This window comes from Cyprinus carpio, chromosome B1 (assembly GCF_018340385.1).
Source record: "Cyprinus carpio isolate SPL01 chromosome B1, ASM1834038v1, whole genome shotgun sequence".
Lineage (NCBI taxonomy): Eukaryota > Metazoa > Chordata > Actinopteri > Cypriniformes > Cyprinidae > Cyprinus > Cyprinus carpio.
In genome coordinates this window covers 8,640,908-8,695,059 of record NC_056597.1, presented here as the reverse complement: position 1 = coordinate 8,695,059, position 54,152 = coordinate 8,640,908, and the positions used below count along the sequence as shown (strand labels likewise).

Sequence of the window (54,152 nt, the reverse complement as noted above, 5' to 3'; positions counted from 1 at the left end):
ACAGTTTTGCCCTTAAATACATTTTTAAATATATTTTGGTATGTCAAGTTTAACAAAATATAGATATACTTTCAAAAATGTGTTTTATTGAGCTTCATTTTTATATTTAGTATATGCTAAACATATTTTTAAAACATATTTTGGCCAGACAAATATGTATATATATATATATATTTTTTTGCTGTATGGACAAAATGGTTCTTAAAAGTGATAAGTACTTAGGAGGAACATAATTAAATCTTGATACTTAAATTTCTATTATGTTTCCTGAGGCATGAAATACAAACCTCTGAGCAATAAAATGTTCCTCAGGGAATTAAAAATAAATAAATAAATAAATAAATAAACAATCATTGATTGATTTTTATTGCTCAGAGGTTGCTCTTTCATAGCTCAGGAGACTTAAATCAGATCTAAAAGCATCTTAAAGATGAAGAAATGCCTGGATGGCAGTGAACACATGTTATCTAGTTATAGTAGCATTATATTTTGGACCTCAAGCTTTGCTGCTTACATGGCAAAAATGGTGGAAATGCTTACCATTTTCAAGTGGACCTCTGATGTATAAGGAGACTACACACACTACAAATAAACAGCTAATTATACTGAACAAAGTAGAAATAAGGTTAAAAAAGATGTGAGAATTAATGTTTTAAACAATCCAGAAATGAACTGTTTTCACCATGTGTTAATGAGCAACCAAAATGTCCATCCAGAGCAAGCACTAGCCCTCCCGAACATATGTGTGTGTACAGCTAATTGAGGAAGTCTGGGGGATGTGTGTGACTCTCCTTGGAGGCCAGTCGTCAGTTGCCATAGCGACCTGCTCTCCCACCTTGTGTCGGTCCTGAGCTTTTGTGGAGGTGTGAGAGGAGGTGGAGGACTCTCTCTAGCTTTCTCTGTCTTTCCACCCCCTCTCACTGTGCTACAGTATCTCAAAGCTGTTAAAAACACCCCTTCCATTTTAACTATTCGGTTGGCTTAGCTAAAGTGAACAGAAAGTTAAGTGTAATTAGGAATTTGTTGCTTACAGGTTAAGAATTACTGTCAACTGTGGACAAAGGCTGTAGAAATGGTCAAACTGCTTTTGCCATCTGTTTAGCTGCTTTGGAGCCAGTGCAATTTGGAAAGAAAACGCAAGTTTTACATGGAAGTTTAGTGGCTTCAGCAGACAGAACGGTTATCCATCACACAATCTGACAGAAATGTTACTGTGTATGTGAACTGCTAGCCAGGTCACTAAAAAAGCAAGTGGAGCATGACGCTAATGTGAAGCATAGGCCAAGTGTATGCCTGACTGCTCTAACACCTGCCTTCAACCCGTATACATGACTTTAATAAAGAAGAAAATGCCTTAACAGCCTGGCTAGGGTGAGTATACCTGAGGATACCATAGATGTTTAAGAAAAGATAATTAAAATGGAGAAACTAGACATTGAAGGAGAGTCTAATCGGTCTTAAATGGACAGTTCACCCAAAAATGAAATTGTTGAATGAAGTGTTTTTTTTTTTTTTTGCACACAAAAATTATTCTCGTAGCTTTATAAAGTTAAGGTTGAACCACTGATGACACATGGACTATTTTAACAATGTCCTTATCTTCCTGGGCCTTGAATGTGGTAGTTCCCTTGCTGTCTATGCAGGGTGCGAAAGTTCTCTGGTTTAATCAAAAATATCCAAATTTGTGTTCCGAAGATGAACAAAGGTCTTACAGGTTTGGAACATAAGGGTGAGTAATTTTTGGGTGAACTATCCCTTTAATTTGTAGCTATGTATGTGCTCCTTGCAGACAAAGACAGTAACTCATACAAATATAAAGGTTATTTATTGGAATCCATGGTTCCATGCATGGAACCTTTCCATTGCACAAAGGTTCTTTTCAGTGGAAAGGTTCTGTAGATTATTGAAATGTTCTTCAACTTACTTCTGGCACTAAGAAAATTGGTTCTTTCAAGAACTATTCATTGAAAAGTTAATCGGGGAACCAAAAATGGTTCTTCTATGACATCACAGAGAAAACTCTAATTTGGAACCTTTGTTTTACACTTTAAAAGTTTAAGTCAAAACAAAACAAAACAAAACAAAACAAAACAAAACAAAACAAAACAAAACAAAACAAAACAAAACAAAACAAAACAAAACAAAACAAAACAAAACAAAACAGTGATTCATGTTTATGAGGTTCATCTATGATTTTTTTTACACAGATGATAACAGATCTATAATATGATTGTAGCTTGGCTTTGCGTATGTATACAAATTAATTAGACTACAAATTATTTAATCATACAAATATTTGATTATGTATTGTGTTATGTATACTTGGACAGACAGATGAAATCTGTAGCTTGAATACACAAAACCCTTTTAAACTAGATTATAACTGTGCATGTAAACTTATTATGTGTGGATTTGACTGCATCGGACCTATAAAGAATAACTGAGCGGCTGGCATGAAATGAACCTTGTCAGCTAACACACACACACACACACACACACACACACACACACACACACACACACACACACACACACACACACACACACACACACACACACACACACACACACACACACAACACTAAAGTAAACAAACTTTTATATTGTTTCAGCTGAAGGGCCCCAAAATCTTCAGTCAAATACACTGGACAAGACTGTGAGAAAGAAAGAGGGGTAGACTATGGTCACTAAAACATACAGCACTGAGAGAGTGTTAATAAATAATAAAATAAATAGTAAAAAACTAAAACTAAACTAAAAACTCTTTACATAGTGCAGCCTTCTAATTACAGTTGTCAAAGGTTAGAAATGCAAAATCAATGAATCAATAAATAAAAACAGACAAACAAAGCCACAACAAAGTTTTAATTTTAGAAATTTTAGTTTGAACCGTATTTATTTCGGTAACACTGTATAGGGACCAATTCTCACTATTAACTAGTTGTTTATTAGCATGCCTGTTATTAACATATTATCTGTTTATTAGTATTTATAAAGCACATATTCTGCTTTAGTTTTTGCTTTAGTTCACTGTAATAACACTGGTTTAAAATAAGACTTTTAATAGTTTTGTCTTTTGTGAGTAAGTTACATTCGAGACAGAAAAAGAAATGGCTCTCTGAATGTTTTGCGATTTGTTGAAATTTAGCTCAGGGTCCCCAACATGTACGTCAAGGTTATTGTAATCTAGGAGGCTGCTTACCCCCCAGATTGACACTTGTCTATTTTACCACCAACATTCACAAATTCAAACAGCATGGACACATTGTGAGGCATTATGGGTAATTGATTGCACTGGGCAGGGTGTGTATCATGACGTAACATATCGTGACGTTCAAATCGAACAAAATGTGATTCAGATCTGAACAAATTCACAGTATCTTTCATATGAATCGCCTTCATAAATCAACAACTCTCTCATATCAATTCCTCTTAGTGCCTCGATTCAGAACCTTTACCTCAAAACTGACAAGCATAACCTCTGACGTCTTGTTTCTTTTCAGTCTTATGTTTGCTTTAGGGGTTTTGCTGTCCAATATTTTGCTGTCCAATATTTTATCCCAAAGTCTAGTGCGTTTTTTTTAAACCCTAGATAATGTATTTTTCAGTGCTGTATGACTCCTTCAGACTCTCGTTGCCAAAATCAGCCCTACTGACCACCCCCCACACAGTCTGCAGGGGGCCAGGGAGTTTATGCGTGCGGAGGGAGTGTGTGTGCGATAGTTGGAATGTGTGTGTGTGTGTGTGTGGGGGGGGGGGGGGTAAATGTATGTGCGTTTGAGGGAAGTACTTCCTCCTTGTCAGTATTCCCACAGACTACATTTTCCTGTTGTGCTCAATGTGTCCAACAGACACAAATATACAAGCAAACACAATCACCATCATATTCATTCGACTGTATCCCTTGTGCCTTCTTTCCCATTCCTTCCATGTCTGTCTGTTAGTTTATCCCCCCGTAACCTCACCGATGGTTATTGAAATTGCATGGTTGGTATCAGTGAAATTCCTCTCTAAACTGATGTAGCTGTTGATGAATTACAGCCAGAGCTGGTAATTCATTCCAGAGACCATAGTGGACAGAAATCATTTATGGGAAATGTGTTTGAACGAATCCCATCTTATTCATTTTGACTGTCCTCATTGGGTGTGTGGTTATGCTAGTCGGCACACACACTCACTCTGCCACGTCGTTTGGGGTCCGCTCCCCCGGCCCCCCTTACAGCCCCCAGTGCAGACCAGAGCGCAGTGGGAAAATGAGAGACAGCTTTTCGGGGTGGTGGAGGGAATGCTCGGACGATGAGAACATGCAGTGGAGAGAAGTCAATAAGGAGGGGGAGCTGCTGACTGGCCTGTGGAAAAAGAGAGCGAAAGGAAAGGAGAGAGAGCGACATGTCATGATTCAGAGGAAAAATAGTTTGTTTTACAACCGTGTTCACATTTCAGGGGTCTTTCATATAGATCAGTCTGCATTAAAACTAGACGAGGAATCAATTTCACGCCCACTCTGCATGTTACACATGGTATAATGAGTGACTTCAGTTGAGGGTTAGTTCATCCAAAAATGAAAATTCTGACATCATTTACTAACCTTCCTTTTGTTCCAAACTCGTAAGTCTTTCGTTCATCTACAAACACGAATGAAGATATTTTTAATGAAACCTGAGAGATTTCTTCCACGTAACCAATACATTGGAGTTTCAAAATGTAATCCAAAAGTAATCCAAATCAACCAAGCTGTTCTGAAAACACGCGATAGCTAGATAGCTAGATTTTAAGAAAATGTAGGCTTTACTTCACATATAAACACTGATCAACATACATTTATTAAGCAAACTAAAAACTGTAAACTGCAGATCAACTGTGCTTACTGACACATAAGAACAAGCTTCATTAGTTCCTGTAAAACATGCTTGTTTGACATGAGAGAAGAAACACCTCGTATCAAGCAAGCACTTTTGAGCTTCCGTTTGCCATATTTGATGTGCTCCGAATAAAAGTCTAAATTAGATGTGTTCATCAAACTAAGTGATAGTGTCTCTTTGATTAAACAGCTTGATTCAGGTAAATTACATTCTTTATGCTTTTTGAAGTGTCAGAGTTTTGGTGGAATGGACTTTCAATGGAGGGACAGAAATCTCTCAGGTTTCATTAAGAATTGTATTTTAAAGATGAACAAAAGTCTAATGGGTTTGGAACGACATAAAGGTGAACAAATGATGTCAGGATTTTCATTTTTGGGTGAAATAACCCTTTAAATAGGGATAGTTCATTCAAAAAAGACAATTCTGTCATCACCCGAATGTCATTCCAAACCTGTATCACTTTTTTTTCTTCAGTGGAATGTAAAAGAAAGCATTCTGAAGGATGTTTAAACTCTTTTTGTTCATACAATGAAAGTGAATGGGGTCCAAATGAACAATTTAGACCGTATTGACTTTCATTGTATGGACAAAAAACAAAACAAATTTTTTAAAATAACTCCTTTTGTGTTCTGTAGAAGAAAGAAACATGAGGGTGAGTAAATGCTGACAGATTTGTCATTTTTGAGTGAACTACTCCTTTAAACGTCAGTACAGAATGTGCGTACTACTATAAACATTTGTCTGAGTCATTTACTAGGGGCGCACATAAACTAGACCCATATGGCACTGAGCCGCAATGCCTATTACATTGCATCACAGGAAATATCCTTACGGGAAGCGTCTTTTGATAAACAGAACCTGTGCCGATAAAATTCATAAAGGAATGTTTCCAAAAATAGGGACAATTTGCGGGGGTTACAGTTGAGGAGTGGAGAGAAAGAAAAAGAGTAAAGGGGGAGGACAGGAGGGGGAACGAGACGAGAGGAACGAGAGAAGCCAGCAATGTGACAAAGAAATGAAAATGATAGAGTGCCTGCGAAGAAGTAAAGGATGAGTGAGAGAGAGAGAGCATAAATAAGAGGTTATTTTGAAGTGAGAGCCTCAGTAGAGGGGGCGAGAGAAAGAAGGGTGGTTGGCAAGGTTCGGAGGCCCTGGCTTAGCTCTGAGTCTGTCTCCTAATGGGCTCAGGGCTCCCTGATTTTCAAAGCCAGAGGGAAACATGAGCGCAGACTCCAACCTCAGCATTCCAACACACACACTCTCTCAGACCAACCTCGCTCTCTCGCTCTCTTTCCGTTTCCCTTCTCCCTATCTTACAACAAACACTCTCATCCTTGCATTCCCTTTCAATCCAACCTCAGCCTTACCAAACACACTTTCCCTCTCAAACCCACTTCACCCTTAAAGGAATAGTTCACCCAAATTGGAAATTCTGTCATCATTTACTCACCCCTCACATCCTTCTAAAGCAGAAGGACTTTCTTTCTTTGTTGAAGTGTGTTCCAGTGGATGTTGTTGTTGTTGTTTTTTCCCCCATACAGTTGCAATTAATAGAGTGTTGCAGTGATGGCATATTTTGTAACAAAAGCATCAACCTAATGACCTAATGCCCTTGACAAAAGCTTTTGGATTGCTGCAGAAAATAAGCTTTGTGAACTTATATGTTTTGTTCATCAAGGCAATCTTCACAAATGAACACAACTTTAATTTTTGGGATTTTGAAGCCTAAATACAATCGCTAGAAGTAAAAAACTAAATGTAGGCCATAAACCACCTACACCACAGTCTCAAGAGTTCACCATCATCACCACTAAGTTTCTAGCTGCTCTTAATGTAAAATCTACAGGTTGGACATTTTGAGTTAGAATAGTTTGCAAGAGCTTGAGTATAAACAAAACGAGCCTGTAAAAGTGGACTATAGTGAGCAGATGGGTTCAGCCTGAAGACTTTCAATGTCTAGCAATCCCCTGTGTATTTTATATTGTAAAATAAAACTTGAAACTATTTTGAGCTTCTGTTAGACCTTATTTCTGGCATTTAACCAAAAACACATTCAAAGAACCCATTGACTTTAGGATGAAGGAACCGAAAGTGCAAAAAAAAAAGAAAGTGACATATCATGAAAATCTGATTTTTCAGTGTTTAAGTGCTATAATCTGGTCCCTAGTGCATCTATCAACCCAGAAAATGTGAAAAAGGGCAAGCCAATTTTGCTTTGGAAAGCCTTTTTCTGCAAGCATGTGAAAAAAGGAGTGTGTCAGATTTAGCTCTCCCCGTGACGTGGCAAAGGGATCTCATTATAATATTACTGCCCCTTAATCTGCATGATTCCACCCACGGTGCTGCCATTTTGTCTTAGCTAGTGACAACGGTGTACCAGTTTTAAGCCATGGCAAAAGTTCAATCAAAGCATGCTAACTGGCTGCAGAGTCCCATCTTCAGAGGAGACAAGAGAGCAGTGGATTTATTGATTTATTTACTGTGTATTACACTGCTGCACAGATCTAATATAAACATGCAAAATCTTTCCCAGCTGTTTACCTTCACAGACATAAATGATGATTAACATAAACTTGTGTGTATTTGACGGTTTAAGCACTACAAGACATGAAAGAAAAATTAGTTTAGTACTTACATGCTGTGACAGCTGCTTTCTGTGTGCGTGCTTCGGATGTGTGCATTAAAAAAACTGTATACTGTATATCAGAAACTGATTATTTAAACTGATATGCCTTTAATAAAACACATGATTTCAGCACAATAGACATGATAATCAAAACCAAACAGATGTTTTTTGGTATCTGAGGCAGGAGCTGTTAAGGCACAGCCCTATTCTGGAAATGGGGGTGGGGAGCAGCAGCTCATATGCATTTAAAGATACATGCACGAAAAAGTTTGTTTTTGCTTCCACTCAAAATGGGCATTTTCAAAATGATATAGTAAATGATCTGTGGGGTATTTTGAGCTGAAAATTCACAGACACATTCTGAGGATACTTGAGACTTACATTACACATTGCAAAAAGGGGCATAATACTGTAGGTCTCCTTTAAGACTCTATGGACACTATGGATACTGAAGCTTTCAGGTTTCAAAAAGTTTAATCGATTTATAAGAATCTGTTATATTAAGTCTTCTGAAGCCATATGGTGGCTTTGTGTAAGGAGCTGATTCTAATTTAGTCAATATTAGCTATGTATAAATCATGAACCTTTCATTAGTTTCAGTGAACCATTTGATCCAATCCACAAAACTATTCAAATTCATTAATTTAAAAATGAGATTTATGCGACTTGTGCAGGCCATACAGTGGAAGATTATCAGATTCTCACACAAAACCATTTTTATGCCTTCAAAGGACTTAGAATATAGTAGACAAGTTGAGTGGACTACTGTTAGTGGTCCTTTTATGCTGAACCTTGAAACCTCCAGTCCCTATTATAATGGATAAAATGCATAAAAAACAGCCAGTAGAGTCTTAAAAATTTTTCCCTTTGTGTTCCACAAAAGAAAGTAAGCCATTGCAGTTTAGAATAATTTGAAGGAGAGTAAATGAAGACTTCAACTGGAGTACCGGCTCATTAGCATCCTGAGTCATTGTTCTATTGGTGCCTTATTATATGTATTGACCATTCTGCAAATGACAGCAGCAAACTGTCACTGACTCATAGGCACTCTGACATGCAACCCATGCTTTATTGTTGTAAAACCAAGCCACCGACATGGTTTTTCTCTGCGGCACTGCCTTCATAATGCCACAGTAAATAGACTGTCACACCACAGTCTGCAGGCTTAAAACTGCCTCACTACTCTTCTGAGTCCCATCAAAGTTCCACATGGGTTATATTGAGATGTTAAATGTTATCCAATGTGTCTGTCTTATTATAGATACTGGACGTTGATAAGTTGGTGTGTGTGGGGGAACTCTCCTCCTTCTGACACATCAGTTTGTTCTCACCCTTCTGACACCACTAGGCATCACCATAGCAACCTCTCACTTTGTCACCCTCCTTTGGTCCTGCTGAGAACGCATGACATGATAGCGCACATACATGCATATTCAGTGCCGTGAAAAGGTTTTCTCCCCTTCCTGTTTTATTTTTTGCATATTTGTCACACTTAAAAGATTCAGATCATCAAACTAATTATAATATTACACAAATATAATGCAAGTAAATACAAAATGCAGTTTTTAAATGATGATTTCATTTATTAAGGGAAAAAAGCTGTCCAAACCTACCTGGTCCTATGTGTTAAATCATGAAAGAACTGTGATTGACCACATTATTTTAAAAAGCTGAGTTAAATTTCACTAACCACACGCAGTCCTGATTACTGTCAGACCTGCTGAATAAAGAAATCACTTAAATAGAACCTGTCTGATGAAGTGAAGCATGCTTAAAGAGCAACACATCATGCCGCAGTCTAAAGAAATTCAAGAACAGATGAGAAACAAAATAGTTGACATGTATCAGTCTGGAAAGTTTTATAAAGCCATTTCTAAGACTTTGGAACTCCAGCGAACCACAGTCAGAGCCATTATCCAGAAATGGAGAAAACTTGGAACAGTGATGAACCTTCCCAGGAGTGGCCGGCCTACCAAAATGACTCCAAGAGCACAAAGACGACTCATCCAGGAGGTCATAAAAGAACCCAGAACAACATCTAAAGAACTGCAGGCCTCACTTGCCTCAGTTAAGGTCAGTGTTCATGATTCAACAATAAGAAAGAGACTGGGCAAAAACGGCATCCATGGGAGAGTTCCAAGGCAAAAGCCATTACTGACCAAAAAGAACACAAAAGCTCTCACACTTTCCCAAAAATATCTTGATTATCCCCAAGATTTTTGAGCAAATATTCTGTGGACTGAGTAGAAAAGTTGAACTTTTGGAAGGTGTGTGTCCCGTTACATCTGGTGTAAAACCAACACAGCATTTCATAAAAAGAACATCATACCAACAGACAAACATGGTGGTGGTGGTAGTGTGATGGTCTGGGGCTGCTTTGCAGCTTCAGGACCTGGATGACTTGTTGTTATTGATGGAACCATGATTTCTGCACTCTATCAGAAAATCCTGAAGGAGAATATCCGGCTGTCAGTTTGTGACCTCAAGCTCAAGCGCACTTGGGTTATGCAGCAGGACAATGATCCCAAACACACCATCAAGTCCACCTCTGAATGGCTCAAAAAAAAAAAAAGTAAGTTTTTAAAGTGGCCAAGTCAAAGTCTGGACTTAAATCTGATTGAGATGCTGTGGCATGATTTTAAACAGTCCATTCATGCTCGAAAACCCTCCGATGTGGCTGAGTTAAAACAATTCTGGAAAGAAGAGGGGGCCAAAAATCCTCCACAGCGATGTGAAAGACTCATTGCCAGTTACTGCAAACACTTGATTGCAGTTGTTGCTGCAATGGGTGGCACAAATAGTTATTAGATTTAGGGTGCAATTAGTGCCAGTCAGGTTTGGACAGCTTTTTACCTTTAATAAATGAAATCATTATTACAAAACTGCATTTTGTACTTACTCAGGTTATCTTTGTGTAATATTTAAATTAGTTTGATGATCTGAATCATTCAGTTGTGACAAATATGCAAAAAAAAAAAAAAAAAACGGAAAAACTTTTTCACACCTCTGTAAGATGACCTCACCACATCTATGTTGTTCATTAGAGATGTGAAGTTATTAAATTGAGAATTGCTTGGCCAGGGCATTTTAATTAGTTAGCATCATTATAACTCTGAGATCTAGTTGGCTGACTCAGTCTTTGAAGATAACATCCTAACCATCATGGAACCACGTAAACGACTGTTTTGGAATGCAGAAACTCATATAGCACTCCACACTGGACTTTTCACTAGCATTTGATTTCAGGCGGTTTGTTAAGTCAGAACATAACGAATAGGCCTGCGTTTTCTAAGCCTCCTTTCTGTTTCAAGTGAGAATACAATCTTAACAGCGATTTATGAGCACTATTCATAGCAGACCTACTGTATAAGCTAAGCTTTTAAAAAAAAACAGACCAAAATATTTTATGGATCCATAAGGGATGAATCACTGTCTGGCCAACTGAGACATTGGAGATAAAGGTAAGTTTTTTTTTTTTTAAGGTTTTTTTTTTGGTAGTATTACAGCAAACAGTGACTGTATACTGACATCGTCCATTGTTTGTTTTTGGAATCTGATAGAGTGCTTGGACATGTGACGTCAGACTTAAAAAGTAGTTAATTTGATATTAGCATGTTGCTAATCTAATGCCATTAATGTCTAATAAGCATAAAAATACAAACCTATTGGGTGAAATAATAAATTCTTTCAATCACGCAACTTTATTATATTTTTTATTTTATTTTTATTAGTGCCTTTCAGTATTATACATTCATTTACGATCTTGGCTGGTCCTACGGAAACACAGAAAGTTCCCCTAACGTTAGCATATTGTGCCTTTTTGGGTTTTTTGGGGAACTAATCAATAATAATGGAATATTCTTTGTAGGCTATTTTTCCTACAAAGAATGTTATATTTAACATTCCAAGAAAGTTCATTATTTATTAGCTGGAATCATATGGACCTGAGAGATTTGATTTAGGCAAATCAACCAAACCATCTGGATACTCTAGCAACCATGTAGACCAGTGCTTCTCAATCTTTTTGACTCCAAGATTGTCTACAACAATATTCAAAAGAAATGAATGGATTTTCCAGTCTTTTGTGATATACTGGATATGGATTAATGACAAGTTTGTTTATGTATGTATGTATGTGTAGCAGAGGCCAACGCATAAGTGCTGTGATGCTAGTGCCATTCATTTAGTCTCCTTGTTAGTGCGTCCGCCTCCTACTCCGGATACCTGGGTTCGAGGCCCACTCGGAGCAAGGATGATGTGTGGTGGTGAGGAACCGGGAGAGAGGGGTTACATTGGTGCCGTGACCCGGATGGGAGTGAGGTTTGGGGGGTGGGTGTAACGGAGGCCATCGGGTAAGTGCTGTGCAGGTAAACCTCACTCCCCTGATCTCAAGAGATGCACTAGCGACTGACTCTAGTGGCTGCAGTCATTTAGCTTCCTTGTTAGTGCGTCCGCCTCCTACTCCGGATACCTGGGTTCGAGGCCCACTCAGAGCAAGGATGAGGTGTGGCGGTGAGGAACCTGGGAGAAAGGGGTTACATTGGTGCCGTGACCTGGATGGGAGTGAGGTTTAGGGGGGTGAGTGTAACGGAGGCCAGCAGGTAAGTGCTGTGCAGGTAAACCTCACTCCCCTGATCTCAAGAGACGCACTAGCGACTGACTCTAGTGGCTGCAGTCATTTAGACTCCTTGTTAGTGCTTCCGCCTACCACTCGGGAGACACGGGTTCAAGGCCCATTCGGAGCAAGGACGAGGTGTGGCGGAGAAAGGGGTTACATATGTTTTTATTTATTTATTTATACATGCATATATACATAGGCTACATATACCCAATAAATATTTTAGAGCTCAGCATAACTATTTTATCAAATATTTCAGTTCTATAAATCACACTTTTAAAATTATGCTACCTCATATGTCCAAGTTTTTCCTATTTTTTGGTGTGTATTTTATTTGGAATCCTGGATCTTCAAAGTGTTGTGACTTATTTTAATGCTCGATTTGCCTCATTTTAAGTCATCTTGAGGCTCCTTTGTAAATTTGCTAAGGCCCCCTATTTTAAAAACCACTGACGCAGAAAAAATAAGTAAATACTATAAGAGCAGCATATACTGTAGCAACCATCTACATCATTTGAGTACTATGGGAGGCGAGTTTTCGACGTCATGTATTGCTTACATTTTGTTCGTAACATTTAAAAATGTAGATGGTAATTCCAGCGACTGTTCTACATTATTTAGTGCAAAAAAGAGTGAAACCATTTTTGTTCTGATTCAACAGATTTGACATTGTCATCAAATATTTGCTGAACTTTGTAATGGGAGTGAGTCTAGGTGCTAGTAGAGTTTTAAGATGTGTGTTAACAGGAGTGAAATGTGCCCTTGGCTGGACTAACATATCTGGCTGCCCACCTTCCCTTCTTTATCCCTCCCTATTCTCACATGTCTGCTAGGCAATGCCAGATCAGGACAAAGCTACAGTGTTCAGGAAACTGTACTGCTGTTCCAGTGCTACTCTAAACAGCTGGGCAGCTCCAGGTGAAATAGACCACCAGTCAGTGGGCAGGGACAAAAGAAGCATATATACATGCACACCCTGAGGTTTTACAGCAACTATATGACGCATTTTAGAGGGTAGAATCTAAAAATCATTTTTAAAAACTTTAAATGATGTGCAGAGGATGTGATTTCACAATGAACACCATTAAACAAAGGTTTCATTCCATTATGCTGAAAACAATAGAAATGACCTCTCAAAGTTGGGAAGAAAACTGGCTAATCTCAGCCTTTGTGAATTGTAGTTGCTGACTCTGGATAGATGTTTGTTCTTTAACCAAACGTCATTGTTGACTGAGAGAATGTCTCTCACGCAAACATGCATTGCCAAACCAACATTCACTTATCTATTCATTTCTGGAACACATTTTCATATGTATATCCAGTAAGCAAGAGTAAGAGTTAGAGAAACATCACCTCTAATATGTGTGGTCAACCTCATAGCCGCTCTAAACTGTAAACAAATTTTCTTTGTATGTTTCTAGTTTAGCTCATTCTATCCAAAGGCTTCAGAAACCAAGAATTAGAATCAAAAACACACATTTCAAGATCACGATGTAACAGAAGTCTGTGGCAATGGATGCGCAAAAGATTATTAGATCTACTTTAGCTTGCTAAGAATTCTAGAACATCTAGAAAATTTACTTAAACTCTGATCTCTTGGCTGGGTTTGAACTAACTTTAAAAATAGGACTGATGAGGAGAATAGTTTTGGAATATCAAACCCTGCATTAAGCAATCCTCTAATTTGCGTCAATTTTGCACAACTTTTATTGACTTGAATCTGTGTACTTAACATACAATGCATCAGACTAGGCCTCTCAATAAAACACAAAAGGTTTTTTTTTTTCTTTTTTTTCAGACTGACCCAAGTACAGAGAAATAGAAATCGTTCCTGCTCTGTTGCTAGAGATCTCTTTAACGAACATAGAAAATATTAGTTGACTTCATTTATGACACCTTCATACATGCACTTGGCCTTTTAAGCAGAAGAAGATTGCAATCTTTTTAAGAGCATCTGATGTGCAACACATAAACCATAATATGCTATATTATGCTGTATTCTCTTATTAGAAAATCTATATACAAGACAACCAACGTATTTGACAAAAAAAAAGTGCATCTAAATGTATATATCACCAGATTTCCTGACTTATTTTCATTATCACAAGTGAAACCGCAAAGCTTATAGATAAACAGCAGAGGACACCTTTCACCAGCATCCTGTGCAGAGTTGCTAGCATGCTTCTGAACCTGCATGACTGTCTTAATGTTCATCAGATGACAACAATAGTGTGATAAAGTGTTGGTTGTCTGACAGCAGACTAGTCACACAGGAAACCAGTGGGCAGACAGACTTATACATTGCTCCAGCTTTGGTTAACACTTCCTGTCACTGGATGAAGCACTTCCTGTTTTAGTTCCAGCTTTTGAAAGCATCTCTCAATGTAAGTTCAAAGCATGTTGCAACAAACTTCAGTAATTGCATCTAACCTAACTGCATGATGTATATATAATTGCATAGATATTTTTGGTACCTTCTGGAGCTTAACAGGAATCACTAAACTGTTTATGTATGGAAGAGTTTATTTTATTTTTTTTAATTCATGAAACATTTTTCGTACGGTCCATGAAAACATATAAATATACATGTTTGGATTTATGGGTAAATAAATAATAATAATGCAATTTAAATTTTATAATATTCCTTTAAAATCTACAACAGGTGGGCCAAATAAGGCATGTCAGTCATTCTTATACAGATCTTTGATTGGATTAGATGATATTGTGGTGTAGCCTGATACATCAGCTTTCTGCCCAGAACTCATCTGTGAGGTTAAAAGCGCTTAGCAGAGCAGACCACAGTCCATATTCAGACCTAACATCTGTGCTTTTTTTCTTTTTCTTTTCTTTTTTTGACAATTGATCAGCTAGACTAGCTTCCCCAAACATAAACCAGCACTTCTTATCCAAATACAATCTGAAAAGATAAAATACTCATTAAATTTTCATGGTTAATTTTATCAAAACATTTATGTTAGATCAATGTATGTGGTCATTTTTATAATATATTTTAGGCTGATAAAAATATATAATAAAAATATATAATTTTATCGACTTCCCCAGACTGTGTTAGCGTAACTAAACACATAGCATTATGGTTTATTTTTCATGTTAACCTTGTTGTTACAACTGAAGTAATAAGATGTTGTGAAAAAAAAATAAAAAAAAAATAAATAAATGGGGCCCTTGATTTTTTCTACGGCGTTCAGCAAGATGACGTTGAAGTGAATCTTTGTCGCCATCTGCTGTTCACATGCCATAGCACGTCATCAGTCTTTATAGCAGCAGGGGGCGTGGCATATATTTAAACTCATCATCACTGCATATGCACTTGCTCTGCAAACACACAAACTGTCCTGTTCGCTCAGCGCTTCTGCCTCATCACTGAACGGGGCTTTTCTGTTTCTGCTCACGACAACAAGCAGGCTCGGTGGAGGACGTGTGCAGGGGCTTCTTGGTGTGAATTTGAGGAGGAGTGTTTGCAACAGATTAACAGAGTTGTATTGGAGGCACGCGCACTGGTAGCGGGAAACACCTTACGCTTTCGAGCCGAGACATCTGGGAAGTGAAATTTCAGAGTAGTTACAGGAAATCAATAAAAATACTTGAAACAGGGGCTAGCAGGTAAGTTTTGAGTCATTCCACTTGAGATGCTTGTAGGGTGCCACAGGTGCGCAGTGTTATGAATCACATCAAGCATGTTTTGAGGGTTGCAAACATGGAGGTGATGGAAGTTGATCTTAACCCGTTCAGAGTCACTCCAAGGGATGCCACTTTTCTTTGATGTTTTTTTGTCCTTTGGTGTAACCAAAATCGCAAATGATTGTTAGATTAGATTAGATGTTGCAAATATATTACTTAAAATACATAAAATATATTACTTTGCCAAAGAAAAACAAACATCTATCCAAAAACTAAATTTTATCTAAAAATTACAATAATAGTTTGTCTGTTCTAAAATGATACTAAAGGAGTGATAATACCAAGACAAGTCGTGATGTCAATTTTTTGTTTATCTGTCATTGATTTGTTTTTCTTTATGTAACAAATATCTGTATCTTATTGCAGAACTGCTAGATGTGATTTAAGCTGTGATTCTTCTACACATTTAGTCAAATTTGATCAAAATTGATTGTCTGTGATTGCATATTTACTGTATATTTTGTCTTTTACTCTTTTACATGTTTATAGTTGTATGAAGTTACAGCTTTCTGCTTCCAACAGTGAAACTCCAAATCAATGCACAGTGGCAGCTATTATTATTATTATTATTATTATAGTATTTAAAATCACTTAATTTGATAAAAGCAACATGTATCTACAATGATTTTGTATTATTAATTTTTTTTTTTTTATAACTTTAAATGTTGCAACTGTTCGGAAACAATTGTAGATGTAATAAAAAGAAATAACTAGAAATAGCAATAAATGCTCGGTCTATTTTATTATTATTTATATAAAATAATATATACACATTTATATACATTTGATATAAATATTTATTTAAATACAGAGTCATTTTGTGTCCTTGTCCTAGAATGTAATTTGTCTGTAAGTGGGTTAATGTTCACAATATTTTTCATTGTGAAATGCACACAGGTGTGATTGCAGCGGTGATGGAGTGGCGTCAGCAGTCTGCAGTCGGCTGTGAGCTGGCGTTTCTGGAGGCGCAGAGATGGCTTGAGGTAATGACATCATTATCAAGTATTTCCCCACGATGGCCGCAGAAGTGAAGGTTTTTTTTTATTTTTTTACCCATGTTCTGTTAAGACTGACTTTGCTGTTTGGGCGCTCAGAGAATCTAATGCTTTAAATATGCAAGTCAGTTTTTAAAACAACCTGACTGATGTTAGCCCAGCTTTAGTATTGCAGGCGCTTTTCAATATGCAAAGAACATATCCTGATGAGTGTGAGCTCTCAGGAAATGCTTTATTTCCTGAATGTTATTTTAGGTACACCAATTAAATGAAAACTAGACACGATAACATTCATCATGATGTTCCCTTCTGTCTTGAATGCTTATGTTTTTAAAGCAGCCTTAGATAACTTATGTACCATTTGTGGTTGTCTTTCTTTATCAGCTTTAAACCGTTTGCAAAGTACCATCAGCTCCATAGAATCCTAGATACCATGTGTCATTAAACTATTGATTGTTTTGAATAATGACAAACAACGAAGTGGCTTTTATTACATATCATCCTACAGTTTTAATTTTACATCTTTAATACGTGTCTTTAATACAGTACAGTGATGTATTAGATGACTGATGATATATTAAATCATTCTATTGTGTTGATTTGCTGCTAGAAACATTTCTTAATATTTTCAATGTTGGAAACAGTTGTGTACAGTTCTTAATATTTTGTGGAAATGTTTTGTATACTGAATTCTGTGATATATAATGTTTAAAAGAAAATAATTTACTTGAAATATATTTTTGAATTGTTTATTTTTTAGTGTTTAGCTTTGCATGGTGAAAGTGTTTTTTTTTTTTTTTTTTTTTATATAACTGCATTGAAGTCTCACCAGTAAGATCTAATCACCATTTCCTGAGACCTGTCAGTCGTGTGCCACCAGTGCTTTTTGGTTGCATGCTGTTGCACGTGATTCAAACATGCAAAACTATGAAAGTCTCTCTGCTTCTCTGTGCTTTATATATATTTATATATATAGAACTGTAACTGGGATGGATAAAATGGATTTGTGAGCTGCTGTTAGATCTTTTAGATTGTGCATTGGCTCTGTCAGGTCTGTTTTGATTGTACTGTAGACAGTTCACAAGCAGCCATTGATGGATTACATTCCATGTGCCCAAACAAGCTGATGATCAGGATGCAGAATTGGACAGGCATCAGGCATGGATGCTTCAGTGCATCTCAATCTGAACACAAAGGACCCCTGAGTTGTTTGCCACATTCTGTTTGCCAAATGCCCACTCCACCGCATGACTGGTGCGGTCAGGTGCTTCTTGCTTGGGCGCCTCATTCTCCAAACATGTTGTACTGTGGGGGCTCTGAGGTCCTGTCTGAATGTGCACAGTTATAATGTGTGGATAGGATGACTTGATGGATGTTAATGTGACTGGAACAGATTCAGTATGAAAAGAGAGAAAGTGTGGTTTTGGTTAGAGAGTTAAACTTGGCTCAGGGATGGCATGGGTTTATTTGTGATCGTGCCATCTTTTTGGGGAATTATAGGGCACTTGTTGATTTTGCTCAGTTTTTTTTTTCTTGCTTGCTTAATGGCAGTTAAAGCAATTATGTGGTGTGCTATTGCATATGATGTCTGAAGATCAGAATGTGCTCTGAAATGTATCTGGGAGGAGTGGAAAGTAGCATGTCATGTTTTTGAGAGGGCCTGTGGTTTCTTGTCTGCGGACCTTCACTCAGTAATCTGTATGTGTTGCTGACAGGATTTGCTTTTATATGTTTTATTATATATATAATGCTTGGTTTTATATAAGATGTCATATATAAGGTTTGGGTCTGTATTATTTTCTTTTAATGTTTTTGAAAGAAGCCTTTTGTTCAGCAAGGCTGCATTTATTTGAACAAAAATACAGCAAAAAAGGTAATACACATGTGACACATTGTTACAATTTAAAATAACTATTTTGTCTTTTAATATGTTTTAAAATATAATTTATTCCTGTGGTGCAAAGCTGAATTTTTATTAGACATTATTACAGCTTTTAGTATCACATGATCCTTGAGATTAATCTGGTATGCTGATTTATTATTAATGTTGGAAACAGTTTAGCTGCTTATTTTATTTTAATAAAATTGTTTTAACTATTTAATTTATTTTTTGGAACTTTTGATACTTGTTTTTAAGACCCTTAATGAATAAAAGTGAAAAAATAAAAAAAAAAAAAAAAAAAAAAAAAAAAAAGAACAGCATTTATTAAAAAAAGAAATCTTTTTATAAATTGTTAGTTCTAATTTGTGCATGTGGTCTGTTTGGGTTCTTTCCTGAACAGGAAGTGACGAAAAAGTGTTTTGGAAGTAAAAGCTTTCGAGTTGCTTTAGAGGACGGGGTCCTTCTGTGCGAGTAAGTTATTTTTGAATTCTTCTATTATTTCTTTAAGCGTAACACTGTATGATTTGAAGATGTTTTTTAGATTTGCTTAAAGTATATTTCATGTATTTTCAGTCTGATCAACACATTGAAGCCGGGCATCATTAAACGAGTGAACAGGCTCTCCACTCCCATTGCAGGCTTGGTGAGTGTATTATAAATGCAGATTTATTTAGATTTAGAATTAAGATTTAGTCAACCAGCTTCAATGACACTATTTTTTTATCATTAAATGCTTCAAGTATAGTTGTATAAACATTGCACAAATGCCAAGATATTTTCCCGCGAGTAAGCATGGGCCGATTATCGGTTTCAAGGTATACCGCTATTTGAAAATTTCACGGTTTCAAAATCACTAATATTTTCCATTATACCGTTACTGTGGTATGCGTTGTTTTCCATGTCTTCTCAATGACTGAAAGAGTAGGAATCACTCAGGCTGAGTGCAGTGTAGAGTAACACTGACCCCTCCTCCTCCTGTTGGTGCGAGCGAGCGGTCAGTCATGTGTGTGTAGGATGGCCGAACTTAAGGAGCTGCCCCTGGAACTTAAGGCCTGGGTACACTTCACATTCAGCATTCCTTTTCGTCTTGTGCACAGCCGCGTCCGCACAGCTTTCAAAAGTACACTCAACCACAGATGAGTGCGGACAGATGAGCTCGACACATGCGCAGTACCACGCGGTGTGCGGCTATCCAAAACGTAATGCCAACGGTGCACGGACGGTCGAAATATACTTTGGCCTTTACGCGATTGACAACCAGCCATTTTTTTGCCTTATTGCAACTCTCTGTTCTGGACTGCAATGCAGTCATTTTTCCAAAATGTAATTTATGTGAAAATATGAGGTCTGTAAATGGCTGTTAACACAGGTCAGAGATGCTGAAGACGGACACACAGGCAGATCACTCACTGTTCATGATGCACAAACTATTGGAAGAAAATCTTCAATATTGATTTGGGGGTTTATATGAATGTGTTTCTGAGGGGAGCTGACCATCTTCTGAAAAGTTTACATGGTATTTTCTTTTCATCTCATCTCTGTATAGTTCATATTAAAGCAGTGTTTCAGCGCAGCCAGCTTTTTTTTTACAGTGGTAACCACGGAAACGCTGTATCTGGTGTTCCAGAGGTGCCTCCTGCTGTCAGAAAGTGAATCTGCATCTCATTCAGAGCTTCTGCTGTTTGTTTCGTTCAGGCATGTGGTATAATTTCACAAAGCTTGTCAGAACATTCTGTTTTTGCTTCAAATTGGGTTATTATTAAATCAAATTATGTGTATGATTATTATGAACTAAATGATATGAAATTATATAATGATATGCATATGAATTATATAACTAAAATTAAATAACTGTAATTACAGATTTAGGTTAAATAAAGATGTCAGTTTTTATTTTTAGGAAACAAATTAAAGAAAAAAATAAACTAATTCTACTGTTTCTAATATTCTGTATGTTGCTCAAAAACAAAATATATTGTGTCCAGTGGAAAGTCATTTAAAAATAACACATTTCAGAGCTGTAACAACAATACCGTGAAACCGTGATATTTTTGCTTAAGGTTATCATACCATCAAAATCTCATCCCGGCCCATGCCTACCCGCGAGTCCAGAGGATTTCCAATAAGGACAGCATCTGACAACTGTCTCCTTCAGTTCCCACCCCTTTTTCTGGTTAACTACTCTGTCTTTTATGCTGGTCTGTTCTCTGTGGCACTTCATCCAAGCTTCTCTGCCTAGTACTCTCAACTCAACTGTATTATTATTATTATTATTATTATTATTATTTCACCGAAAGCTTAGGAATTGCAGATGCCATCTAACTTTTCCTAAACAATAGCTGCAATAGTCAACGCTGGTTTCTCTTCAGGACAACGTGAATGTGTTTCTCAAGGCTTGTGAGAAGCTAGGGCTTAATGAAGCACAGCTCTTCCATCCTGGAGATCTGCAAGATGTGTCCACACGTGTGACTGTCAGGTGAGCAGAGAGAAGTGAAAGCAGACATTCTTATCGCTGTTTTTTTCCCTTTGTTAATTTGTAACACAGTAAATGGGTTTGGATTTGTTTCCCGTGCCTTCTAAATGTCTCTTTTGCATTATATTTGTGTAATTCAGTAAGCCTTAAACATCTGATGCAAACATATCTAAATTGTATTACTGCTTTAGATGTTTGTGTGAGTAAAAAGAAAGAAGTAAGTGTTTTATGTGACTGCGGGAAGAGGGTTCATTTGAATAGTGTTTGCAGTCTGGTTCCATTTCCATACCAAATGAAAGACTGGATGGGTCCTGTCACACATTATCTGTCCAACATCAAACTCAAACAATGATACCTGACCAACCCAGACCAATGTTTTAGTCAAGCTGCCTTATGAAAATGTATTTTGAATTGAATCTGATGGCATTTAAATGGCAGAGCAGTCAGACATGACACATTGACTCGTGATCTGTCATTATTAATATCAGGGCCTAAGATGTTTTCTGAGCATAAGCTACTCTTGTGATTAAACATTTGTCAACTTGAAATGTCATTCACAGTTCAGTTTACTTTTGATGGAATTGTAAAAGTTGTATCTTTATCACATGTGATTGGAGAAAAGGGGTTTAAAACAAGAGGGCTTGGTTGATGTCTTCCTAAAATCCAAGTTGTTTTAGAAGCAGGGCAAGTTGAAAAGATTACATAGTTAATCTTTTTGCTTCTGGTATAACATTGTGTAGATATTTAGAAGGAAATATATTGTTTAAAGGAATAGTTCACCCCAAAATGAAGATTTTGTCATTATTTACTCACCATCATGTGGTTTCTAACATATGGAAGTTTCTTTCTTATGTTAAACACAAAAGAAGATATTTTGAAGTACCTAACAATTTTTGGTCCCCATTGACTTCCATAGTAAAGAAAAAATACTATGGAAGTCAGTGGGGACCATCAACTGTTTGATTATCAGCGTTCTTCAAAATTTCTTCTTTTATGTTCAACATAAGAAAGAAATTCATACAGGTTTGAACCACATGATGGTGAGTAAATAATGACAAAAATGTGATTTTTGGGTGAACTATCCCTTTAATATATGCATTAATGGTCTGAAATGTAGCGTTTTAGTTAGTTAGGAGTTGAGTTACGGTGCTCACGTGGACATTGAGTTTGAGTTCGCCATTTCGTTTATTCCGTAATGTTCCGTTTCCGTTCCTTCTACCTTGTATCTTGTCCTTTCTCAACAGTGGCTTTCAACCTTTTTGACTTATTCTGTTATTCAGTATTTAAAAGCCCCCCCCCCATATGGAAGAAAAATGGTTTCATTTAGATTATTTTAATATATAAATTATAATTAATTATTTTAAATACTATTGTCATCTAATGGCCCCTTTAAAGGTTTGTTGTGGGCCTCAACCCCCTGTTTGAGAACCACTGTTCTGTTATCCCTGTCTCTACAACAAAGGTATTTTCAAAACCAAATAAAGTATTTCCGAAAACTAATTTCAGTCCCAACTCTTGCTCTATGAATTTTATCATACAGCCTCATTTTCTAGGTCCTGACTCAATGTCCCTACCATTGGCCTTCTAGAGGGACGAGGGGCACGAGAGGGTGGAGCGGGGGGCACAGTGACCTCTAAATTTAGCTCCATATGACTGTCCCTTCAAACCAAATGCTATGGTGAAGCTATAGTGGATCTGACTGCTATTTTTAACTTGCATACTTTCTCGCGGTCATGTTGGTTTAGGGCTCAACGAAATGACATACACACTTTCACTTAATAACCTCAGAACCGCAGCTCAAGCTCTTTTTTCTTATAGCCTGTCTGACTTATTTTTGAAGTCGCTTGACTCTTAGCATCTGGTGTTTAAATAGCCAAATTCCTTTGTAAAACCATATTTGCTAGTTCATGGTGACAAACAGATGGCTCACATGTCTGGTGTCAGCACGCTGAGGGAACAAGTATGTTCCTCTGTCAGATAGTTTAGAGTTTCTTATGAGCACTTGCTGATTGTCTTTGTTAAATTTAGCTCTGCAAGCTTTGTATACAATGCTTGTTGTGAATAAAAATCATGATGTGTACATGATTAGTGAGTTACTGTAAAGCTTATGTGGTATGTAGTTGAGGTCCATTTATAGAAATGACTTAATTTTATTGGAGGGTATGGGGTGGATTTAGTTGCTGGTACTGTTAGTGTGAGCTGGAACTGATCTCTGTGTGTGTGACGGTGAATGTTCATCACATTTAACCTCCTTCTCCCCTTTTGCTTAGACGTGAAGAGACTAGCAGGAGACTGAAAAACGTAAGTTTTTCTGCTATTAAAAGATTGTTCTGAATCACAAACCAATAACTTCTGAACTAAATGGTGCATCAAGTGAGTGTATGCATGGCTTGTCTTTAATGAGAACTCAATTTGGCCTTTGACTCTTTAGTTTGCATACCAAACAAGTTGATTTATTATTTTATCTCGTCACAGTCTTCTGCTGAAGGTGTTATTGCAGTGTCATTTAAAGCCACTTAAGCACTGCTTTGCATGCACTATATATGGATTAATGACTCAATTGAAGACCAACGTTTTGAAATATGAACAATTGTTTAATTTAGAAAAATGTTTTAGTGCTACACCTCCATATGGTTCTCAGATAGCTCTCTTACATGCTCATGATTGTCCCAGATTTTTCTCCAGTGCACTCATGATTGTTTCAGAGTAAGTAATGTTAGGGGAAAAAAAAGATAAGTTGTACTGATGATGACTAATGATTAATTCTAATGCTAGTTTTGAACATGTAAAATGAATTTAAACTGGAACTGAACGTACCGTCTGCCATGCATCTCTTTGTTTTACTGGCAATATGTTGTTTTTTCAAATATTTGATTCCTCATTAGAATAATTAAAATTAGAATAATTCATCTTAGAGATCCAACAGGCACCACAAAGCCCTGTTGTCTTTATTGTCTTGTACGTGTGCCACATTCCAGTCCTGTTGGCACCCTGTGCGTGTGTGTGTGTGTAAATGGTCAAAGTTTTGTAGATGAGAACAGGAATGTAACTGGGACACACAGAAGCCATTCATTCCACACGCAATCACGCACAACACTGAATTCTCAGAGGCTTTGCTTTTGTCATTTCATATTAAAACTTGTGATAGTGAAAATTCTGATTTAAAAAAAAAATAATTATAAATTAATATCTACATGTTAATTAGGAAAAAAATACAGATTCAAGTTTATCTTCCTCTTTCTTTTCAATTATATTTTGTCCTTGTTTGTTTGAAGTCTTTTTTTTTTTTTTTTTTTCTATCATGCTGTTATTACATACAGGTTTTGATAACTATATACTGGTTGGGGAGGAAGGCCCAATCTGATCCCTTTTACACTGGACCACAGCTGAATCTAAAAGCCTTTGAAGGTTTGCTGGGCACAGCATTATCTAAGGTATTTACTTTTGGTGAAATTATTTTTCTTCCCCTTTTTTCTTTTATTCAAGGAAGTGCAATATAAGTTTGAGAGCTGATGCACAAGATCAATTAATGTTAGTATGATGTGTTTATAGCCTAAAATATCTTTTAATGCAATGAAACGTTTACATTGTTTTTCTTTTGTTTTTAATTTAACACATTTTTTAAATGTAATTTAAATTAAAGTTTTAATTTTTTTCCGGAAATTATTGTATAAAATAAACAAGGATGTTATTATCAAAGTTGATAAATTAGAAAGTCAGTTTTTTTGTTTTTATAGCTTAAATTGCCTTCAATGTAAAGAATTTACTTTTAAATAATTTCAAATATTTATTATTATTATTATTATTATTATTATTTTATGATATTAAATATTTATAAAATAAACAAGGATAAACAAGTCTGAGAGTTGTTGCACAAACAATAAAATGTAAATTTGTTGTGTTTATAGCTTAAAATACCTTTTACATATCTATTTTAAAATTCTTATTATTATTGTTATATAACGTATTTATAAAACAAGGAGATTCTGCTGTGCAAATGATGAAATGCCAGTTTGATGTTTACAGTTTAATACCTTAAGTGATTTTTTAACATTATTATTATTATTATTATTATTATTATTATTATTATTATTATTATTATTATTAAATGATAACAAAATAAACAAGGGGTAGTCTGAGATTTGTTACACAAGGATAAAATGTCAATTTGATGAGTCTATAGCTTAAAATACCTTCTCATTCAATTTTAAAACATTTCACATGAAGTTTTTACAATTTCATTTCTATCAAGTGTTTATGCATTGGAATAAATTCATAAGACAAACAAGCCCCTCACTAGTCCGAATCATTACATTACTGAAATAGAGAGATGTTACAGTTGAGTCTCGTGTGATTTGGACACTGTGTTTTTTTTACAAAGGATGTCATGCAGGTCCAGAACTCTCCATTAATTTTGGCTACTGATAAAATGATTCAGTCAAGCGTAAGTCAGTGTTGTCAGTTTCCACATAGTAATTATCAAAGATTTGACCGACATATTGCTCAGCATGTAGGTCAGTAAAATGAAAAACCACAATAAAAGTATTCTGGAGCTCATGTCTGTTTGTTAAAACTCACTTTTCAACCCTCTCTGAAGTTTTGTCTCTTTCTTGACCTTCTTCAGGCTCTGGAGGAGTCTGTGCAGTCCAAGTCGAGTGTGAGGGACAGTGGGTACGCGGAGGGCTGGTTCTCTGACAGGGAGGATCTGGGCTACAGGAGAGAGGACTCAGTCGAGAGCCTGGACTCAGTGGAGTCTCGCACAATTAGTGTGGCTTCAGACTGCACACTTAGAGCCGGAAGTGAAGGTAAGACTGGTTGTGTGTGTCTTTTTTTGTGTGTGTGTGTGTGTGTAATTGTGTAATGTCCTTTTTGTAATGTACTTGTGCTCTGTTTGATTTGGTCATCACAGTGGGAATTTTGCAGTGGTCAATGGGTGTGTTAACATGCACTGATTTTCTTTACTCAGACTGAATCACATTTCAGATTCTGAAAGTATTGTTTATATACACACTTTCAAAAAGTTTTGAGTCAGGAAGTTTTGTTTTTATTTTTAGAAATGTAATTGTTTTATTCAGCATGGATGCATTAAATTGATTAAATGTGACAGTAAAGACATTTACATTTGTTCCAAAAAATTCTTTTTTTTTTAAATAATTTTACACACCCTAACCTTTGTGATCTGATTCAAATATTAATTTACATGTCCATTGCATTTATTTAGAACAAAATTTCTGTGCAAAAATTAAAGCATTTATAAATCGCTTTTTATCAAATATTCAGTGTCCCATTTACTGAGCACTTGGTAATAAGTGAATAAATCAAGTACATGAACATTTGTATGACCTAAATAAACATACACATCATGACTGTGCATGTGCACAAGGTATTTCTGAATCCAATTGAGAAAGTAGTTTTGCAGAAAGCTAATGTTTAATATTTTCATATTTAGCAACCCCCTTTAACCTGATTGTAATTTCATTCCAGTGAAGCTCATTTGGATCACTAAAGGAGTTTAAATGAAGGCGTTTCAGTCCCATTGAGCCATCGATCCAATTATTAACTGATTATTAGTTTGCATGTACAGTAAATGTACTAATTTTTTCTTAACATCAATTGAGTAAAATTGCCAAACATCTGCTTCAAGACATAATGGTTCATACTGCTTAAATACCTCTAAGTGTTATCACTAAAATCACAATGCCGTGTTTACTTTGTGACTTCGATATTGCATCTCTCAAACACTTGGTAATGAAAGTTTGCTACACAGAACTTGTCCCTTCACCCCATCCATTCACGCAAGTGTGACATTCCTGATCGTTCCACACCCATTCGGTAATGAATAGAGCTGATGCCAATTTAAAGATGGAAGACTGTGGGGTGCTCTGGGGTTGTCATGATAATAAAATGTTAATGCCAAAGCAAAATAAAGTGCGGTTTATGAACTATACACACACTAAAATAAGTCAATGGCAGTTAATACGGAAGAACAACTAAACAGGCAATAGACTCTTAACATGTAACTGCTCTAGACCTCTTCACAGAATCTGCACACAAATATGTGAGGTGTGTTTGACATCTCACTTGACTGTTGATTGTGTTTGTTTATCATCTTTCTTTTACTCTCTTGTGATCTCCCAGGTTGCTGTAGTGACGCAGAAGCGGAGCATTGCTTCAGGATGGCAGAAGGCAGTAAAAGTGATGCCCCCATCAGGGAAAGAGTGCATGTCCCATCTGCCCTGAGGAAGAAAAGGCAGGAATACCAGCAGGGAGGCAGGAGTAATGCAGCCAGCCTCACTAGGTATGATACTCTCTCTTCTGGCTCACTATGCTTCAGAAACTGACTCCGCATACAAATGTTGGATGACAATCTTTGCTAAGCTTATAACAGATATACAGCAGGGTGTCAATGGGTTTTGAATTTTAAAATGTTTTAAATTCACTTACTAAAATTTCCAAAAAGGCCGTAAAGATGTAAAATGTAGTTTAAAATGATCTTGAATATTGTTTTTGTAATTTGTTTTCATGCTCACAGAAGTCTTCACATGGCATTTTACGTAGGTACATTTTTCAGTGTATAATGTTTCTATATAAAAATGTGTAAAATATTAAGTAAAATACGCTATAATAAATTACATTAAAACACAATAACATCAATTTTACTTTATTTTTAATTAATTGTTATTATTTTCATTAAACATTTAATCTACATTATTTGCATTTGTATCAGGAATTAAAAAAAGCCTTTTAATGAGAAGATAAATATATTTTTACTTATTTTTTTTTATTTATTTTAATCTAAAGTTTATTTTTATTACTAATAATAATTTTAACAATATATTGTCTAGCCCTATTCACCATGTGTAGTTCAGCTGATCACTTTGTGACATTCAAGGAAAACTTGACCTATTAAAACCTCCTTTTTTTATTAAAAGATCTTGAATTTCATTCCATTAAACATGTATATATTTAACGTCATGCATATATCCTGCTTGAGTTTTGAGATCATTCAGGTTTGCTGTAATAGCTTAAAAGTTAATTAAAATTAAAATGATTAATATTGTCCATATAAAATGGTTTTGTTTTTGATCGTTTCTTATGTAACACGGTTGGCTATAACAAATATATTGTGCGTGTTATTGGAGGTGGTTTTCTTAGTCTGTCCACCATCTTTTGGCTGTAGTGAAAGTGGGAGGGGCTTATGCCACAACCTCCCTCCTGCTTCTGCCTTCCTCCAATGGGCAAGCAGTTACCAGAGTGACAGTGACTCTGATGCGGATCGCCCTGAACCAGACATTGTGCAGGACGACCTAGCGAGTCGCAGATTTCGCCCTGTAACCTCCATGGCCCCTGTGAACTTTGCGATCCCTTCAAAGCCTCTAGGACCCATGGTGGCCTCTATGGTGACCCCAAGTGCTAGGAAGTCATGGCTCACCTTGTCAGATGCCTCACGGCTGGCCGCAGTGCCACCCCAGAGATCAAACCAGAGGTCAGAGTTTAGAGAGTGTTTCAAATATAGACTCTGTCTACCGTGGTGCCCTAATATTTGTGCTTATGTTCATCCAACTGGTCCTCCTAACTACTTTTTGTTCATCTGCTGATTGTAACTAAATAAGCTTATTAATTGAGAAGACATGGTTAGTTTTTCCTAAACTGGTGTTCTGCTGTAGTGGAGCTCATTTGGAAGAATTGCTTGGCGTGATCCTTCAATTTCAAGGTTCATCTTGGCACTGTGTGGATCTTCACTAATTTGCTGTCCATTGATTCATCTCATTACTAGAACTGCTTGTGGTTTGATGTTGCTGTGTGTTCCACTAACTAGCTTTAAAAAAAAAAAGAAAAAAAAGCGGTTAACAGTTTTGCATGCATGTTCGTGCATGTGCCTCTTGGAGACGTTTTTGCACTCGTCTCATACGGATGACTCTGTCTTGGGAAGCAGCGTATCATCCATTCCCTCAATAAATGGACGAGCAGACTTTGAAACAGCCACTTTGGAGGAAGAGTTTCTTCAGCGAGCCCTAAACAATGGCACGAGTGACTCTGATGAGGACCGAGGAAATGCCGATCCAGTGCTGGATGACCTTTACGCCCGTCGGGTGCTCGTATCGGAGCATCAAACCTCCATCAATGCCGATTCAGATAAGTTCCTGCCCAAATATTGGACACCTGAGGAAGCTCTACATGTGAAAAAGATCAGGCTAGGGTCCCAGCGCCGACCATGGTATAAGAAGATGCAGGGCTTCAGGTTTGTGTCATAAGGAGAAAGAAGATCTTTTTTTAGAGCCAGTTGGAAATCTGTTAGAGAATCCCATTTTTACCACCAGTTCAAAGTAAAACTATCATAGAAGTGAAATGAAATCTATAAATTGTCATAATTGCTATTATCGAACTTCTTCTATGCTTGTTTTCTTCAAAAAATGTCCATATTCCTAACCCCCATAGAGCCACTGAATCAAAATTGCAACCCCTGTAAAAATATTGAAATGTAATAAAAATAAAAGTACACAAAAGCAATTTGCATTATGAAATGTATCCCTGACTGTTTTGGATCAGGTTTATCAAATAATAATAAAATAAATCAGTTTAATTGTTTTATTATTTAAATTTAAATGGCTTTCTTAAGGGGGTTAAGTATATTAATTATCAGTAGTACATACTTATGTGACTCCCTGTACTTGGTCTTTATTTTTCATCTGTTTAAAATGGTCTTTTCCCTTTTCCTCTGCTATTGCTTTCTCCTTTTTCTCTGTCTCCCTGTCTCTCCTTCCTGTAGCCGAAAGATGTCTGGTTCCTCTGAGGACGACTCTGATTTTGACATCACTCCTTGGCTAGCTGCACCTGCTCCAAACTTTTCACCTGATTCCAAATCCCCCCACACCCTTTGAGACATTCTTTCTTTTTTATTTTCTTGTGCTGTAGTGCATTGGATAATTAACTCAAGCCATACAGTATATATTCGGAGAAGAATATTGTATGCTAATAAAATGCATATGTGCGGAATGTTTGTATGAAAATGTATAAAATACTTGGTGAATAATCAGCGTTATCTTTTAGCTTTACTTAATTTGCTAAAACATTGATTTGCAATATTGATGCAGCAAAGTTTTAGCAGGTAAAAACAATTTATATGGCAGATACTATGTATGTTTGCACCAAAACTTTGCTTCCTTTTTAATGGAGCTTAATTTAGATCTAATGTAGCAGTTGTGGCCATCTTGAGATTGTAACAAATTCTTAATTTGGTTACATCCATCTAATCTCTGAGCATAATTACAGTGTTTCCCTTCACCAGACTGTTTTGGAAAGCTGAACTTAAACTCCCTGGTACAAGACTAAAAAAAAAGTCTATATAGTACATTTACATACAATAACTGTGAGAACAGCCACTAAGAATGCATTTGCACAGTAATTTCTGTAAAATTCAAGCAAAATGAAAGCTAGAAAATTTGTTTTGCAGTGAGATTAACTAAAAATCTCCAATAATTAAAGAAATCTTGAGAGTTACTTGAGCTGATTTAGTGTTACAGATAATTTTAATAGTTTTGCTACACAGATGTTATTATATAATGTAATGAATTCTGTGTGTATGCAGTCATTACAACTGGAGCTCTGTTGTTCATATGCTGTAATGTTTGCGTCTGTCTGACATGTCACAGTCTGAAGTTAAACAACTTGCACTGAAATGTCAAATTAACTTATTTGGGCCAATAAAAATACCAGCTCAGTTGCACATAGATTTTGTGAATAATTTATTTTTATTTATTTATTTTCTTATTTTGTGTGTGTGTCCCATGATAGGTAGTAAGTCATGCAGGTTTTGAAAATCATGAGGGTGGGTGAATGAATTTATTTGTGGGTGCACTCTTCTTTTTAACTGATACTCCATTGGGAGAAACGAAAAATATATCCATTTACTATAAAGACAGTTTCACAATCAAATATTTTCATGATTTCCCAGATTTCCCATGAGACACTCTCGGTACACAGGGTGAGTTCTGCCATTTTTGACGTTGCTTCAGTGTCACCTTGCAAGAACAAACTCCTGATTGCTTTTGCATTTGTGGCTCCATTACGCAGGCTGCTTTTTTTTCTGTAGGAATGTGTGCATTTTGAAGGACTTGTCCCTCAAGTAAATTATAGAATCAATCATCACACAGCGTTTTAAAAATTGCTAAATGCTAAATAGCAGTGCCTTGCATTCTGTCTCTCTTGCATCGTTAAATTATTTTACATCATAAGCTTTAATGCTTACGCTTATTTGTGTTGTATTGTAATATTATACTATTATTTTTCCATCATTGTGTGGAGTTTTTGCTGGTTTATCTCTCTATTTAGTTTTTGATGCTAATGTCTTTAACACAGCTTTTACGGGGTACAGTTCAAGTCTTAACCTCTAGATGTCAGTATAACAATTATTTGTGCGTAAAAGCCAACATTCCAAACTTCTGGTTTAATTAGGTTTTTTAAATGACCATGTCCATTTCCACTCAACAGAAGCAAATCTATGGGTGACATCACACTGGAACCCATTCCACAGGAGTCTGACAACTGCTCCAGCTTTGACCAGCTGGGGTCACGGCATAGTCACCAGAGGTCTGTTGGAGAGGTGACCCTTGACCCCTCAGCCATACGGAGAGTTCAGCAGGAGCAGTTACAGAGCATCCGGGACAGAATAAAGGAAAGTGAAGCCAAGTGGCATGATGTAAGTGATGCTTATTTGCATAACATTTTTTACATCATGGTTGTGGAACTACTGAACACACAGATTTTAATAATGCAATAAATGTTGACAGGGATAGTTCACCCAAAAAGGCAGTAGTCATCATTTACTGAGCCTCATGTTGTTTTAAACCCGTATGTGTTTTTTTCACATATGGGTTTTTCACATAAAGGATGATATTTTAAGAATTGTATTAACAAAATATATATTGTATGCTGTTAGTATATTTTTTCAGAAAACAGTATATTTCTCAAAATATCATATTCTGTGTTCCACCGAAGAAAGTCAGTCAAACAGGTTAATGACTATATATATATATATCAAAGTTTAGAAAGAAATCTGCTTCATTGAAGGTTCATAGAATCATGTAACCTTCATTATCTATAATGGAAGATGTTTGAAACAACTAGAACTCTTACTACAGCTGGCCTCCTGGCCAAAACCTAGTCCAGAGCATTCAGAAGCTCGGACTGGGCAGAATGTTCATCTTCCAACAGAACAATGATCCTAAACTAAACACAGAGTGGGTTGTTTATAGATATGTGTGTGTATGTTGTTTGGTGGAGCAGCAACATGGTGTTGTTGAAAATAATATATTTTTTGTGGAGAATGATGATGTTGTTCTGCCTTCATCCAACCTGACAGAGCATGAGAGGTGAACAGGTGACGAGAAGAATGGAAGATAATTGCCAAATGTTGATGTGTGAAGGTTGTTGAGTTGTGAAGAGATGAGGAGATTTTTGGAGGCTGTCAAGGTGCTTCAGCTAAGTAATAAGTTAAGGGTTTGAATACTTATGCAATGTACTTATTTGATTTTTTGTAATTTTTCATAAATTTACAAAGTTGTGACAGTTCTGTTTTTGCTTTGCAATTATGGTGTATGGAGTGTAGATTGATGTGTAAAAAAAATAATAATAAAAAAAAGTAATTTAAAGCAGTTTAACACAAGGCTGCAACATAAAATGTGAAATAAATGAAGGGGTATGAATACTTTCACAAGGCACTGTATATGTACAGTATGCATGTATGTGAGTATATGTATATAATTAATACATTTTTTATATAAATTATATATAAAAAGGGGAGGGGGTGAGCTGAGTGTTTACTTTGGTTGTTTTCGGAGCCTAGGTTTGTTACAGAGGAAAATGTTATTCCTAAGGACATCCGATTCTGGCAACATTTTCTGTGTTTTACTCGATTAAAATGTTGCCTAAAGCATCTTTAAGTTTCTTCTGAATGATGCTATGTCTGAGTTGGCACTGTGGGGGTCCTCAGTGAGCCAAATATAAAACAGTAATGTTTAGTTTTGGGCTGGCCTTGGAGAAGACTCTTTTGGCCCTTTTTTTTTAAGATCATTCACACATCGCATAGATGTTATTGTCAGACAGATTGTTTTTCTTTCCCGGTATTTCTTCATTTATCACTCAATTTTCACCTCTGTCATTGCAGGATCTGAACAGGTGGAAGAGCCGGCGGCGTAGTGCAAACTCTGACCTCCACAAGAAGCGTGAGGAGAGAGAGCAGACTGAACTTCTGACCAGTGGGGGAGGGGCCAGTGCCATCAGCACTGCACAGCTCACCGAGGTGCCAGAGGAGAGGTAATATACACTGTCATTTTTTTACTCACACAGAATTACATTTTCTTTTTGTCTTAATACATTTTTTAAAAAAAATAGTCAAACCATAAATGAAAATTCTGTTATTTATTTACCCTCATATTATTTTCAGCCCAAATGACTGACAAAGTAGGGAATTTAGCAGGATGTCTGAGCTTCTGTTTTTTAATGTAATAATAGTGAATGGAAACCATGGGCTGTCAAGCTCCAAAGAGAAGGAAAAAAAAAATATTCAGCAATTGGGGCTTTTGAAAGTAAATTACTTTTAAATTTAAATTTATATAAAACAGTCTTGCATCCGATTTAAACACAGACAGGGCTTTCCTCATTGGATTTATAAACTTTCCACACAGACAGGGCTTTCCTGATAACTTTCCGCGATGCTGCCATCTTTATTTCACTAACCTACTGCATATATAATATAGTAGTTTTGATGACCACTCTCGGAGAGTTTAGCATGGTAATATACATGCAGTGGTGTAGTCTATGTGATACGCAGGTATATGCCGTATGCCCACTTAAAAAAAGCGTGCGAATATGTAACGACATCATTTTGTGTCACACGTTCATTCATAAATTCCCCCTGTTTGTGTTGCGAAGCACAGAATTTTTTGTATAATCACGCTGTTTCTTTTGATGACTATTGCTATTGTGCAACTCTTGCACAGCATTGAGTGTGCAAGCTTGAAATTAACTAATGTGAATCACTAAAGGAGATATGAAATGATTACACTTTTTCAGTGTTTTCATAAGCCTGCCCCTGAAGCTGCTGCTGTTTCAGGTGACACTGCAGACAGATGACAGGAACGTTAACATTATAGAAACGACAGAAAACTAAAATAGTTTCAAACAAACTCACAACTGAGCCGCTGCACATCTCCATTCAAACATGTTTTGTTTATGAATAAATCTGCTTTATTAAATGAATTTAGTGAGTCAATTCAATTACCCATTCATAAAGACAGTCACTTGCTTTGTTCCTGAATGAATCAGTTATTTGAATGATTCAGTGATAAAATCAGTAACTTGCTGCCACCTATTGGCAGTTTTAGTTTAATTTTTAAAGTATCATTTCAGTTATTTAAATCATTGAATATTTCTATACTCAAAATTTTATATTTAAACATTATTCCCAACATGAATTTATTAACTTAATTGCACTCATGCCACCTCTGAGCCTCATTAAATGTCTGTAAATACATACAAGCCACTTTTGTGTTCTTCTGTGCCACATCTGTAGTGCAAATGAATTTTGTTAATACTGATTGTATTTGATCGGTAACTTATTATTCTTATTCCATTGTTTTAATTAGAAATTTTGAAAAAGATTATACAAATACACTTTTGAATTTGACATAAAAGATAACATACTTTGAATAAAGTTAGAAAAAAATGCCCCATCACTTTAAGGAGTCCAATATTACTTTGTAATGGGAAGGCTAATTTTTGTTATCGTTAAGAAGGTGCTCCGGATTTTTTTTTTCTGTGCTCCTAATTTTTATTTTATTTTTAATTAGCAGCACATGTGCTCCTAAAAATAAAAGTAAGCGTACAGCCCTGTTAAGTGAGTGTGGTGGTGCTTATTAGGTGCTGCTCTGGGACGGGCGAGTATGAGGCTGGGAGGAAAAATCACAGTATACTCACTACAAAAAACTAGACTACACCACTGTATGGTAGTTATATTAATAGTAGTAAAAAGTGCTGCTGCACACATACCATCCATGAAATCACCCCGTAACAGATCTATACAGGTGGAGCTGGGGAAGGTAGAGGGTTTCAGAAGTGCACTTCAACTGCTACAGCAAGCACTAGCCAAGGATTTGAATGTTGAGAAGAAGGTACATTGGCTGTTGATGTGGAAAGAAACCAATCAGCTGTGCCATGTGAATGATGATGTAATTATATTATTTATATTAGAATAACAAATTGAATGTTATTCTAAAGTGTTACCACTTGGTGTTCACTCGTGGATAATAGAGACATTTGATAGTAACACCTGTCCTCCAAGCCCGCTCCACCCCTCGCCCCCCTTCCCACCCTTTAGTGCACAGGTGACCGCTAACAGCCATGTGCTTTCCAGTAGAGTCCTGCCCCATCCTTAAACTCCTGCCCTGGGATCAGATCAGCCGTTCACTCCGGTTGCCGGTTCACTCTCTTCCAGCTCCAACATGCCTGGACCCTTGAGTGATGCGGGCTCCAGTGTCAGCAGTACTGGGTGGTCCACCACCTGGGCTTCACCCCTCATGAACGGGACATCTTCTGCTCTGACCAGAGGCACTGATGCAGAGACGACTGACTCAGCTGGTGAATTCTTCACCCCTCCATCAGCTGTTGTCTCTGAACAGAGTTCACTGACCTGCCTGGCTACCATGGATCCAGAACCGTACGAGCAGCAGGGTCCAGACTTCAGCTGCCGTGCGAGCCTCCTGGAGAGCTTTTATGCAGGTGGAGCACGCATATCTGCCACTCTACCCAGAGGTTTCAGAAGGTCAGAAGGTTCCTCGCGCCTCTCCACGGGCGTCACGCCACGTCCATTTGGAGCCAAACCCTCAAAAGTGTCTTCATTGCCCAGAGTATATTCAGTAAGTGCCCATTATTAGCCTTGTATGTGTTTTATTCATAAAAAAAAAAATAAGATTAAAAAGTCTTCTTGTGAGTCTGGTTTCTCACAGTGAAGGGTTTTGATTCTAAATAATGGGATTTTTGCTATCTGTGTCCATTTCACATGTTGTTTAGTATCTCATTGTAGACAATCACGCAATTTAAAAGTGTATTTTTCTTTTTTCTGATGGTTATGGTTATGGCACTATTTTGCATGGTCTGATTGGTTAGTGTTGGGACCGTATGCATCTCTAGACCGAATCAAACTAAAGTGAAAGTGCACAGTGATACCTGGAACGGATGCGTTGGTCATTAGTAGAGCTAAAGAAATTCTCAAATTTATTTTTTTAATGATATTTATTCTTGATAATTATATATTTGCTTTAAAATGGCTTACATACGGTACGTTCAATTAGAAGAAATATCACCCATATAGCAATTATACTGTAGCTATTTGTCTTATTTTAAATGATTGAAACCGTTTAAGCTAAATCAAGGAAATGAATCCAGTCTGTCTTTTTTTTTATTTTAATATTTTTTTATTGAAGTGTTGCTTAGAGACATCTAACATTTTTATCTTATCTCTCCCATACTCACCAGTCATGAGACAGGAAAGGATTGCTGTACTAGAAATGCTCTTAAGGAAATGTAATGGTCAGTTAAATAGGTGCATTGAAATTATTGTGCTATTCATAATATGGCTTAATTTCATCAGTAATTATTGTATATATAATGACAATATTACCCATCATTTACTTTCAGTGGCACTTACAGTATACTTTTCAGCCCAAAGTCTTACTGTACAGTAACTGTTAGTTTCTAAATAGTACCTAAATGGTTGATAAACACACCTGTTAAAGGAGTGGGGGATGAGGAAGAGTGGAAGTTTGTTCAGTGTTCCGTGTGTGAAGTTTAATATTACTCCTCATTACCTGATCATCTAGCGGATGGCTTATTAATAATGGATAAAGCCACTACTACTGCTCTGCACTCCGGGTGCTTCATGAAATCCAAGCTGTGACTTTGTTGTCTGTGTATGTGTGTGTGCTCTTTTCCATGACGAGCCTCTCACCCGTGCATGGTCACACGCAGTCTTTGGTCACCGTATCTCGAACAAAAGCAATAATGTATTCTCTGTATCAGTAATTTATTTGAAGACATGAAATATATTATAAAATAATATAACACAAAATAAAATAAATAGGGTCAAATCCCACTGAGATATATTTATATATATATTTTTTCAGTGCTCACATTAAACACATAGTCCTAAATTGGTACTGTAGAGTTCATTAGAATGGTCTTTCTTTGTGGTTGTAGAAGGAAGTAACCACTTTATTTGTTTTTATCTTGGGTTTCTACAGATGGACGACTCCCATAAAAGCCTGATCAGAGACCATTCTATCATCCCCTCTTTGCTTAGTGGTCAAGGAAAGGTCACAGCCTCTGCTGACACGGGCCACTTTCGTTCAAGCACTCATCCAATCAAGAAGGACGAAGAGGAGAGAAGAGATGGAAGGTTGTCAGCGCCTCCAGTTAACTTGTTTGTTACTAAAGTGACTATGGCCGCCTCCAATGTACAAACATCTCCTCCTGTTGTCTCTGAAACCAGGGATATTACGGTAGGCTGCTTGACAATCTGAATCGAGTTAATCAAATCATGATCTCCAGGATATCCTTAACCTACCTAGAACACTCAGTGGATGAAAGCAGTTTTATATTATTATGAAATAATAATAGAGTATGCACTGTAAATATACATATATACAATTACTTAATGTTAAAATGAGTTCTCATAGAAAAATAGTTTTAGTTGTGTTTGTGTTATACTGACTGGAGCAGATTTCTTGAAGATGGTGTCATGGGATCCTCAGGTGTCACATTCTCTACCTGTATCTCTCTCTCTCTCTCTCTCTCTCTCTCTCTCTCTCTCTCTCTCTCTCTCTCAGGTTGGTCAAAGTGAAATGCGAGTCTGTTTGAATCAGAAGCCACACAGTGGGAGAGACTTTGGATTCAAGGCTCACTGGGACTCAACTGGTGCTTGTGTGAAATCTGTTCAACCCGGTAAGACTTATAATTTAAAATGGTTCCAGGCAAACTGTTTAGCTAGAATTGATATGTTGAAAAATAATATATGGTTATAAATATGGTTGTTTTAACCATACAGAATATCAGTTTAGAGAAATAGGGTGTTGTGCGTTTATGGATGAATGAAGATGTGGAGATGAGATCTGTGTATTTAGCATTTCTTTGAGTAAAAATGAAAAAAGAAAAAAAAAAGCTTAATAGCCTAAAAGTTTTCTCAATTTGTGACTTGGCGACATGATGAATGGTTTTTTTTTTGTTTGTTTGTTTGTTTTTTGCATATTTATTTGTTTCTTTCATTTTGGATTACGCAACGAAGGAGTGTTTTTGCAGTTTTATTGCCATGTATGCTTCTGTTCAGCCACTCTGTGTCATTCTCAGGATTCTGGAGTGAGATTGAGATGAATGATTTATGGAGAACAGTGAAGGTGTTTCTTACTGTGCATTAGTCTGATTGGTTAAACTGAAGAAGTCCTGTAGGGAGTCTGGTCCTGAGCTTAGGATATATCCTCATGAATGAGAGGAGCTTGAGCATTCAACTGTGACCGGTGCGCTTAAAAAAGCAGGTCAGGGCAGCCATGCATGCAGGAAATATAACGTAAAGGCCATCTACTGTATATTATATTAGCTTTCATCTGTTTCATTGCACAGAAGAGACTGAGAGCGTTTGGTTCTGACACTTGGGATCCTTTTAATCAGCCGTATCGTGTGGCGTTATGAGACAGGCTGAGGTGTAGAAGGCACAGGTTGATCTCCTTCCCCAGAATTCCATTAAACACACTAACCTACATGTAGAGCCTCATCAATGATGTATGAACCTGTTCTGTTGTTTTCAGTTCCATTTAGTGCTGTCAGTCAGGTAATATATTATGAATTTTTTTTTGAAGTTAATGTATTTTGATCTTTTTTTACAGAAGGAAAACCTGAATGAAATAATGAAATATCTTTCCCTACACTTTCTTTATGAACTTGCATGTGCTGTGATAGCGTAAATGTAATTATTTATTATTAATGTAAAATTAATTTTGAAAAAATAAAATTGTAAATGTTACAAATGGTATTACCCTAACTGGCAGCCCTAATTCTATTCTAGAGCCAATTGTTTGATTAGATTACCACTTATTGGTATAAAAGTGTGTTGATTTTATTAACGTCTCCAAGATGCTTCAAGAAACCTACTTGCAAAGCTACAGTGCTGTTAAAAGTTAAGGCACTTGTGTAAAAATGCTGTAAAATGAGGATGGTGTCAAAAAATAACTTCATAAATAGATTTTCTTTATCAATTAACTTCTATTTATAACTAAATTAAATCAACATTTGATGTGACCATCCTTTGCGTTAACAGCAGCGTTTGCCCTCGGTGCACATGTGCATAGTTTTTCAGGTAGTTAGGTCTCTTGAAGCATCTTGGAGACGTTGCCACAGTTCTTCTGGATTGAGTCTGTCTCAGTTTGTTCTGTTTCTTCATGTCATTCCAGACAGACTGGAGGATGATGAGATCAGAACTCTGTGTAGAGCAAATGGCTGTTGTCAGAAAAATCTCTCACTGGATTATTACAATTAATGGCAAAATTAATGTTTGGAAATGTAAACTGATATTTCCTACTGACACGCTACAGCAACATATAGAAATACTGACTCGATCTGGTGAAAATACTAGTGTTCAAATAATTTTGCACACCACTGTACAGATATACTGTACACTTTTTGACCATCCTGTTTACACTTCACCAGATTGTTTCACATGCCAATGGATGAAAACCCAGGAGAACAAGATTTGTATTCAATACAAATCTAAAATATCCTGTTGTTCCAGATCTAGAAGTAAACCTGATTATGTACTCTCACAGTTTGACTTGAAGGCACAGCCTTGTCTTGCTTCATCTTCTTACTCTGCATCACACAGGCGGCCCAGCAGAGTCGTGTGGTCTGCTGATGGGTGATGAGATTGTGGCACTGGGTGGATGCAGGGTGGCTGAAATGAATTATGAGCAGTTTAAGGGCACCATGAACACAGCACAGCAAAAGGGCACTTTACTGATGGACATCCGACGACACGGCCAGAACGGTGAGGATGTGGAACCTGTCTGTGAGAATGAAGCTCTGTTAAAGGAATACTCCACTCAATTTGCTTTAACTTTACTCACTCTTGGGTCATCAAAATGTATCTTGAGTTGAGTCTGAACAGATCTGAGGAAATTCACATTACATCACTTGCTCGCCAACAGATCCTCTGCAGTGAATCGGTGCCGTCAGTCCAAACAGCTGTTAAAAACAATCTGAAAAGCTGTGTTTGTTTAAAAAAAAAAAAAAAAAAAACAGACCATTAAGGCATTTTTAACTTCAAACTGTTGCCTGCATTGCTAAAAGACAAGTCCTCTATCCATAAAAATGCTTCCACCAGTGTAAAAGCAGTGCTTGGTCTGTGCATATTTCTCTCCTGATTCAGACAAGATGGCTTTTTCACAGGAGAAAGCAATATCATGGATGGAGGACTCATATTTTAGCCGGAAGCTATGGTTTTAAGTTAAATACATTTTAATGATGGATTTATTTCATACAAAGATACAGGTTGTGGATTAAATACATTACTTTTGGATTACTGTGATGGTTGTGTTAGCTGTTTGGACTCTCATTCTGACGGCACCCATTCACGGCTGAGGATCCATTGGTAATGCTACATTTCTCCAAATCTGTTCCCATGAAGAAACTAATGCATCCTCATCTTGGATGGTGTGAGGGTGAGCAAATTTTCATCTATTAAACCAGCATATTTAAAAATTTTGAAATAATTTTGTGTTAACAGATGAATGTTTTTAACATTGTCACACTCACAATTAAATAGTAATATAAAAAAATCTGATTTAAGAAGGCCTATTACTGGCATGGTTCCTTCTGCTTCTGATTTTTATGAGCCCAGAAAGTCAAGGTTCATTCCAGATCTGTTGCTTTCTGTCACTGTGGGAAGGTGGTCTATCTGTCTGTCAGTCAGTCTCACTGTCAGTTTTGAATAGTCTGTGGGTTCACTGTGTTTGATTTATTTTTTTTTCTTTACCACTGGATCAATAATCTTTGCTTCAATTTCATCAAATGGAATAATTATGAGCACCCTTTGATTTTATTAATGGACACATATATGATCAAATAATTTTACCCACTTAAAATTCCACTTTCACAAATGACAATGCTAAATCGCAAGTTCACTAACATGTGACTTGGCATTTCTGATGTATGTTTTGGGTACTGGACAGACTGGGGCAGTGACCAACCTTCCCTACCGTACAAGAGCCATAAGACCATCAATTTGACCAGTGCCAATTCAACACTTATAGGGCGGCCCGAGCAGTATGTCTCGATTAGCACAACCTCTCCAGTGGAGACCACAGTGAAGACACAAGTCAACGGACAGCATGCTAATGTGAGTCAAGACAGGAGTATAATGAATGTGGTGGACTGTGGGAAATCAGTCAGTTTAGCTGTTGCTGTTGTTTAAATGTTGTCATTTTTAATACTTATCTCCAAGTTGGTAATTCATGCTTACTTGTACATTGAATGCTTAAGGGTACACAGTCGTTCAACGGGATCAATAATAATTAGTTTGAAGGAAATTAATGCTTATACTGAGCAAGGATGCAAAAAATTGGTTAAAGTAACAATGAGGTTGTTTTATAATGTTACAAAAGATTTCTATTTCCAATAAATGCTGTTCTTTTGAGCTTTCTATTCATAAGAGATTTCTGGGAAAAAATGTATCGCTGTTTCCACAAAAATAGTAAGCAGAACAACTGTTTACAACATTGATGATAATAATGCATGTTTTTTCAGCATGAAATTAACATATTAGAATGATTTCTGATGGAACATGTACGCTGAAGACTGGAGTAACGGCTGCTGAAAATTCAGCTTTGTATCAGCAAAAAATTGTATTTTACAATATATTCAAATTATTTAAAACTGCAATAACCACTTGTATTTATTTCTGACTTATTTCAAAAATGTAAAAAAAAAAAAATAATAATAATACCAACCCCAGTAATTTGTTAGTGTACATTCTATTGTAAGTAATTATTTTTGAGTGTTTGTCTAATTTGATTTTACATGTTTTCAGGGAGTTCTATCTAAAATGGAAAATGGACGTATCCAGGACAATCCAGTTTCTCTAAGAAACAAAGGTGGGTGCTCAAGACCCCTTCAGCAGTCAAAACTTTGTCCTTGTTCAGGGTTAAACGGAAGAATTTTCATGTTATTTAAAAAAAGACACTCAGACTTGTGGAAAATGACAATCTCTTTCCACTATTCTCTCCCGACCTGTGTTGTAGACTATGAGAACATAGTTTTGAAAAATCATAGAAGAAAGTTAGAATTTTTCACACCAAAAGGTAACTGCATTCACTCAGGCTGTAACGGTTTAATGCTACTCGGCTAATGGATCATTTATACTGTGACTGATTTATATTAAGCACACTCTTAATGGAGTGTATTGGTGCGGTCTGTTCTGTTGAATATTAATATCTGAATTCACTCAAAAACAGACGGGTTTGCTTATTCTGTGTTCTAAGGGCCTGACTAACTAAAGCATTTAGTACACACATTAAATGTCACCCATTTAAGTTAACATTTGACATGCTCTTTTCTCACTACTGTATGTACTAAAAGCTTTTTTAAAAGTCAAGCTCTAGGACTGAGCAGTAAGATCTGAAATTGCTCAGTGGGTTTCTGTTGCTTTCCATTTTATTGCTCTTAAAGCTAATGCTCTGTCCTCCAGGTGCCACGGTTAGCTCCTGGGTTTATCTCTGTGGTAAATAAAAATGTGTGCTGTGTTGCACTATAATTGGCTGTATGTGAGGACTGCTGTTTGTCGCTTGTTCTCTTTCTGTCTTTTTTCTGTATCTGTTGTGATTCCTGCCATATATCTTTGCAGAGCTGACCATTTCGAGTTTGCTAGTCTCTTATAATTTAGTGCCGTTCCGTGATTTGATTCCTCTGCAATTTAAGTGCTTTTAATTCTATAGCGTTTGCTACTCCTCTGAGGTGTTTTTGCACTTTTATCATGTTTGTCTCTGTCTTGCGTGTTGTTTAAAGCCTGCATACCAGCATATGAGTGTGAATTTGTTGTGTGCTTGACCGTGGTGGCTTTTGGTTACGGTTACGGAGCAGCATGAACCAACAGGTTAAAGGCATGGAAAACTTATGGCTATGTGTGTGCGCTTTATTATGCTGTTTAAATGGATCATTTTTTTGTCCCCTCTTCTTTTACTAGGTGGCTCGGAGTCTGCCATCTCTGATGTGAGTCCCATCTGTCTTTCACATTTAGTATTTGTTCTAGGTCATTATCTTAAAATCAGATTTTTCAGTGTGCTCATAGGTTACCCTTTGGTTCCTTTATCCTTATTTTCTGTTGTTGGAAATGTTTTATTAATTTTTTTTATGGTTATCAGCTGCAAGTTCCCTCCATTAGTACCACCACCTCTCGCTGGTCATGGGATCATGAGGAGGAGAGGCGGAGACAGGAGAAATGGCAGATGGAACAAGAGCGCCTCCTGCAGGTACCACCAAACACCAAATCACATATATGCTCTTTTTGATTCTTGTTTTTTATGTTTTAGTTTCAGTACCATTAATATAGTAATTTATTTATTTTAGTTAATATATAGTTAAGCCAGTATAGAAATACTGCATACTTTTATATCAACCAACTGCATGAGGTGTCCTACTGAGATGCATTCTAAAGTGTAAAGCTTTTCAATGTAATGAGCTAATTGAAAAAAGAAAATAAAAATCAATAAATGATTGCTAGTGGACTTTTGTCTGCATTGGTTTCAGGAGAAGTATCGACGTGATCAGGAGAAGTTGGAGGAGGAGTGGAGGAGAGCTCAGCAGGAGGTCTATGGAGAGGAGCACAGTGGTCCTGAGGTCAGAAGATTGTCATAGCATTAATCTCTCTTTTATAATTTCTCTCATTTACACTCTAACACAGCATGTAAATTACATTTTTATACAGTGGTTCCATTGCCTTTAGACTACAGCATGATGAATGGTAAATAAGAAAATAACAATGTTGTTATACCTCCTGCCGATATTAGGAGCAGAAATGCACTGATGTGCTGTCAAATGGAAATGCTACTTATATTCCATCGCCCTTCTTCAACCAATCCATTGCTACCACTTCAGTGGCATCCAATCCGAATGCAGAGAAGGTGGAAGCAACACAGAACAGACAGACCGCTGTGCAAACAGCAGCAGCACAGCAGTCACTAAAGGCAGAAGTGGAGTGTGATTCAACCACAAAGAGTCAGTGGTAAGAAATAATGCCAAACACAAGTTGGAAGAGAAGTTGTAGCTGTCAATGCCAAGAAAAAATTAGGGTTTAGCATTTCTGTAAATATTAGGGCTGTCATTAAAAAAAAAAAAAAAAGATAATTGCATATTTTAAAATTCAAGCACACAAATGAAGATAATTTGATAATTTCAATAGACATTCAATAAATAAATTCACTGAAGACATTGCATAATTGTAGCTGACAAAAGACTCTATATATAATATTCAACAGATCTTGTTTAACTGAACATAATATCACCAGCACCTATCCAATCCACAGGAATTTAGGGAACACTTTTCTTGAAATCGTTGGTCTACATAAACATGCAAACAGTCGTTTTCAGCTGATGTGTTTAGCATCACCATGAGCACCATATTTTTACCCTAACACAATTAACTGTATTAGTTGTATGTATTTATTTATTTATTTAAGCTTATGAGGCATTTGTAGTTTATCTTACTGCTGCTTTGGTTATTGCTCGTATGTCTACCTGTCTGCTTCTGCTTTGTCCTGCTTCAGCTCAGAGGTGTCCTACGGGTTTGCCAAGCTTACAGTTTCTGACAGGTCAGTGTGCTTTTGGGGATGCATTTGCTTCTGTGAATGGCTTTTGTGGCATAAGGAAGATGTGATGATATACATTTGGCAGCACAGTTTCTGTTTTTAAAGGTTTTCCAGTTTCTTAAAGGGGAAACATGTATTTATTTAAATACTTTCTCATTTTAATGTGAAGGAAAAACTTAATTCTGGTTCAGCTTTCAATTCCAATTTATGATATGTCATGTTACCTTATCGCTCTCGTCACATTCATTTCTGTCCCCATTGCCAGAAGAATTTGGGGAGTCATTGTTTGTGATGCAAAAAATGACACGCCACACCTTTACAGTTAAACTTTACAGCAGCGCTGTATTTTAATAATTTTTTTTTTGTTAATTCCTGTTTTATTTAATTCATGTGTTTATTCTGCATAGGACAAAGTCAAAATCTACCCCTGCACTTCAAGGCCTTCACAAACAAGATGCTAAAGGTCTGATTTCTTTATATTTTGGTTATTTTTAATCTGAATTCCTGAAGAGCTGAACATCAGGCACAGTTCTCGTCTTCTCTGCTTTGTCTCTTCATTGGCAGCAGGAAGCGGTAAAAAGAAGGGACAGCTGTCACAGGCAGAAAAGGAACGTCTGCAGATCCTGGAAGAGATGAGGAAGAAGACGCAGCTCCTCACTGACAACAGTTGGATCCGTCAGTGCAATGCTAGCATCAACAAAGAGCCCGTCGCTGTGGGAACATCAATCAGGAGGTCCTGATGAATAAACATTTTCCTTATATTGTTGAGCACAGATTTTCTTTGTCAGCTCTACATTACCATTGACTAGTGTGACACATGGAATAATGGCTATTGAAAATTCAGCTTTGCATCACAGAAATAAATTAATTTTATAATGTATTCAAATAGAAAGCGGCTATTTTAAATGTATAATATTTCACATCATTGCTGTTTTTACTGTATTTTTGATCAAATAAATGCAGGTTTGGTAAGCATAAGAAGCTTTTTTTAAAACATTACAAAATATTCCTGACACCAAACTTTTGAATGGTAATTTGTCCTGGTTGGACAAAGGCAACCACATCATTTTCACTCTGAAGGTTTTAATATCTCATTCTCTGCATCACAGATATGACTCTATGGACAACCTCCACTCAACCAACTCCTCCTGGTCTAGGCAGTCCTACTCTTCAAGTATTGCGAACAGGCCCCATTCTGCTTTGGGAAGCGCTGGCACTTACAGGAGTGGACGCAGCAGCCTGGGCCCTGATTCAGCCATCTTCTCTACTGGTCTTAAGCAGAGCTCCTTGTTTGCCTCCAACTACCCCAGTCCACCAATCACAGCCACGCCTGAGCCATCGGCCCCTAAGTCCCATTCAAACTCTCAACATCGTGGCAGGTGTGGATAAGTCCTGACCCATTTTTAAGTTTGCAATTTCAGAATGAATTTGTGCGTTGTGTTTAGTGAATAAATCCAAAGCATTGCTTTATGTAAATGCATTTTCAGTTAAAACACTTTCAGGCCAATTTTGAGTGTAGCTTTCTTTTTTTCTTTTCTTAAGAAGATTTCACTCTACTTGACCTTTAACCCCAGGTATTTTGAAAACAGCTATGTTCTGAATGGAATACTAGTGTACTGCATACTGCAGTGTATACTGTAGTGCACTCTACAGTTAAAAAAATTGAGTTCAGTATGATTTTTATTTTCATTTTTTAAGAAATTAATACTTTTATTCAGAAAGGATGCAACAACTTGATTAAAAGTGACAGTAAAAACGTACATTCTTAAAGAGAAAAAAATCATTCTACTCGAATCCTGAATTTTAGTAAAGGTTTCAAGAAGAAGAAAACTGTTATTTCAAATCGCAGTAGTATTTCACAATATTACTGTTTTACTGTATTTTGATCAAATAAATGCATCCTTGGTAAGCATAAGAGACTTCTTTCAGAAACATATATAAGCAATACTTTTGTTTTTGCCCCCATTTTTCATGAACTGAACTCAAAGATAGAAGACTTTTTCTGTGTACACAAAAGGCCAATTTCTCTCTAATATTGTTCACAAATGTCTAAATCTGTGTAAGTGAGCACTTCTCCTTTGCCGAGATAATCCATCCACCTCACAAGTGTGGCATATCAAGATGCTGATTCGACAGCATGATTATTGCACAAGTGTGCCTTAGGCTGGCCACAATAAAAGGCCACTCTAAAATGTGCAGTTTATCACACAGCACAATGCCACAGATGTCGCAAGTTTTAAGGGACTGTGCAGTTGGCATGCTGACTGTAGGAATGTCCACCAGAGCTGTTGCCCGTGAAATCAATGTTTATTTTTCTACCATAAGCCATCTCCAAAGGCGTTTCAGAGAATTTATCAGTACATCCAACCGGCCTCACAACCGCAGACCACGTGTAACCACACCAGCCCAGGACCTGGCACTTTGAAAAGGTGTTCTCTTCACGGATGAATCCCGGTTTTCACTGTACAGGGCAGATGGCAAACAGCGTGTATGGCGTCATGTGGGTGAGCGGTTTGCTGATGTCAACGTTGTGGATCAAGTGGCTCATGGTGGTGGTGGGGTTATGGTATGGGCAGATGTTTTTTTAATGGATAACAAACACAGGTGCATTTTATTGATGGCATTTTGAATGTACAGAGATACCGTGACGAGATCCTGGGTTGGATCACCTTGGGTTGGAGCATGATAATGCACGCCCCCATGTTGCAAGGAACTGTACACAATTCCTGGAAGCTGAAAACATCCCAGTTCTTTCATGGCCAGCATACTCACCGGACATGTCACTCATTGAGCATGTTTGGGATGCTCTGGATTGGCGTATACAACAGTGTGTTCCAGTTCCTGCCAATATCCAGCAACTTCACACAGCCATTGAAGAGGAGTGGACCAACATTCCACGGGCCACAATCAACAACCTGATCAACTCTATGCGAAGGAGATGTTTTGCACTGCGTGAGGCAAGTGGTGGTCACACCAGATACTGACTGGTTTTCAGACCCCCCAATACAGTAAAACTGAACATTTTAGAGTGGCCTTTCACTGTGGCCAACCTAAGGCACAATAATCATGCTAATCAGAATCTTGATATGCCACATCTGTGAGGTGGATGGATTATCTCGGCAAAGGAGAAGTGCTCACTAACACAGATTTAGACAGATTTGTGAACAATATTTGAGAGAAATAGGCCTTTTGAGTTTATCTCATGAAAAATGGGGGCAAAAACAAAAGTGTTGTGTTTATAATTTTGTTCAGTGTTTGTCAGTGTTATTTAACATGCAGTCGAGGTAGAAATGAAAACTCAAGTGGAGCATACTGCATTGTGGGATACAGTATTACACGCATTATGCTCTTGTTGTGCACGTCTTGTCAATTTGGGTATTTCATGCATACTGAAACTTACTGTGTACATTATACAAGCAGTATAGTATGGTAGTATGCTATTTGAAATCATTCAGTACTCTGCCGCCAGCCTCCCCATGTTAACTATAGTTGAATCAATGCAAGGGCAGAGCAATGCAATGCTGTCTTCTATCTGACATTGAACTCTGACACTGGCATGTGGTGCCTGTAGGCTGGTCAGTGGCAGGCGAATGTGCTCAAGGTGTGAGCAGCCTCTGGGGAAGGGAGCTGCCATGGTCATCGATTCCCTGGAGCTCTGCTTTCACATTTGTTGCTTCAAGGTGAGACCAGAGATCACCTGAAAATGAGAGTGAGCGGGCACTCCATGGATCTGTTGCACCTTGCCTGGGTTTTTAACCTTCATCATTTGGTGCAGGATGAGATCATTAATCACCTAATATCAATAAATTCTTTTTTTTGGTGTAGGCAGTCAGATTACAAGCATGCAAAACAAATTAGAAATGGAGCAGATCCTAATTTAAAGTCCTAATTTTGAATTCAAGGAAAAAATATGTAAGACAATATAACAGAATCATTCCAGTAGTGCTTAAAGGGATAGTTCACCCAAAAATGAAAATTCTGTCATTAATTATTCACCCTCATGTTGTTCCAAACCTGTAACACTTCAGAACACAAATAAAGATATTTTTGATGAAATCTGAGAGCTTTCTGACCCTCCACAAACGGCAAAGCAACTGACACGTTGAAGGCCCAGAAAGGTAGTAAGGACATCATAAAAATAGTCCATGTGACATCAGCGGTTCAGCCTTAATTTTGTGAAACTACAAGAATAGGCTACTTTTTGTGCACAAAGAAAATTTCTTCTCCTCCCTGTCTGACATAGAACACTTCAGCAGAGGAATGCGCACGTATGTCGTGGTACTCTTGTGTACACGTGTCTAAGACTGACTGGAAATTGTTGAATACTGTCGTCATTTTTGTTTTCTTTGCACACAAAAAAATATTTTTGTGCTTCATAACATTACAGTTGAAACACTGATGTCACGTGGACTATTTTAACAATGTCCTTACTACCTTTCTGGGCTTTGAATGTGTCATTTGCGTTGCTGTCTATACAGTGTCAGAAAGCTCTTGGATTTCATCAAATATATCTTAATTTGTGTTTCGAAGATGAACGAGGGCCTTACAGGTTTGAAACGACATGATGGTGGGTGAGTAATGACAGAATTTACATTTTTGGGTGAACTATCTCTTTAACTTCTGTTTTAATTCCAAGTTAAATTGAAATTTGTTCAAATTGAAGTATAGCCTGTTTTCTGATTGCCTATTGCCAATAAACTTGGCAAAATGAACACTCCTTCTGGCTAACCTCAGCAGAACCGGTACCGTTGCATCACCAGAACCCTGCCAGTCACTGATCACACAGGCTTTACCAGTTACAAAACTATACTGTATTTTCCGGAATATTAAGGTTTTTTTTTTGTTGTTGTTGTTTGTTTTTTTTATCTGAACCATGCAGTTATGTGCCTTTACATATGTACATAAATATTACATTATTTCAGAATACTGCAGTTATTTATCTAGTGAGAGAAGTTAACTTGCACACTACACAACTTTTGACCTGGTATGACTTATAGTCAGGTATGATTTATTTTTCGGAAAATACAGTATTTGCTTTCCTTCTAATGAAGCTAGTCCCTTTTAGATCCCTGTGTCTGGTTGCAGGGGTTGTGTTTTGTTTACGGTAGCTCCTTGTTTCTTCACTGCTGCACGGGAAGGTAACATCACTGCTTACCAGCCTTCACTAAAGAAATCACCTTTTCAAATATAGCTATGGTGGAGGATCTGCCCACGCTGACCCAATAATCAGTATTTCTAATGAATAAATCATTTTGCCTGATTTGGGAGGCTTTGGGGGCTTTGGAGTGGAAAAAAGGGTTGTATCCTCTCATCTTGATGTGTGTCCAGACTCGCTGTTTCTTGTTGATCTTGCAGTGTGTCAGCTGCAGGACTGACCTTGGGAGAGAGGCTGAGTCCGGAGCTCAGGTCAGAGTCAGACACGGACAGCTCTTCTGTAACACCTGCTACAGCAGAATCAGAGGTAAACAAGAACCAACGTGCCATTATAAAACCAGGTTCAGTTCAGCGGTTGGTTTGAATAACCATACTCTGAAATCTATTGAGAATACCAGCCTGCAGACAAGCCTTTATTGCTGAATGAAATTACACTGCTAATGGTGCTGGGTCCTGATTAAAACCAGCCTAATTTTAGACATGTAACAAACAGTTGAAAACTACTGCATCTGAAGGAACACTTGCCCTCACATATATTATATTATATTATATTATATTATATTATATTATTATATTATATTATATTATATTATATTATATTATTATTTTATATTATTATATTATATTATATTATATTATATTATATTATTATTTTTATTGCAGGCGTAAAATATGTTTCAGAAAAAAAATGTGAGATTAGTTATTTTTAAATCGATTGACAGCACTAATTGTATTTTATTATATTATATATTATTGATAAGTGTTAAGCTCTTATGCCTATCAAGGCTGCATTTATAAAACCAGTAATACTGTGAAATATAAATATTATATATTTTAAATATTAAATTATCCGTTTCTTATTTTAATATTTTGTAAAATGTAATTTATGTCTGTAAAGCTGAAATTTTTTATGATCATGCTGCCCTAGAAACATTTTCTTATATAAATATATTATTAGTAGTTTTAAATAGTTGAAAGAAATATACAAATGTAGAATAATAATAATTTTTATTTAGTGATAATCAAAGCTCATGACATTTGATGTAAATTTTTATATTTGATGTCATTTTGATCCTCAGCTCACCTTATATTAAATAACCATTTGTTTTCACATACAGACAACTTTTGTTTCAAAACCTTTGCTTTTAGTTTTTAGGAACAACACTATGCTAACTGAAAGACTGTATGCATTTTTCTCTTAGTCTGTTCCTCCATCTCCAAGTGACCAGAATGCATTGCAACAGATCGAAGAGGATTGTACCACAGAAGCAGCCTCAGGAATCACAACTATTAGCACAACCTAACCACTGCAGCAGCCTCTATCCACTGCTTACTTCCACCGCTTTGACAATCAATATACTGAGACTGATATTTCTGTGATTGTTCTCATAGTATGACCGCTACATAGTGACAAGTTCGAGCATGTTATTTTGATCACTGCTGATACCCCTGAGGTTGTTTCTGTACTGGCTGACATCCGTGTAGTAAGAGGTAATGCTGAACAGTTATGCATTCCATGTGGCAAGTAATAACATGTCTAATGTGTCGAATGACTTCTAAGAACGGTTTTATATGTTCTTTTTTGAAGTAAGTCCTTGCTGAGAATTCTCTCATATCTTTAATATAAGCTTTCCTCATAATTATTTAATAAATGTTCTAGCATACTTTATCTGGTTATCAAGCACCCCCCCCCCCCCCCAATTGGTAGAAATCACATAGTGGTTATGGTGCATGGGTTTAAGTTATTGTTCTGTAACCGTTAATTAGGAGGAATCTTATGCAACATTTTTAAACAAGCTGCTTAATAGAAATGTATTTGATCCGTCATACTTACAGAATGTATTATCCAGTAAGTGGCACTCTGGTTGTAACCTACATTTTTCACTCTATTTAGATGCAATGTTCTGCCAATCAGATGGCCTGCACATAGAGGTTGCATTGCATATAATTGTAAAATTAAATTAACTGGGATGCTTCTTTCCAAGCCCCTCTGCCAGATGTTTCTGTTTGATGTTTACATGACTTTCTCCTTGTATGATATACAGTAGCCTAGATAAAACTGGCTAAACAAGTTAAAATAAGTGTTGCCATGGAAATAAAGCTAACTTTTAAATGGAAAATGATTATTTACTTGAACTATTTTCACTGAAGAACTAAAACCCCTTTAAAAAAAAGAAAAAAAGAAAAAAAAAAAACTTTAATTTGGCTTGTTTCCCCCCATACTTATAATTATCTCTTCATTTCTTGAAACAGATACATACTTGAGTCCTAATATGGAAAATTTAAGAGTGGCTGCACATCTCCAGACTTTTCTGCTTCCTGTCATTAACTGGCTCCCACAGTCATCTCCATTTTTACTGCTGTTACCTCATTCTCAGTGCAGATTTGTCTGAGAACTTGATTGCCCTGTGGAGTCTTGGAATAATAACAGCTTCTGAATTTTTCTTTTTTTCTTTTAAAACACGTATAACCAAGCTCTCCAAAAAACAACCCAAGGAACATTATCAACAACATGGAAGTGTGTTGTTGTTGTTCTGGTGTTTTTATGATGGATGGGCATATCTGCCACCTACTGGACTGGAGTGATAAAAAATATATATATATATTTTAATCTAAATTAATCCGTTCATCCAGAGTGCCTAAATCAGTCAGAATGATTTAATGAATAGAACCGGTTTTGTTCTTGGGTTCATCTCACTGAACAGGTCACAGTGTAAGGGATGATCATTAGTGAATATAATTCTGTTTCTCACATTTTATGTCTTTCATTTTATGGCCTCAGAAGAAATGGAATGAAACTTACAAGCTTGGAATATTAGCAAGTTTAAAAAAACTCAAGTCACTATTCTTTCTAAATACATGGGGAAAAAAAATGTTTCTTCTTTTTCGTACTATGAAAGAATATCATACGAATTTGGAACAATAAGATAGTAAAGACCTGTTCATACCAAGAATTGTAACTGTATTATCGTCCAAACTAACAGACGATAAAGTTCTGATTAATACAGGAAGCTTGCTGCAGTTTTGTTGTCTGGCACTTTAAATACTCAAGCTCATAAACAGGGTATTATTCTGCCTGTCATTGTTTTTATGGTTCATGAACCGGAAGAAATCTTTCTGAAAGTGATTCTAATGATAACATTCCTCTATGTCCTTATCGTTACAATGAACTATTCTCATCAAAATTAAAACTTCATATATTTTTTTTTTTCATTGTAATTATCCTTAAGTGTAATATTTGCACAACTGTGATAAGAAAATGCTATTTTGATGAACAGATGGTGCTCTTCTGTCCCTCTTCGGGCATGCAGATACCTCTTCCCTCAGCAGTGTATTCTTCCCAGAATTGTTGTGGAAGTCATGACCTTAGTGCACTAGCCGCAAGGGTTCACATCGCCCATAAAGCATAGCATTCCGTTCATGCGTGCAACCAAGTCTCAGATGTGTCCTCTTACTCAGTTTGCGAGTGACGCTCATTTCATGCAGTCTGAGCTTTATATCTGCTGGCTGAGGTCAACAGACTCCCTCTGAGAGACCCAGGGACAAATGGTATCATTCTTCAACTGATTTAAATACACCCAAATAACCCTGCAATTGAATTTCCTTTATCGGGACATAAAAGTCAGCCTGGGTCAGATGATACTAAACAAAAGAAGGCCCTACAAATCAAATAAAGTCTTCTATAATAGTGCCTGCCATGGTTTGTTTTTATTTTTCCTGTGTTTGCAAAAGTCTCCTTATTAGCGTAACCTATTTTAGTCCTTACTTGTTTTTCTTTATTCACGTTGACATTTAATCTCTCTGTCTGTTGTGTTCAAGACCTGTATATTTTTACCGTTCCCTTCAGCTAGTTCATAACACATGGCCTTTTTAAGGGCACGGTAGCACTTCAGTGTCTTTATATGGGAGTGCTGTGAGTTTGAATTTATTTAGTTTATTC

The 54,152-nt window shown here is 36.8% G+C and overlaps 1 protein-coding gene across 8 annotated transcripts; it reads left to right on the top strand.

The window, feature by feature from the left end:
• The first annotated feature begins 15,408 nt into the window (after nucleotides 1–15,408).
• On the top strand, nucleotides 15,409–53,879 carry lmo7b (LIM domain 7b). Of its 8 annotated transcripts, XM_042716481.1 has the most exons (30): nucleotides 15,409–15,730; nucleotides 16,706–16,791; nucleotides 19,086–19,156; nucleotides 19,259–19,328; nucleotides 21,055–21,161; nucleotides 23,429–23,459; nucleotides 24,479–24,592; nucleotides 25,783–25,963; nucleotides 27,297–27,456; nucleotides 28,339–28,644; nucleotides 29,095–29,400; nucleotides 31,650–31,857; nucleotides 33,325–33,473; nucleotides 35,653–36,073; nucleotides 37,457–37,714; nucleotides 38,042–38,156; nucleotides 40,084–40,245; nucleotides 41,429–41,595; nucleotides 42,286–42,349; nucleotides 43,438–43,463; nucleotides 43,616–43,723; nucleotides 44,001–44,090; nucleotides 44,261–44,475; nucleotides 45,017–45,061; nucleotides 45,466–45,521; nucleotides 45,623–45,791; nucleotides 46,168–46,437; nucleotides 48,630–48,738; nucleotides 50,414–50,519; nucleotides 51,415–53,879. In XM_042716481.1, the coding sequence occupies exons 2-30, from the start codon at nucleotides 16,723–16,725 to the stop codon at nucleotides 51,435–51,437; spliced, it is 4,176 nt and encodes a 1,391-aa protein (XP_042572415.1). In that variant the 5' UTR covers nucleotides 15,409–15,730; nucleotides 16,706–16,722; the 3' UTR covers nucleotides 51,438–53,879. The 8 variants fall into 8 exon arrangements, with proteins under 8 accessions (XP_042572415.1, XP_042572414.1, XP_042572407.1 ...); XM_042716480.1 differs by lacking the exons at nucleotides 28,339–28,644; nucleotides 29,095–29,400 and adding an exon at nucleotides 31,114–31,143 and having other exon boundaries at nucleotides 15,411–15,730; nucleotides 41,510–41,595; nucleotides 51,415–53,404; XM_042716473.1 differs by lacking the exons at nucleotides 28,339–28,644; nucleotides 29,095–29,400 and adding an exon at nucleotides 31,114–31,143 and having other exon boundaries at nucleotides 15,411–15,730; nucleotides 51,415–53,398.
• Nucleotides 53,880–54,152: the final 273 nt, after the last annotated feature.

What these genes read in the sequence shown, in the direction of transcription:
- lmo7b (XM_042716481.1), top strand. Translation starts at nt 16,723, where the DNA reads ATGGAGTGGCGTCAGCAGTCTGCAGTCGGCTGTGAGCTGGCGTTTCTG. An exon ending in CTAGCAGGAGACTGAAAAAC is followed by an intron (nt 23,460 to 24,478) that starts GTAAGTTTTTCT and finishes TATTACATACAG; the next exon opens with GTTTTGATAACTATATACTG. An exon ending in AGGAGCACAGTGGTCCTGAG is followed by an intron (nt 44,091 to 44,260) that starts GTCAGAAGATTG and finishes TGCCGATATTAG; the next exon opens with GAGCAGAAATGCACTGATGT.